The 71,292-nt window shown below is 38.3% G+C and overlaps 4 protein-coding genes and 2 non-coding genes across 12 annotated transcripts; 3 read left to right on the top strand and 3 right to left on the bottom strand.

Moving 5' to 3' along the window:
* The first annotated feature begins 1,636 nt into the window (after window positions 1-1,636).
* LOC109184773 (DEAD-box ATP-dependent RNA helicase 32) lies at window positions 1,637-7,369 on the top strand. Of its 4 annotated transcripts, none has more exons than XM_019334807.1 (9): window positions 1,637-1,962; window positions 2,556-2,940; window positions 3,700-3,975; window positions 4,503-4,826; window positions 5,217-5,411; window positions 5,514-5,669; window positions 5,880-6,307; window positions 6,430-6,593; window positions 6,665-7,369. In XM_019334807.1, exons 2-9 carry the CDS (start codon window positions 2,566-2,568, stop codon window positions 6,994-6,996), a joined length of 2,250 nt encoding a protein of 749 aa, XP_019190352.1. In that variant the 5' UTR covers window positions 1,637-1,962; window positions 2,556-2,565; the 3' UTR covers window positions 6,997-7,369. The 4 variants fall into 4 exon arrangements, with proteins under 4 accessions (XP_019190352.1, XP_019190350.1, XP_019190349.1 ...); XM_019334805.1 differs by having other exon boundaries at window positions 2,548-2,940; XM_019334804.1 differs by having other exon boundaries at window positions 2,538-2,940.
* A 4,618-nt stretch (window positions 7,370-11,987) lies between these two features.
* Window positions 11,988-16,341, top strand: LOC109184775 (5'-adenylylsulfate reductase-like 4). Its single transcript, XM_019334812.1, has 4 exons — window positions 11,988-12,442; window positions 15,061-15,248; window positions 15,331-15,455; window positions 15,656-16,341. Exons 1-4 carry the CDS (start codon window positions 12,242-12,244, stop codon window positions 16,102-16,104), a joined length of 963 nt encoding a protein of 320 aa, XP_019190357.1. The 5' UTR covers window positions 11,988-12,241; the 3' UTR covers window positions 16,105-16,341.
* Window positions 16,342-31,716: 15,375 nt separating this feature from the next.
* On the bottom strand, window positions 31,717-31,789 carry TRNAR-UCU. Its single transcript has one exon. It is a non-coding gene; the product is annotated as a tRNA-Arg (tRNA).
* Window positions 31,790-41,318: 9,529 nt separating this feature from the next.
* Window positions 41,319-41,391, bottom strand: TRNAR-UCU. The gene has a single exon. It is a non-coding gene; the product is annotated as a tRNA-Arg (tRNA).
* Window positions 41,392-51,878: 10,487 nt separating this feature from the next.
* On the top strand, window positions 51,879-55,939 carry LOC109184777 (14-3-3 protein 7). Its single transcript, XM_019334817.1, has 7 exons — window positions 51,879-52,059; window positions 52,905-53,211; window positions 53,674-53,761; window positions 53,899-54,008; window positions 54,515-54,663; window positions 54,923-54,957; window positions 55,692-55,939. The coding sequence occupies exons 1-7, from the start codon at window positions 51,993-51,995 to the stop codon at window positions 55,695-55,697; spliced, it is 762 nt and encodes a 253-aa protein (XP_019190362.1). The 5' UTR covers window positions 51,879-51,992; the 3' UTR covers window positions 55,698-55,939.
* A 694-nt stretch (window positions 55,940-56,633) lies between these two features.
* Window positions 56,634-62,529, bottom strand: LOC109184776 (lipase 1-like). 4 transcript variants are annotated; one of them, XM_019334813.1, is made up of 4 exons: window positions 61,644-62,526; window positions 59,584-59,676; window positions 59,350-59,435; window positions 56,634-56,917 (listed from the first exon to the last, which is right to left on the bottom strand). In XM_019334813.1, the coding sequence occupies exons 1-4, from the start codon at window positions 62,271-62,273 to the stop codon at window positions 56,779-56,781; spliced, it is 948 nt and encodes a 315-aa protein (XP_019190358.1). In that variant the 5' UTR covers window positions 62,274-62,526; the 3' UTR covers window positions 56,634-56,778. The 4 variants fall into 4 exon arrangements, with proteins under 4 accessions (XP_019190358.1, XP_019190359.1, XP_019190361.1 ...); XM_019334814.1 differs by having other exon boundaries at window positions 56,672-56,917; window positions 59,368-59,435; window positions 61,644-62,529; XM_019334815.1 differs by having other exon boundaries at window positions 56,784-56,917; window positions 59,333-59,435; window positions 61,644-62,528.
* Window positions 62,530-71,292: the final 8,763 nt, after the last annotated feature.

The raw sequence follows: 71,292 nt of genomic DNA, 5'->3' as shown, positions 1-71,292 counted from the left end.
ATGTTAGTCATACCAAAAAGATTTTAATTTTATTAAAAGGGATAAGGGTAAAAAAAAAAAAAAAAAAAGAAGAGAAACCCTCAAAATATATTAAATTGTGCAATTAGTCCATCAATCTATAAAAAGGTTCAATTAAACTCTTTAATTCATCAAATTAGTGCAATTCAGCATATTAGCCTGTATTTTCTGTAAATTTTCGATTAAACATGACAAGTTACTGCCACCGTTGTTAGCTGTCACCGCTGATGACTTCTTCTACAAAAGGTAATAGTCGCCACCTCCTTTCGATTGGAAGGAAGCGGCAACTTTTTTGCCTTCTTCTAGAACGGAAGGAGGTAAAGTCGCCCCCCCTTCATTCTCAAATGAGGCAAAGTCACCTCCTTCCAGATTGGATAAATGCCTTGTCGCCTCCTTCCAGTTTAGAGGAGGCTAGAGCCGACGATAACAAAAACAAAAAAGAAAATAAATATTTTTTTTTAATTTGGGTAACTTGTTGGCTATATGTAAATTAGGTTTAATTGCACAAATTTTAAAGAGTTCAAGTTTGTAATAGAAAATTTTTAAAGTTAAAGGGACTAATTGCTTTTTCACCTAAGGGTGTGTTTGGAAACCCAGAAAATGATTTATGGAAATCATTTTCCGGATTTTTGGTGTTTGGCTAGACAGGAAAATGAGAAGTCAAAGGAAAATAAGCTTTAGTCAATGGAAAATAACTCCATTCTTCCGGAAAATGACTTCCCCTTTTTTTGGGGGAAGTCATTTTCCATTATGGAAAACACTCCTCTGCTTGTCGCTGGTGAGGAAGAAACCCAGCCACTGCGTCAATCTGCCACTGCTCTACCCTCACCGCCGCCTACCACCGCAGAATCTGCTTCAAGGGAGACGGAGGTTCAAGGGCTGCTCCACAACATTCCGGAAAATACTCCTCTGCCCGTCGCTGCTGAGGAAGACGGAGGAAGAAACTCAACCACTGCGTCGATTTGTTGGTCTCCGTCGTTGCTCTGCCCTCGCCGCCGCCTACCACAGTCGAATCTGCTTCGCCGCCGAATCTTCTTCAAGGGAGACGAAGGTTCAAGGGCTGCTCCACTGCTCCGCCGAATTTGCTTCAATCGGCTTTTCCTCGTACAGCTGCAAGATTAGCGGAGGTTTCTTGAACAAAACTGCCACTGGAATTGCAAGTTTAATTTGAATGAATTTGAGATCTGATGCACTTGTGTTCTATCTAATATTCCATTGATTGATTTGTGATATTTTTGAGATTTGATGCACTAGTGGAGGTTTCTTGAACAAATCGCCCAAAAATTGTATGTTTTAATTTTAATATTCCATTGATTGATATTTGTGATAATTTTTTTTTTTTTTTTTTTTTTTGGGTTTTGCATTTTCCTACTCATTTTCTGAAAAATGAACCAAACACACAAAGACAATTTTCTGTTACGTAGCCAAACACCGAAAAGGAAAATATTTTCTAGAAAATGACTTATTTTTCAAAAAATATTTTCTAGAAGTCATTTTCCTGCTTTTCAAACAGACCCTAAAATTGAAGGGTTTATTTGATTTTTTTTTTTCATTTTAAAAATATAAAATTTGTTCTTCAAAAAAAAAAAAAATTGTTCACTAACCCTCTAAATGAAAAAGGAAAGAGAGACTGGGGGAAGAACTAAGAAAGAGAAACCCCTCAAAAACCCTAAACAACTTTCAAATATCCAAGAACCGTCTTCTATTCTTCTATAGCTTAAGCCTTTCATTCCTTCACTTTCACCTGCATCACTGTCATCGATCAACTCTACAATCACTAAACGCCTTTACGAAGCTCCGCACCGTAGCCATCGTCGGCGGTGCTCCTCGCCGCTTTCATTGTCGACTGAGCTCCGCGGTGCTTCCAAGCTCCAACTTTGAGTGAGCTTCGTGCCGCCACCATCGTCAACGGAGCACGACCTCTGTTCTTTGCCTACCGAAGAGGTAACAACCTCTGTTCTATGCCTCTATCCTATGCTGAATTGCTGATTTCTTACTTCTCGATTTTGTCAAACTGCGGGAATATATGTTGATTGCTTATAAATATTTCTGCATATTTAAACTTGCAGAAAGGTACATTGTGATATTTAAATTTGCAAAAAAAAAAAAAAAAACCCATATATAGGGGATTTTGCAATCAATGTAGCCTAAGCGCAGTATGGTTTCGAATCCTAACAGTGCATAATAGTATAATACCTCCTCCTCCACCGTTTAGGGTTTGAGATTTTTATTAATCGCTTCATTTTTGTTTCATGTTTTCTTTTAGTATTTTATAAGCTGAGTATTACCCATTACTTGTTGAATATCAGTGTGTTTTTTTTATTATTAACATTGTTACAGTTTTTCATTACAAATTATAGATGATATTGCTTCTTTGATCTCAAATAAACCTTTTAATTTTTTTTAGACAAATAAGTTTTTGATAATATAATAAATCAAGAAACACTAAAATTTCATATTCTTAACTAACCAATATGTTCTTGTATTGCCTAAAAAAATTTTGGTGTTTCAAAATCAAGATTTGTGCACACTGACAGACTGAAAACCATGAGAAAACCCAAAGTCAAATCCCGGAAAGCAAAAATCCAGCGACGTGAATCGGAGGTTAATGAAATCAAGCTCCTTGAAGAATGGATCGAATCAGGAAAACCCGATTGTGGCATAAACCCGCTTTCAGTCGAACCATTACCGGATAAAGCTCCAGTAGGTCGATTAGCCGATGGCTCATTCTCAAGGTACACTGGCTGCACTAGATTCAGTCAGCTGCCACTGTCGAAGAAGACCCAGGATGGGTTAGCTCTATCTAAGTATAAGACAATGACGGATATTCAGAGGGCTTCACTGCCTCATGCTCTTTGTGGGCGTGACATTCTTGGGGCAGCCAAAACTGGGTCCGGAAAGACTCTAGCTTTTATAATTCCGGTGAGCTTTTGATGCATTTTCACTCTTATATTTCTTTTATCTTGGCTGCAAGTGCTATACTTTTGTAAAGAGATGCAGAGCATAGCTTTCTACAGTGGATTCTTATCTTAGTTGTGTCTATTAATTTTAAACATGCAAAATAGAAGAGGCGAAGAGCAAGCTTGCTCAAATTTAATACAGTATCAGACTGTGCCAAGGCAGTGTAAATCACTTCCGAAATGTAGCTTTGAACAACCTTGCTTTTATTTGGTGTGACTATTATTTCCTCTTATAGGAACAGAACATGGCATATATGCTTTCTTTTAAACTGAATGTAGATTTATTAAGAAGTGCCATATGCTTTATTCTCAAATCTCACTACAAAGAGTTTTAGACTTGTGGAGTTGTGGTCATGTTTGACCCTCCCCATGCTTGAGTCAACTCTATACATGTACTTTTAGCTTAAGAATGTAATCTATCCACCTTTAATGTTTATGTAAACCATAAAGCTATGAACTATTTTTTCTTTGTGTCATTCTTAAGGCATGGAGTGAAGCTTGCAATATGGAATTATGGATGGTAATGTCAATGGCAATGTCAGTGTGTGCCATTTTCTTATAGATTTCCCTTCTCTTATGAGTCCCCTGTTTTGACAGTGAAAAAATTCAGTTGGTCTATTCTTGTATGTTTGATTTTCTTCTCTTATGCTTGAAATTTGAATGGCTTTGTGGCACTCTTTCATATCAACTATATGATCCAGTTGACTGATACATTATTCAGGTACTAGAGAAGTTGTACAAAGCTAGATGGGGTCCAGAAGATGGGGTTGGATGTATCATAATGTCTCCCACAAGGGAATTAGCTGATCAACTTTTTGAAGTACTGAAATCTGTTGGAAAGCATCATGGATTTAGTGCTTGTGTTCTGATTGGTGGACGAAAAGACATTGATTCAGAGAAAGAACATGTAAATGGGATGAACATCTTGATTTGTACTCCAGGTCGGCTTCTTCAGCATATGGATGAGACACCAAATTTTGACTGCTCGCAGCTTCAGGTCCAAACAACAGTTATATTTGTTTGGTCCTTTCTTTCTATTTCCTTTATATAAAAAAAAAAAAAAAGAAAAAAAAAAGAAAAAAAAAAAGCAATGATATGCTTTAGTATCTGTCCTGACTAGTCCCTGTAGACACCGAATTTTGGCTGCTCGCAGCTTCAGGTCCAGACAACAGTTATATTTGTTTGGTCATTTCTTTCTATTTCCTTTAAAAAAAAAAAGAAGCAATGATATGCTTTAGTCTCTGTCCTGACTAGTCCCTGTACCCTTTTTCTGGACCAGTAGAATTCAGCTTCCGTTATCCTTCTACATAATCATTTTAAAATTTAAACAGAAGTCAGAAATCTATGTGGTTACAGAGCCTTATTAATATAAGGATTTTGCTGACTACTGTTTATTCAAGACTTCTGTGCAATCTTAATGATTCTTACTTGGTTATGATTTGATTAAATAGCTGAAAGTAATGTGTTTATGTATATGGTTTAGTAGTTTCTAAATCATGTTGCACTTTTATGGCTGGTGAACAGGTATTGGTCCTTGATGAGGCTGATCGTATTCTTGATGTGGGATTTAAGACACAATTAAATGCAATAATTTCACAGTTGCCTAAGCACAGACAAACCCTATTATTCTCTGCAACCCAAACAAAGTCTGTTAAAGATCTTGCTAGGCTCAGTCTGAAAGACCCAGAGTACCTCAGTGTGCACGAGGAGTCCACTACTGCAACTCCTAGTGGTTTGATGCAGACAGCGATGATTGTTCCTCTTCATCAAAAATTGGATATGCTATGGAGCTTTATAAAGAAGCATCTTAATAACAAGATACTGGTGTTCCTTTCTAGTTGCAAGCAGGTATGAAGACATCTAAGTGTGATAATGAAACCTTACATTCTTGATGGTGCACCTTGTATACTGTTGCTGCCTGAAAGGAATTCAATGAGTTCCTTTTTTTCCTCTTTTGAGATAGATGACATGTGAAAGAGCTAGTTGTTTCTCTAGTTTATCCTGGTTTGTTTTATTGGCTTTAGATTGCTGTTTTGGCAACTTCAGTCTGATTTATCTTCCAACTGCCTGTTTGTTGCTATTGTTTTCATTTGAATGTGCATCAACAATGTTTGGATGTCTCCAAGCATTATAGATTTCATGTTCACATTCTGCTATTATACCTCATGTTTAGCTCAATATTATCTGCTCCTTGCATATCTTCTTCCTTTGGTAAATTGCAAGTATACAATTTTACAGGTAAAATTTGTTTATGAGGCATTTAGGAAGCTCCGTCCTGGAGTTCCCCTCAAATGTCTTCATGGAAGAATGAAACTGGAGAAACGGATAGGAATATACTCCCAGTTTCGTGAGGAAAAAAGATCTGTTCTTTTCTCCACAGATGTTGCTTCACGTGGCCTTGATTTCAACAAGGCAGTTGATTGGGTTGTCCAGGTTAGGTGCAAAGTTATTGAAGAAGCAAATACTTAGTGGTGAGACTTTTGCTTTAGATATATTGCAAAAGATAATGACTTTATTGGGGAAATTATGTTTCAGGTGGACTGCCCTGAGGATTGTGCTACTTACATACATAGAGTTGGCCGTACTGCTCGCTACCTTTCTGGTGGGAAATCACTGTTGTTTGTAATGCCTTCTGAAATGAAAATGCTTGAAAAATTGAGAGAGAAAAAGATTCCCCTTCATGTTACCAAGGTATGATTTAATTTGTTTGATCTCTCTTTATTATATCTTTCTATTCACTGTTCAAATTTATATCTTGTTGACTTTATGATGAATTGGCACCTTTTAAGCTAGTTTATAGCTACCTGTAGGATTCGAATTTTGAATAACTTTGTTCTGGCTTTCTAAATGAAGTTAGTAATACTTGAATCTTTTTTTCTTTTTTTTTTCTTCTTCTTCAAGGCAAAGGCAGAGTTTCTGCAATCTGTCTCTGGATTAATGGCTGCTTTGCTGGTCAAGTATCATGATCTACAACCTCTTGCTCGAAGAGCATTTGCAACATATTTGAAGTCTATTTATAAACATAAGGATAAAGAAATTTTTGATGTCACAAAACTTCCTGTCGAGGAATTTTCTGCTTCTTTGGGTCTTCCAATGACCCCCAAAATCAGATTTCTAAAACAGAAAATAAAGGGCAAGACTGTGTCTGAAGCATTGTCTGTCATGCCAGAGAATATTACCGATGAGAATTTGTTGGAACTTCCAATTAAGAACCCAAATCCTGAAAAATCTGAGGAGGAAGTAGAAGATCAGGATGAGGATGATATTCTTCTTTCAAAAGACACACAGAATGCAGGTGAAGCTAAAACTGCTGGGGCTGTAGATGATTTGTATGCCATCCTTTCTCCCTCTTTATATTGTTGGGATAGTTTAATCTTCCTTTTACATTTTTCTCTTACTGCTGGTTTTATGATTTTGATTTACTTGATTTTTGTCACACTTGCTTTTCTAGGCCCGCATCTAGAGTTTTGAAGAAAAAGAAGCTAAAGATCAATGTCCATAGACCATTAGGGACAAGGGTTGTATTTGATGAGGAAGGCAACACATTACCTCCATTAGCAAAGTTAGCAGAGACAAAGGTTTCTGCTGACTCGGTTCATCTTGACAAAAACAAAGGTACATTTTAAGCAGTTGCTGAGAATCTGATGGATTTCTGTTCCTTGACATTCCTAATGTTGTTGATGCAGTAATTGAAAGATATGCCAAGATGAGACAAGAGTTGAAGCTGATGGACAAAGAAGACAAAGCTTTGGACCGTCAACGCCTCAAAGAAAAACGAATCAAGGAGAAGATCAAGTGGAAGAGAGGGCGAGATGAGGAGGAAGAGGAAGACGAGGATGATCTCTTGCGATCTGATGCCAATGTTGGTAAAGAGAGAGCCAAAAAGCAAAAGATTTACTTCGATAGGGACGAGGAGAGGGACGGTGACAGCTTTAAGACGAGCGTAAAGGCAGATTCTGTTTCTGTGGCAGAGCAGGAGGACCTGGCTCTCAAGCTGTTGAGTTCCATGCACTCATAGCCCTCAATTTTGATGCCATAGTTGATATGGTCTGCCTTGGGGCATAGCTTAGTGGTGAAAGCCTGAGTGTGGTTGTGATGGTCGGCAAATGCCTGAGTTCGAACTCTGCAAGGGGTAAGATTTTGAGAAATAAGCAAACACTCAGATCACTACGCCACTGAGGGAGGGCCCTTACCTCCTCTCACAAGCTCTCCAAGGTAGGGGACGTGAGGGCCCTTAGGTTTGGGGTTCGCTTATAGTTGATATGGTCTTAATTTTGACAGCAGTTTGTAGTTTGGCCTTGTATTGCCACACATTCATTTATACTCCGTATAAAATTTGATTTAATTTATATTTAAAAAAAAAACTGTAGACAGAAGGTTTTAAATGTTAATCTAAATGTACTTGATGCTTTGGATGATTTGCCAACAGAATGCAAAAAGCATGTTCTATACGTATAGGAAATTGCATTTTATAAAATATACCTGGGCCCCTAGGTAGCATATATATAAGGAATGTTAGGTTTATTCTTATGACTTTCTATGTCATGAAATAAAATTACATGGAATGGGTTATTCATAAAATTTTAGTACTCGTTAGCCGCCAATAATGTCATATTGGAGTTGGACAATTTAAACTAAAGCTCAAATTTTTACAAAGCATCTATTGATTATTCATGGACATTGGAATCATTGGAAGAACATGAGAACATTTTAATTTGTCACGTTAGCATATTAGCGAGTCATGTAGCTCATGTCATAGCACGGGGTTTTAAGTTTCCAAGCTGGTTCGAGGGAGTGGAATTTCACCCTACTCAACTATATTTATAATATTATTACTATTTAATGACACTTCATTTTTTCCTTTAAAAAAACATAAGCATAATATTTATTTATACATAAAAATTAAATTAATATAAAATAAATATAAATAATACATATACACGTGTTTATTTGTATTTTGGATATAGATACTTATTATATATTTATTTTATATTTCTTTAACGAGCAAATATCAATTTTGGTCCCACGAGTATTAGCAAAATGACAATTTTGGTCCACATGTTTAATTTTTACCAATTTTCATCAACGACTATTGTTTTAGTACCAATTTTCATCCATAACTATTGTTTTAGTGCCAAAATTCATCACGTCGGTCACTCATTCGTTTAAGGCATGCCGAAATATGAAATTATTAATGGTAGTTTCGTGCTTTTCAAATTAGGAACCCTATTTGAGCATGAATAAAGGGATTTAAGTCCTAAGATCTATCCCAATTCGTAGTTTTTTTCCTCAAATTAAAGTAGGATGAAAAGGAGAACTGCGAATTGAGATCGATCTTAGGGTTTAAAATTAATTTATTTATGCTCAAATTGGAATCTTAAGTTGAAAAAGGACGAAAATGCCTTTAAAATTTTTAGATTTCGGGACGTCTTAAATAAATAGTAAAATAGGTGATCGATGTGATGAATTTTGGTACTAAAATAATAGTCGTGGATTAAAATTGATACTAAAACAGTAGTCGTGGATGAAAATTGGTAGAAATTAAACATGTGGACCAAAACCGTCATTTTACCAATACTTGTGGGACCAAAATTGGTATTTGCTCTTTCTTTAACTGACCAAATGTTTAAATACAATTCCTTATATAATTATGTGGAACAACTTTTTTATACTATTTCTTCTTTATTCCATTTATTTTTATTCTGTGAAGTAATATTAGTATTTTGATTTGAGTAAGAGTGTGTTTGGTTAATCGGTAAACCAAGAATGGGAATTAAAATAATAGTTATTATTTAGCTGATAATTTTTTAATATACAACTATGAGATTTGATTACCTTCAATTAAAAATCACATTTCCTAATTAAAAATGGGTATCATTTCTCTTATCCCTCTTCATCTGTCACCTCTAATCAGTCGCCTCCTCACTACATCCTCATATTTTTGTATTGATTTTTTTTGTTCATATTGGTACTTTAGATGTTCATCACAGTAGAATCAATATTTTTAAAACCTTTATTCTCATTATATGCTCATACATAACCAAACATCAATATTGGTAATTATTTAAATTTCTTCCTACTTTCACCAAAACCTGTTGGTTTTATGACATTTGGGCAGTCAACGACTGACCAACATTACTTGATAGGGATTATTCTCAACCGTATCGTAGCGTGTACATGATCGATACCAGGTTTATCCATCGAGTGCTGAATCCGAGCATGACCGACCTTTTCTACGTGCTTACCCGATCTAGATCTCTGATCAAGTATAATTTCACTAGCCAGCGGAGCCTAATACTCGTTACTCTACCCCGACCATATTAGGTCGAGATTAAGCATCCGACCTGTGATACTTAGAGCCTTAGGCATAGTTTTCTCAATCAAATTCAATAGCGGTGGGTCCGATGGAATTAGGAATCTCTAAACATGTGAAGGGATCAGTTAGGTCTCTAACCTTACCTTGTGCATGCGTTCCACGTGTCACACATGCCGAGAGATCGGCATTTTTGTAGTGCGTGGGGGGGGGGGGGGGGGGGGGGGGGAGAACTTTTGGCATTTTCTAACTTCTGACCCACTGTCATGTAACCCAAGCCTAATTACTTAAACCAACAAGCAGATTAGAGCAGGATCTTTGTACGATCCGACCCCTGGCCTATACTTCACATATATGTAGGAATCACCGTATTTACTACATTAATTACCGTTAAATAGGAAAAATAAAGAAAATATATGGAGAGAATATATTATGTATTTTGTATTTATGAATATTGCTTTGAGTGGGGGTGGGGGGGGGGGGGGGGCGTGTTTATACATATTTTGGGCCTAGAGCCCTACAAGGAATAAGAATTCTAGACTACCTTATATTCGGAGTCTTTGTTGCATTTGGAATAATAAACCCTAATCATACTACATTAGAAATAAGAGGAAATTTCAATTTTGGTCCTATGACTATAGGAGTCTTATTAATTTCAGTCCATGACTTTTAAAAGTGTCAATTTAGTACATTAACTATGTAATTTTTATCAATTTTGGTCACTCCGGCCAAATTACTGGCCAAATTTTGCCGGAAAATTTTAATTGTTAAAATAATAAGGGTATTTTGATCATTTCACGTCTCTTTTCTTCTTCCCAGGCGAGTCCATCCCTTCCTCTCCCGTTTCTGACGAATGAAATGAACTAAGATGATGGGGAAAGGATGCTTGATGATATTAAAGATACGATTTATAGGGAGAAAGAACGCCGGAAACGGGAGAGAAAGGGATGAACTCGCCGGAGAAGAAGAAAAGAGGCGTGAAACGACCAAAATACTCTTATTATTTTAATTATTAAAATTTTTCGGCGAAATTTGGCCGACAATTTGGCCAAAGTGACCAAAATTGACAAAAATTACATAGTTAAGATACTAAATTAACACTTTTGAAAGTCAGGGACTAAAATTAACAAGACCCATATAGTCATATGACCAAAATTGAAATTTCTTCTTAGAAATAATTAGTCCAATCCTTATTACATTACGAATACTAAGCCCAATCCTTATTAAACTCTTAAATTGCTCGGTACTGTGTATCCTTTTTAGGCTTCCTGATCCAGTTACTTTCTAGGGCCGGTCCATGTGGCCTAAGCCCTGTATACCATCCATAAAAATTAAAAATCCATTACTATTACCAAGTAGGGGTGGACATTTCCGTATTCGGTTCGGTTTCGGTTTGTCCGGTTCTAAAAAAATGAAACCATTCGGTTTAACATTGTAGTCCAGCTCGGTTTCGTTTCAGTTTGAAAAAGTTCAGTTTCGGTTCTAAAAAAATGAAACCATTCGGTTTAACATTGTAGTCCAGCTCGGTTTCGTTTCGGTTTGAAAAGTTCAGTTTCGGTTCTAAAAAAATGAAACCATTCGGTTTAACATTGTAGTCCAGCTCGGTTTCGTTTCGGTTTGAAAAAGTTCAGAATTGGTTCAATTCAGTTTAAGATTCTCAATTCACAACATTTCATAGTGTTCTAGCGCAATTAATTAATTAATTAATTATTTATTTATTTTTACTAATAATTTAGGATTAAAAATCCATTCAGCATCCATTCAGTTCAATCAAGCTCATTTAATGAGACTTTTATTAGTTACGGAGTATTTATATAGTGTAGCAAACTTTTTTGTTCAAATCTAAATCAGCCAGTAAAATTAGAAATAACTGAAATAGAAGGGAAAATGAAATCACCTAAACGAATAATATATGACCATAATCATGAACAACAGTGTTTCACTTCTATATGTAATATTTTAACTTCGAGTGTCATAAGTCACATTTCACAAATATACAACAAAAATTTGAATTTATTTTTTTTAATGCATTAATTATGGTTAACGCCTAAATTTAACGTAGAGGAAAAGGCTCATATACATATAACATATGCAAGCACTCGGTTCAATTTGGTTTTTTTTTTATCGAACAATTCGATTCGGTTTGATTTTTTACCAAACAGTTCGGTTCGATTTGATTTTTTACCAAATAGTTCGGTTCGATTTGGTTTTTTATCGAATAAGAACACATTACCTTTCGATTGTTCGGCATATTACCAAATCGAACTAGCTCGGTTCGATTCAAGAAATTCGAATCGAATTGCCCACCCTTATTATCAAGTATTTGATTACCATTCCAATTTCAATTCTCATGTGCGAATCAAACTCATTAAGTCTTCCTAAATTCATGACTTATTATTATTAATTCTTATATAATTTTATTTAATAAAAGTTAGATTTAGAAAATCAGTTTTTTATTTTTTATTTTTTATTTTTACGTGGAAACTTGTCAAAAGGGCATTTGAATGGAGGGTACGATAGTAATTTCAAGGGGGAAAAAATGGTAGGAAAGTGGGTAAAGAAAAGGAATAAACAGCCAAACAGGGGTTGAAGTGTCAAATTGTTGTGACTTTATGGGTGTAAAGTGGATTTCTATTTGGCTCATAATATCATTTCTGCGAACCGTACTTTGATATTTATATTTTCCCAAAAAACAAAAATAATGCAAAATAAAAATAAAAATAAAAATAAAAGCGAAAATCATCATCTATTCAAGCACAATCTGAGCCTCAACGCTAAGATGCGCTGGGCTCTCGCTGTCACCTCCACTCCCACAACCACCGCCATTGCCGCCACCGCTACCTCCTTCTCTTCTTCTTCTTCTTCTTCTTCTTCGATTTAGGTTGTGCTTTGCCGCTCCGTTTCTTATCTGCGGGCGCTACTTGTCGAATCATATTGTTCTATTTCTGGAATGGCGGGTTTCAGGAATCTGGGAGCTGGATTTGCTCTGTTGACCATAATCGGGAGGCTAACTTTCGCTCAGGACCTCATGCCCTCGCCTGCCGCTGTCTGTCCCTTGCGGAATTCGGTCGAACACTCGATCTTGGGCCTCCGAGATTTCACATGTCCAGTGGATGAGATCAAACCTTCATATGCCGCAGCTGTAATTGAGGTTAAATAATTTCAATCTCCACTCTTATATTTTTTATTTTTGAAGTGTTTTTTTTTTTTTTTTTTTAAAAATTTTTTTATTTAAATAAATATGATTATCTGTACTTAGGTATTTTTTTGTTCGAGACCTTTAATATTTTAGGACGGAATTAGGTGAAAAGTTTTTTTTTTTTAAATAAATTATTTTTTGAAGTTTTAACTAGGTATGCCTTCTTAGTAATTAATGACTATTGTCTTTTTTGTTTTCAATGATATGTTGACTTGGTTTGTAACCTAAAAAAAATGAAGTCAGATGAGATTACTGCTTACAAATTGAAATAAAAATAAGAATTTCTAGATAATGTTTGTACTGTTTGGAAAGTTTTAAAAGTTCAATTCTGCATTGAAGTCTTGAAGAACAGAATCAAAGCTTTACATAATTACATGTTCAGAGTGATTGATGCACAAATTTATCATGGTTGGTTGGGTGTTGGCAAATGATAGGGGATAGGTTGGCTTAATTTTGAAATTCATTGCATTTATCATGCCCCGAAGTCCAAAGACCTACATTACAATGTATGCTGCCAAGTGCCAACTGTGTTTTTTGTCAATCAAAGATCACTACTTGTGCGATATCTTACATTTCCATCTAATTGAATACTATTCTTTTGTTGGAGTTATGCATCCTTTGTAACTTAAGATTGGACTGTTCTACTTCTTTAATTTGTTAATGACTCATCATAACTGAATACATACTATCATCACAGTGTGATGTAGAAGTAATTATTGACTTTATTATGTTCTACAATTATCAACTTTGACAACATTAATGGTTTGTGCACTTCAATATTTCACAGCTCACACACTCTCCATTATATGTAGCTTATATCCAGGTTATTATGTATGTGAAAAACCCAGTAAAATCTAACCATTAGATAGTACTCACCAACTTTCCAAGAAAGAGACAATGTATATTTTGCTTGAAATAGCTCCATTTAACTATTCAATGCCTTTTAACGATCTTTGTTATGAATATAATAATAAAACTGCTTCATTTTCTTGCTGCGCTTTTCCTTCTCAATAGTCAATAGTATCAGGATCCTTAATTAACTTTATTAGGTCACAAGAAAAATGAATATATGTGTGTGTGTGTGTGTGTGTGAATATACAATATAGTTTTGATTTTTTAAAAATTCATAAGTGTGAAAAGCACATTCCCAACTGAAAATTGTAGTGACAGAACTACAACAGGTTTTCTAATAGTGAACAAAAATGCTGTTGCAAAATCAATTCAGAAATTCTTTTTTAGACCAACTAGCAGATTAAATTAACCTGAGGCCTTCCACTTCAGAAATGAACCCTTGTGCTCTCAAATTTTTACTTCCGTCTTCCCCTTTTTCAGTTATTAACCCCTCAACATTTTGGTCTCTTCTATGCGTTTCTGCTAAATCTGTTAGCCAAATGTTAAAATTGTGTCAACAAGAATGCTTAATAGTTTTTGAAGAAAAAGTTCAATGCTAGTAGTTCTGATTGATTCATTGATCTTTAAATAACCGAATATTCCAGCCTCTCCAATGGTCTTAATGAACCTATCATACTGTTACTGTACTCAATATTCAGATCCCCTTTCAACTGCCAAAGTGTTTTTTTTAAAGGTGAGTTTCTAGTGGAGGATTCAGATTCATACTATAGTATGATTTCAAATAACTAGACCCTATAAGTCAAAATTGTATTTCTACTGTTCAAGCCCCATGTAGGTGCATAATTCAGTTTGTTAATTTAGCTTTGAAATGAACTTTCGGGCACATCTTCCATTTGCCCAACAGACATTAGCTGAAGAGCCTGGATATAGCTATGTCGGAATTTTTTTCAGTGGGTGAAGTTTGACTTTTGATAACAGATAGTTACGTATCCTTGATATGTTTCTCCCTTTTGAGAATGTTGAATTTCAACTTAAGTCATGTTAGAGAAAATAAATCAAAATTCTCTTTGTTTTAGTTTTAAACTCTCAGTGGGAGTATGCTGATTCTTCAAACTAAAAAGACTGAAAAATAGTTCTTACAGCTGGTGTGGAAGAATAAGAAAAACATAAAATGATGGATATAGAAAATTCATGTAGCTGACACCAAATGATGGCATGGGATTGAGGTAAGCTCAGTATGGCTTAGGATCAGGGAGGAGAACTTCAAGCTATTATCTGACCAATTCAATTTTCGCCGGGGTTAAATTTGAATTTTTTAGATATAAGAAAATTGTTGCATCCAAGAACAGTTCTAGTGTAATCCATCTTTGAACTTTTTATTATCAGAGGCCTGGGTGGAGTAAATATGGGACAAACAATGGCCACTAAGCCACTTAGCAATTATTTTTACTTCTCTACATATTAGATTAAATGAGTTGAAAATTAAAACCACAGTGGAAATATGGAATGATCATTTTTTTGCTTCAGTTTGAAATTTTTGAGTGCGAGCAGTGGAATGTTTACAATTTTTGAATTTATATTGCTGTGAATAAAATGTACTGTGCAACTGATTTCCCTCTGTCAATGTTATAGGATCTTTTCTTTTATTTATTTATTTTTAACCTTTTATTTTCATTTCTTTAGAAATTCTAATGGAGTTTCACATTTTTGCTGTGAAGGGAGATGAGATGTCATTGCAGAGGGCACTTTATATGATTCACCGAAGATCACATAACTATGTTGTTTTCCTCTTCTATGCCTCATGGTGTCCATTCTCCATAACTTTTAGACCAATCTTTTCTGTGCTGTCTTCCCTGTTCCCCTCAATTCCCCACTTTGCAATTGAAGAGTCAGCTATTAAGCCAAGGTTAGGGCACCCATAATATTTGCAGTTATTGTCAGTCTGTACTACATCTTAACAGGTAGGAACCTAACACTGAATTTTGCAGTACTCTCTCAAAGTATGGAGTTCATGGGCTCCCTACTTTGTTCATTCTGAATTCTACAATGCGTGTTCAATATCATGGCCCCAGGACCCTTGATTCTCTAATCACTTTCTATAATGGAGTTACTGGTAAGAGGTTTTCTTTTTAAAACTGTTGTGCTACAGATGCACTTGATTGAGGATGTTAACCTCCTTTAAAACTATCTTTACATGCTTTCTCGAAGTTTTATTCTTTTCTATGCTTTTGTCGCTTTTCATTAGCCAGAATAGTCCTTTATGTCCCTTATTTTATTTATTTATGTATTTTATGTATTTTATTCCATGGAAAGGTGTTAAGACATCAACAGAGGATGGCATATCTCTAGACAAGATTGGATGTTCTACAAGCCACGATGGGTATAGTGGCAGTGAACAGGAAAGTTGCCCATTCTCCTGGGCGAGGTCTCCTGAGAACTTACTTCGGCAGGAGACATACTTGATGTTGGCAACTGTATTTGTTCTTATGAGATTGCTCTATGCTCTTTTCCCATATATTCGTAGGTTTGCTCAATTTGCTTATAGGAGCTACAATATGAGGATAAGTAGCTTGTGGGAGCATCCTCTGCTCTACATGCATCGGGGATTACAATTATTTAATTCTCTGAAGGAACCATGCAAGAGAAGCAATTTGCAGGAAGGAGCTATGAATGCCAAGGTATGGGCTTCCAAGTCTTTAGCTTCTGTTTCATTCGGTGAGGCAAGCTCAAGTCGGGTGGGACCAGTAAGTTCAACTCATTGATTAATTTGGGGGTTAAATTTAAACTACATATTTCTTTTAGAAATATTCAGCTACCTCCCTTTGGGTTTGTTTCATTGTGAGGGGAACAACGAAAATTTAATATTTGGCTGTTGAAGCAACATAATTGACTCTTTTGTTGTAGATTAGTTATGCTTTCCATTTTTTGCTCACTATTGAAAGAATAGTGTTAACCTATTGTATATAACATTTAGCTAATAAGCTAAATTTTTGAATTTAGATATCTGTTGCACTCTGTGTCATTCATTTTAATCATCTTAGATAGGCTTTATGATAAACAATTTTGGTACTAATCGCAGATATGAAATCTCTCTTCCAAACCCAAAATAACACTCATATAACGTAGCACAAAGTCTGTTACAAGTGATTAATAAGTATAAATAAGATTAATTGAGGTGGAGAACTATGAAAGAGTGAATCAAAAGAAATATACCAAAAGTCAATTCAATATACAATTTACTCCTTTTATTGCACATCTACACCATAGAGTGAAATATAACATGACTTTTATCCCTGTTTGGTAAAATAGTTAGCCTATAGGCCAATTTTGGCTTATTTGACCACTATTAACTCTTTGACTTGGTTAAAAAATCAATATAAGTGTTTGGTTAATTAACTTTTTGTAACTCCGAAATGCTAAAATTCAAAAAACTACTCAAAGCAACTTTTTCAATTAGCTTTTTGAGAAAAGAAATTATACCAAACAGCTATCGGCTAACAACTAATTTACCAAACACCTTTCTACAATCAGCTAATGTTATCAACTAGTTATACCCTCTAATTAACCCAATCAGCTAACAGCTAACCGCCATTTACCAAACAGGGCCAAGAGATTGCAGTTTTCATTTAGGTTAACTTCAGCTGCCTTGTCTATTAGCTTTGAAGATATAGCTGTGTAGGTGTAGCTCTGAGTTTTTATTAAGGTGAACTAACAAACTGAAAGTTGCAAAAAGAAAATCCAACAACTTGCTCTGTATTCCGTTGCACTCTTTACCTCTAGGCATTTTATTGATGTAGGATGGGGTTAATTGCCTGAGATAGAAGGGGTGTTATGTCAAGTTAATGATGCAAGCAAACCAATCTGCTTCTTTGCAACTGCAGTGAAACTGAGCAAATTATGTACATTTCAATAGCCCAAATTTTAATTATTATTGGTTTAGAGCAAAAAGGTGCCTCCTGCAGTGTTGAGGAAACCAAATCTTCTGAATGATTAAGTTAAGGGTTGCCATCTTCCCTAAAGGCTAATCTGCAAATGGTGGTCAACTTGGGGAACATCTGCAGGTAAATCCATCAACAGGTTGTTTGCATCTACATTTTTTATGATTTTTTTTTTTTTTTTTTTTTTTTTTTTTTTTTTTTTTAAATAACAAACAAACAAACAACTAGTAGATTAGTGTTTTCAAGCACAATCATAAAGTTATTAGTTGTATATGTTATGCAATCTTCCTTGGCTTTCTTTAAAACCTTGATTTGACAATACCCAGACTTATAGTATCTGGGAGCTAGGACTAGCATACAGAATTGGCCTAAAATTGAGTTAAGATTACTTGCAAATGTGCAATATGCATAGAATTATGATTTCAGGTCCTTTTGTCTTTGTACTGTCATCTATCTATCTATCTACACATGAAAAAATGTGATGCATTCCGGGTGGTTATGTTTGTAGAAACAAATTAATAGAGAAGCTGTAATTAGGGATGGCAACAGGGCGCGAGCGGGGATATAGTTCCCGTCCCCGCGACTCCGACCTAGTCCTCGTCTTCGGTGAGGAATTGGAAATATTCTCCATTCTCGTCCCAGTGGGGAATTAGGCGGGGACAAAGATTCTTTTCCCAGTCAACTCTTAGTCAAAGTGTTAAATTATTGTAATTTTTAATAATAGTGAGGAAAATCAACATTTTGGTCCCTAAATTGTTTCGGGTGGGGTAGATGTGGCCAGCAAATAAATTAAAATGTTGAATGATGTGGTCGGGAAGTTAGATAGGGACCCGACCATACGAGGTCGGGAGGCTCCGAGTGGAGTGGTGTAGGTCTTGTTACAAGCAAAATCCCTGCGTGCAAGGAGGCTTGTTGCAGGGGTCATATCTTGTCAACGATAAGGTAAAAGCTCCAATCTTTATGAGGTGCGTGACATAACACAGCAAAGAGGTTGCTCTGGAATCCAACTGGCACTTTCGAAGCCGTGTTGCATATGTGGTTTGGTCTGCAGGATGTGTGATGATCCACAGAGCGGCATCTCCAGCTTGATTGGCGAGCGAAGATAGTACTCAACATAGCAGTATGGCTAGAGTAGTTGCTAGGAGGAAAAATATACTTAAAATCAAAATGGTTGTCAGCAAAACTTACTTTGTAAGCCTACCATGCATGGACTTCCATCACAAGCTTGTGGATTGACAGATTTCACATGGATTTCAAGCGCCTTCAAGAATGATGTGTAACTTTTATAAATATAGCTTGACCAGTTTTGGGTAGATCAGTCTTCATTCTGAGTGTTCTCTGAATAAGCCATAAGGTTGAACATGAATAATATCTAGGTTACATAATGAGAAACGTACTTACTGAATTTCTCAATTGAATCAGCAAATGGGAGGTGTAGCTCGCACTCCTTGGTGTAAGTTGGTTTACTCGTATAACGAGTGGCACATTTTTGAAGTTTGGTCTGAATGAATCGCAACTTGGCGTAAAGTGCAGCTATGGAAGTATTCACAATGATAGGTACTATTTGTAACTTCAGCATCAGCTTCTGCAAAAGACATTTGTTATGAGTGATATAACTTGCGCTTCAGATAAGCAGTCATCACGGATGTGAAAGCTTGGTGCAGGTTCTCTACATGAATATCATAGTAAACTTGTGGAAACCTCTAGGCAACAGGAGGCGCATAACCAAGCACATTAACGCCAAGTAGCTTCGAGACGTATTGAGGATTGAAAGTTAATGATAACTTTTCAAAATTACGGGGAAGTAGCTTAGTAGCGACTACATTAGCAATGGTTTAATCACGATCCTTTTTGCTACTCAAGGCAACGGAACTTGCCTTGGAAGACGGGACGAGAGCTCGAGAGTTGTCTACTTCAGAACGAGGACGTTTCAAAGCGCGCTCAGAGCCTCTACCAGACATGGTTGTATGCAAAGTTAAGATAATAAACATACCGATTTACTAATTAGAGTACGTGTCTTAAAAATCAATAACAGAGTCATGTAAGACACAGTAAGTGTAGTTCATGAGGTGTGGAATAATAAAACGCACACTTTTAAATTGCGCTTCTAATGATTGGTCATTGTCCAGGGCTCTCTTGCTAGAAGTGTGCGTTTTATTCTTATCCACACCTCATGAACTACACCTACTGTCTCTTACAAGACTCTGTTATTGGGTTTAAGACAGGTACTCTGATTAGTAAATCGGTGTGTTTATTATCTTACCTCTGCATACAACCTTGTCTGGTATAAACTCTAAGCGCGCTTTGAAACGTCCTCGTTCTGAAGTAGACAACTCTCGGGCCCTCGTCCCGTCCTCCAATGCAAGTTATATTGCCTCGAATAGCAGAAATGATCGTGATCAAACCATGGAGGGTGCTGATGTAGTCGCTAATCAACTACTTCTTCGTGACTTTGAAAGTTTATCATTAACTGTTAATCCTCAGTACGTCTCCAAGCTACTTGGAGTTAATGTGCTTGGTTATGCACCTCCGATTGTCCAGAGGTTGCCACAAGTACGCTACTATGATATTAATGTAGCCTGCCCCAAGCTTTCACATCTTTGATGAATGCTTATTTGAAGCGTAAGTTATATCAATCGTATCAATCGCAACAAATGTCTTTTGCAGAAGCTGATACTGAAGTTACACCAAGGAGTGTGAGCTACCCCTCTCATTTGCTTATGCAATTGAGAATTTCGATAAGTACGTTCTTCATGATGGTAACCTAGAATATTATTCATGTTCCAATGTATTCAGAGAACATTCAGTATGAAGGCCCATCCACTCAAAATTGGTCGAGCTAAATTTATGAAAGTTACGTCCCATTTTTCGAGACGCTTGGAAATCTTGTGAAATATGTCAATCCACAAGTTTGTGATGGAAGTCCATAGTCGACTTATAAAAAGTGTTGCTGATAATCATTTTGATTTCAAGTGTACACAAGTTTGTGATGGAAGTCCATAGTCGACTTATAAAAAAAGTGTTGCTGATAATCATTTTGATTTCAAGTGTATTTTTAATTTACTCCTATGCTGGCTGCTATCTTCGTTCAAACAAATTAAGCTGGAGATGTCACTCTGCTGACCATCTCACATCCTGCAGACCAAACCACATATGCAACACGGCTTCGAGAAGCGCCAATTAGATTTTAGAGCAATCTCTTTGCTGCGTTGTGTTAAGCACTTCATGATGAGTGGAGCTCTTACCTGATCGTTGACAAGATGTGATTCTTGCAACAGATTTCCTTGCATGGAGGAATTTTTGCTTGTAACAAGACTTACACTATTCCACTCCGATCTTCCTGACCTAGTATGGTCGGCAGGGCCGTATTTTAAATTTTGGTGGCCCTGTTCTGGTAAATAAATGTGGCCCTACCAAAATCACAATTTTTAAAATCAATACATGCAAGTTTCGAACCTTTGACCTCCAAGTTAAAATACAATAAATATATATTTTTACCATCTCTTCATAGAACCTTTTAAGTTTAATTGAAAACTCTTAATTTTTATTTCTAAACTAGCTAGGTAAAAATTAAATATTGGACCTATAAAATTTGGGGCCCCTCTAAAATTGGGGGCCCTGTGCGGTAGCCCAGCTTGCACAGCCTAAAATCCGGCCCTGATGGTCGGGTCACTATCTAACGACCACATCATTCAACATTTTAATTTATTTCTGGGTCACATTTACCCGATCCGAAATTATTTACTCTAGATGCATGACCATATACATAATCCATGCGGCATGAATTGCATATGAAACTGTTGACCACCACAATTCGAATAAAAAGTTCAACTTGTTATGCGATGCATGATCAGAAGAAAAATCGACTCGGTTCAGGTCAATGAGCCCGAAGAGAAAGTTCAGGCTTCGGAGCTTGGTGAACACCGGGAACTAAGGCCCCCTTCATGTATTGAGGTTGTTTCATAAGATCAACGGGGCATTTGGTATGGAGCAGTTTTATGATCATCCCGCAGAGAGTCGTCAATTTTATTTATTTATTTTTGGGTATCAGTTTCCGTCGAGCATTCCACCACCGGAGATGGTCGGTCAACAGGATGGAGCTTGCAAAAGTGACGCTCGGGGGAAAAGAAATCTGGGTACTGATTGTTGCCGATACCTAGACATTGGGTAACCTTTTTACGGTCGGAGGCTGAAAAGAGACCACCATACGAACAGAGAGCTTTAAGAGAATTCTGTGGTGTTCCACACTTAGTTTAGAGAATTGGATCGACCAAAATTTCCGAGGTTACGTTGCTATTGTGTTCTCACTGCCTGGGGATCTCACACAGTAAAATCAAGGACAAATATAATCGGATACATTGATGGAGCACTGGGTCGACCTTCGTTCTTGATCAATGCATGATGAGGCTTCATTTATGCATCACAATTCGATCTCCACGATATATATGCATGTTCCTTTGCACTTTGGTTGCTATGCTTACGCAGTGCAGACCACCGTAAATTAATTGAGTCCCGACCATAATTGCCTACCACCAAAAATTTGATAAAGTTCCACCAGAATTGGAACATATTGCTAGTGCGCGACCGGACGACATAGGGTGAGGTCGGGAGACCGAGCCGAAAGAAGGGAGAACATGAACCTTTCAAAGGGCGAGACACCGATAGTTGCGTTGCTTGGGAGCTCAAACTATGGAAATGAAGGTGATGATAATCGGGGGGATAATGCCCTGATGAAGTGGTGAGGCCGGCTCTCATTCTTGATTAGGGATGGCAATGTGTCCGTTCCCCGTCGGGGATCCCCGTCCCCGTAGGGAATGGGGACGGGGACAGGGAAAAATATCGGGGATCGGGGACGGGGACGGGGATACTCCTCCCCGCCCCGCCCCGTTCCCGTCCCCGAAAATTTTATATATATATATATATATATATATATATATATACATATACATACACACTGTGTTAGATATTAGGATTAGGAATTAGATTATATATATTGTGTTAGATATTAAGATTAGGAATTAGTTTATATATACTGTGTTAGATATTAGGATTAGAATTATATATATATATATATATATATATATATATATATATATACATACACACTGTGTTAGATATTAGGATTAGGAATTAGATTATATATATTGTGTTAGATATTAAGATTAGGAATTAGTTTATATATACTATGTTAGATAGTGTTAGATATTAAGATTAGGAATTAGTTTATATATACTGTGTTAGATATTAGGATTAGAATTATATATATATATATATATATATATATATATATATATATATACTGTGTTAGATAATTATATTTTATACACTGTGTTAAATATTAGGATTAGGAATTAAATTATTAGTTTTATTAGATTAGATATTAGGATTAGGATTATAATTTTTAAAAATAAGCTTATTATGACTTTTTGTAAAATAAGTTTCACATTGACTGGGGATGGGGATTCCTCGTCCCCGCCAAATTCCCCGCGGGGATGTGGACGGAGAATTTTTTCAATTTCCCACCGGGGACGGGGTAGCGGGCACGGGGACGGGGAGTATACTCCCCGCCCCGCCCCGTGCCATCCCTATTCTTGATCCACATGATGAATAAGGTTTTAATCATGCACTATAGCTTTCCACGTGGACACATCTTCCTTAGGATAAATGTATGTTATTTGGATTTGCTTCCTGCATGGTTGGTAATGATGAGTGAAATAAATGAAGATGTCACAGGCGTGACACTATTTTGATTCTTCCCCCAGCTGTTTTAACAGTAAGCCCAATCGAATTTCAAAAAAATTGTAATATGACCGATCAAAGCGAATTGTAACATGACCGATCAATGTCGACGAAGGATGAGGTCGGAGGATTGACCAAACAGAAGTAGAGGACACAAACTTTGTGTTCGATCTCCACAGACGGCGTCATTTGGTAGAGTAAATTATCTCGGGTAAGGTAGATGTGACCGTGAAATAAATTAGAATGTTGAATGATGTGGTTGGGAAGTTAGTTAGGAATCTGACCATACGAGGTAGGGACTCCGAGTGGAATGGTGTAGGTCTTGTTACAAGAAAAAATTCCTCCATGCAAGGAGGTTTGCTGCAGGGATCACATCTTATCAATGATTAGGTAAGAGCTGCACTCTACATGAGGTGCACGACACAACGCAACAAAGAGATTGCTCTGAAATCCTACTAGCACTTCTTCAAGCCGTGTTGCATATGTGGTTTGGTCTGTAGGATGCGTGGTGATCGACAGAGCGACATCTCCTGCTTGATTGGTTTGAGTGAAGATAACAACCAACATAGCAGTATGGCTAGAGTAGTTGCTAGGAGGAAAGATACATTTAAATCAAAATGATTGCCAGCAAAACTTATTTTGTAAGTCCACTATAGAGTTCCATCAGAAGCTTGTGGATTGACAAATTTCAGAAGGATTCCAAGTGTCTTCAAAAATGGGATGTAACTTTCATAAATGTAGCTCAACCAGTTTTGGGTGGATCAGCCTTCATTTTGAGTGTTCTCTGGATAAGTTGGAATAGAATAATATTCTTGGACTCTTGGTTATATCATGAGGAGCGTACTTACCAAGGTTGCAGTAGGCGCTAGGCGCTAGTCGGGCGGCCGGGCAGCGCCTAGCGCCTAGGCGGTCTAGGCGGCGCCTAGGCGGATTCTAGGCGGCGCTAGGCGGGCACCAAAAAAATTAAAAAAAATAGTGACAGACTTGTAGTTCGACAATTTTAATGAGGTTGTTTTCAACGTTCACTCAAATAACACATCTAAATAAATGAAATAATGATAATTTATAAGTCATAATGTCATAATAATATTAAAATCAATAATTAATGAAAGACGACATCGGTCAAAATCAGACAAAATCGATCAAAATCGGTCAAAACGGTCAAAATCGGACAAAATCGGTCGACTCGGCCGAGTTGACCGACTCGGCCGAGTTTGACCGCCCAGGCCGCCTAGCGGCCGCCCAGGCCGCCTAGGCGGCCGACCGAGTTTTGGCCGCCTATAGGCCAAAACTCCAAGGCAAGTGGCCGCCTAGCGCCTAGGCGGGCGCCTAGGCGGCTAGGCGGCCGAGTTTTACAACACTGGTACTTACCGAAGTTCTCAATTGCATCAACAAATAGGAGGGGTAGCTCATACTCCTTGGTGTAAGTCAGTCTACTCGCATACTGAGTGGCACGCTCTTGAAGTTTGGTGTCAATGGAGCGCAGCTTAGCGTAAATTGCAACCATGCAAGCATTCACAATAATAGGTATCATTTGAGTAATTTCATTATCTGCTTTTGCAAAAGACATTTGTTGCGAGTGATATAACTTGCGCTTCAGATATGCATTCATCACATATGTAAAAGCTTGGTGCAAGTTCTCTACATGAATATCATAGTAGCAAACTTGTGGCAACCTCTAGCAATTGGGGGTGCATAACCAAGTATATTAACTTAATTATAACCTTTCAAAGTCACGGGGATGTAGTTGTGTAGCGATTGCATTAACATCCACCATAGTTTAATCACGACCATTTATGTTATTCAATGCAATGGAACTTGCCTTGGAGGACGATACGAAAGTCCGAGAGTGGTCTATTTCAGATCAAGGACGTTTAAAAGCGCGCTCAAAGCTTCTACCAGATATTGTTGTATGCGGAGGTAAAATAATAAACACACTGGTTTACTAATCAAAGTACCATTCATAAAAATCAATAACATAGTCGTGTCAAAGACAATAGGTGTAGTTCATGAGGTGTGGACAAGAATAAAACGCACACTTCTAACTTGTGCTTCTAATGATTGATCATTGTCTAGGGGTCTAGTTAGAAGTGTGCGTTTTATTCTTGTCCACACCTAATGAACTTCACCTATTATCTCTTACATGACTTTGTTATTGGTTTTTATGGCATGTACTCTGATCAGTAAACGGTTGTGTTATTATCTTATATCCGCATACAACCATGTATGGTAGAAGCTCTGAGCAGGCTTTGAAACTTCTTCGTTCTGAAGTAGACAACTCTCAGGTTCTAGTTTCGTCCTCCAAGGCAAGTTCCATTGCCTCGAATAGCAAAAATGATCATGATCACACCATGGTGGATGCTGATGTAGTCAATAGTTACTTCCCCGTGACTTTGAAAGATTATCATTAATTTTGAAGCCTCAGTACATCTCTATGTTACTTGGAGTCAATGTGCTTGGTTATGCACCTCCGATTGCCTAGAGGTTGCCACAAGTTCGCTACTATGATATTCATGTAGAGAACCTGCGCCAAGCTTTCACATATGGGGCTGCTTATTTGAAGCGCAAGTCAAATCACTCGCAATAAATGTCATCTGTAGAAGCTGACGCCGAAGTTACTCAAATGGTACCTATTATTGTGAATGCTTGCATGGCTGCACTTTATGTCAAGTTGCACTCCATTCACACCACACTTCAAGAGCGTGGCACTCGTTATGCGAGTAAATTGACTTACACCAAGGAGTGTGAGTTGCCCCTCCCATTTGCTTATGCAATTGAGAACTTCAGTAAGTACTTTCCTATGATGTAACCTAGAATATTATTCATGTTCCAACTTATCTAGAGAACACTCAGAATGAAGGCCGATCCACCTAAAACTGGTCGAGTTACATTTATGAAAGTTACATCCCATTCTTGAAGACGCTTGGAATCCCTGTGAAATCTTTCAATTCACAAGCTTGTGATGGAAGTCCATAGTGGACTTACAAAATAAGTTTTGCTGACAATCATTTTGATTTTTAGTGTATCTTTCCTCCTAGGAACTACTCTAGTCATACTGCTATGCTGGCAGCTATCTTCGCTCAAACCAATCAAGCTGGAGATGCCGCTCTCTGCCGATCATCGCGTATCTTGCAGTTAAAACCACATATGTAACACGGCTTCGAGAAGTGCCAATTGGATTCTAGAGCAACCTCTTTGCTGCGTTGTGTTACACACCTCATGAAGAGTGTAGCTCTTACCTGGTTGTTGACAATATGTGATCCCTGCAACAAACCTCCTTGCATGGAGGGATTTTTGCTTGTAACAATACCTACACCACTCCACTCGGAGCTTCTCGACCTCGTATCGTCGGGTCCCTATCTAACTTCGCGACCATATCATTTAACATTCTAATTTGTTTCCCAGTCACTTCTTCCCGACTCAAAGTTATTTGTTTTTCCAGTCACTTCTTGTTTTGGAAAAAAAAAAAGAAGACTAAAAGTGAATTTTTCACCTATAAATTTAGGACCAAAAAATGAAATAATCTCCATTACATTACATGGTTTTAGCTTTTAGGGCAATTCAAGATAAATGCTATCTTCTTAGATTTCATAACCATTTGTATCTTTCACTGATATGGTGTGAATTCAAGCAGGTTTTGTCCTTTGTGAGGGATATGATATGATATGATTAAGCAAATGCAATCACATTTTGTTTTATTATTTTACATGAAATTTTAACTTCCGTCCTTATTTGGCCGCTATACAAAATTTGTATCAATTAATTTTAAATGATCTTATGTGAGCAAATGATATCTAAACAACACAATGTAGCAACTAAAAAAGTTACTAATCTTTTACTAAGAAAATATTGATCAATTTAGGATATGAATAGGATTAAAAAAAAAAAAAAAATCATTGAGGCATAGCTCCATCCAAGATACATACATTCCTCTGATCTTTTACTAGGTGACTAGTTCAATTTAATTAAGTAAAAGTCGTATTCAAGATATATAAATAAAATGCTATCTAATATACTTTACTCTCTACGCAACCTCAAAAAATATTAAGCCTTCATTGGATAGAGTTACTATTTATAAGATAGCAATCACTACAGGAAATTATGGAATTTTCGACCACCTGAAAATGATCTTAAATTAAGTCGAAAGCCTTGTTCCGACCACTTTTGGTATCCGGAAAAACCTTTATTGCTATTTTCGACCACTTTTTGTTTTCAATTTGATTTAAGATCACTTTCGGGTGGTCGGAAATTGCATAATTTCCAACAGTGAATTATATGCCTGTTAATCCTTTTAGGTTAGGGTATTAACCAGATTGAATTTACCTAATATCTATTAGAAAAAATTGTGATTATATCAATTTTGATCATGCTCATTGGTAAGGCACTAAGGCAAAATATCAAATTGATTCGGACGCATGTTTATCTATGGTAGTTTATTTGAACTTTGTAAAAGACAACAAACAAAAAAGAGGTCATGTCAAATTTCATAAGAGAGAAAAGAATATCCGTTTAAAAAATAAAAAACAAAAGACAAACTAACAATTACACAACTGTTAAATCCCGTTAATCTTTTTATTGTTGAAATTTTTAGCATAAAATGATATTTAAGTGGTTATTTTGTGGTACAAACATACGTGGGGTCCACTTTCGATTTGAGTAAGTGGATTCAGGTTCTTCGCATTGAGACGAAGAGATTGATATATTGTACGTTTAAAACGAGTAATGGGCGAGTGTGAAAATGATTCGCAAAGTAGACCCATTTGAGTTGAAAAATGAAAGTGGAAAGACTTTGTAAAAGCACTTGTCTCACATTGGTTTGGGAAGTGGATTTGCACCAATATATACAAGAGCTTTTCAAAGACATGTTGAATTGTATAGCATGGAGCTCTCACTTACGCGCAGGGTGTGCAAATCAAATATCATGTTGGACTCGTGTACGTCAGCACCTTTGACATGAATGTTGTCTGGAAAATTGGCTGGTTCGGTTTGATCGAATGGTTGACCATTAGTAACCTTCATGCAACTATTGGGTATTGCTCGAACTACTCTTAACCAAATTAATGGTTGACCATTAGTAACCTTCATGCAACTATTGGGTATTGCTCGAACTACTCTTAACCAAATTAATGGTTGACTATTCGTAACGTTCAGACAACTATTCGTGGGTACTGCTCGAACTACTCTTTGGAGTACCGTTCTGAAAGTGTTAATTCTGATTCGTAGGAATTAATTCCAATTTATATTTTAAGAATTAACGGTAGTAACAGATGTGTTTAACTCCAAATTAAGTTGTCAGTTACGAAGGTTACAAAGCTGAAATTATTTCAGTTGTTAATGTCATGGATTAATGCTATTTATTTCTTCATCTCATATAAATACTTGGTGTTCTAGTTTCCTGGGTTTTTTCGTTTGAGTGCTCAAACGTTAAACCGTAATATGTTTTATCCTAGGAGACTGGCGCTACAACGCTTCTAGCACCATCGGGAGGTAACGAATAAGTTTTAAGGAAAGTGTGAGTACACAGGACTCGAGTTTTTCTTTTCTTTTCTTCTCGTTGGGTTTAAACCTCATGTTTTGAAAACTCTTTTTCTCGTCTTTATATATACATTTTATATTTATTGTCTTGGTTTCGTACCTAATTGTAATGAAATTAATTTTCTTAAAAATTAAATCTTTTTGTGCTAGTTCACTAGTTTATAGTTGTGATTATTTTTATAAAATTATAAATCACATTATTTTTGAATTTTATATATATATATATATATATATATATATATATATATATATATATATATATATATATATATATATATATATATATATATATATATATATATATATTTGAAATTATTATTTTGATGTACCGATTTATTCACCACCCACTTAGGTTTACCTGGGAATTGGAATCATTGAATTGAAGGGATTCCTCCTGTCTGACAATAATGGGATATTGAGCATAGCATAGCCTTTATTCTCTTCAATAGTACTAAGAATAATAAACTATTTCCTTTCAGAAAAAAAAAATAAAGAATAATAAACTATTTCAGGGTAACATAAATAAATAGACAAATAAATAAATAAATAAATAAATAAAGAAGCATCATTATATTCTTTTCTTTGGAAGAAAGGAATTATTGAAGCCAATCATGAGTCCGACATGACAATTCACCTTCATATGAAACTAACATACAATTGGCATCACGTCAATTCAACTCCCTCATATGAAACTAAAACACACAACAAAGAAAGATCTTTTATTATTATTATTATTATTATTATTATTATTATTATTATTATTATTATTATTATTATTATTATTATTATTATTATTATTATTATTATTATTATGATGTATTACAGTGTTACAATTGATAATACAAAATAGCTTGAGGGGTAGGGTTCACTATTCAAACTATGATAGAGAAAATTGATTAAAGTACAATATAGACAATGTGAGGCCGAAGTACAAAGAGGATTAGGAGGTTGAAATTTTGAGAATATAATAGCTCCGATATGTGTAATATAGTTAGTGTGGGTAGTACAAGTATTGAAATGAGATGTGAAATGGTATTTATCCTTGACCAAGTGAGTGTTATGAATTTATGATGATGTCTCGCAAGTAGCTTGGTGTGACGCTCTCTAGTTAGTTGTGAATTTATCAAGCCATGCACCAGACGATATGTTAAGGAGTTGAAAACTATGGTAGGTTATAAATATATGTCTTGCAAGTCTATGTTAGTCATTTGTCTTGCAATATGCCTAGACAAGTTGCTCAACTCACGTCTTAACTTGCTAAGCTTTGGACTTTGCTTTCTAGAAAGCTAATGTGTTGATATTCGAAAAAACTAACGATATAAGACATATTTTTCTGTTTGTTTGATTAATTTAGCTAGCTAATAACTTTATCAATATTATTGTGGTTTATTATTATTATTTAAAAAAAAAAAAGAATTAAACTTTTCACTTAGAATTGTCTCTCCCTCAGCTCATATTTAATTACATCAATATTTGAGTTACAATTATGTATCCTTAACTAACTAACATATCAACATTCAATAATTAGAAATGTTAAACCATTAACACAATCTATAATATATAACTTATTAATTACAATAAATTTTAAAAAGAATAACTAATATATCCCACTCATAATTACTTCCAATAAAAATTAATCTCTAACTTTATGATTTTTCGACTTGACAAGATTTTCATCAACACATACTAAAAAAAAAAAAAAAAAAAAAAAAAAAAAAAAAAAAAAACTATAATACCTAGAGATTTAAAAGAAATGCTTCCCATGGTTGGTATATTATGAAGTTTTGGTGGCAAATTTATCCCAAAACCATCAGGAATGTTCTTAAAAGCGTTGAAAATATTTAACTTTATATCTCTCTTGTTTTGCTGAGTTTTTCCCTTAAGATTAAAAAAAAAATAGCATAAGAGAAAAGAAATTTATAAAGAAATGATTGAATTGATGGAAAGATTGGCAACCTTTCAAGTGTTTGAAAAAGAGTTTGATTATATATTGGTGTCTTGTAAAGGTAGAGTTGTGTGGAAGGTTGTATTACTTTTTCATGGCACCAACAAACCTGCACCTACACAATCAATATAATGCCTACCACCTCATTTGTTGGAAACAGCCTATTATAGGTAATTATTAGCCTTGAGAAAATTGTGACAACTTGTGATGATTATTGGACCATCTCCTTCTTATGTTCAAAATGCTATTTCAACTTTATTATTATTATTATTATTATTATTATTATTATTATTATTATTATTATTATTATTATTTTTATTATTATTATTATTATTATTATTATTATTATTATTATTATTATTATTATTATTATTATTATTATTATTATTATTATTATTATTATTATTATTATTATCATCATCAAAGTAATATATAATTTACAAAAATCAAAATCTTATACATTTGTGAAATAACGATTTTCATAAATATTAATTAAATAAAATTGATTTAAGTACTTAGTTATTTCATATATAATTAAAAATTGTTCAATTAAACCGGTGTACTATAAAATTGATCAATTTATCTTATTTATTATTAAAAGTGACACAATTAAGTAAAATTATTAATGCATTTAGTTAAATTGTTAGATATACTAATGTGACTAGATTACATAGAGGTTGTTGCTACCAAATCACTAATTAATAATATGTTAATATAAAATTATTTAACATATCATGTCATTAATAAGAATTGAACCCATGACATTTGAATAATAAAAATAATAATAATAATAATAATAATAATAGTAATAATAATAATAATACTAATAATTCAAATCCAACTATAGTAATTTTTAAAAATATTAATATAAGAAATGAAACATCACAAAAATAATTTTATCAATTATAGAAAAATTAAATCACATTCTGCCTAAATTTCAAAAACAAAAATAATATAATTAATTAATACTAACATCCCATGCTAATTAATTTATATTAGTTAATAGTATATGATTTTAATTATATTCTTTTTATCTTTACAATTTTAGTAGTATGTGATTTAGTTTTTATAATCAAGCAAAATATTTTTTTGACATTTGATTAAATTGTCAAATTGTTAGTTAGCTTACTGGATATAATTGAAATAAAAATATGATGTTATTATATTTTTTTAGGGAACGGTAAATTAAATATACTGCTAACATATTAGATTGAAAACACACCCAGTGGGATTTGAACCCACAATCACTTGATTAGAAGTCAAGCGCCTTATCCATTAGGCCATGGGCACCTCATTTATTTAATCATGGGCGCTTACTAATTATTCTAATTGTGACACCCCGTAAATCCAAACACTAATCGAGGATTAATTGAAGAATTAATCCAAGTCTCTTTGCTAATCTATTGCTAAAAATCCTGAAATTTAATAGTTGAGGGACTATATCTTGACTAGTCACTTAAGTCAAACGATTGTACCTTGTGGTCCTTGAGTTGTGCCCTTGTTCCCTTGTCTTTCCAACATTAGTAAGGGTAGGAATGTCTTTGTACCTAAGAATTGTGATTCAAGCTAACCTAGCAAGACTCTCTCATTTCATTCACTCTTCAACCTAAAACTCAAAAACTCTAGCCTCTCTCTAAAATGATTTAGCTTCTTCTCCAAGCTAGAAATTGAGCATCCAAGTCTTGCAAGATTTTCTCCCAAGATTCCTACTTTCTTCATCTTGAGCATAGGGAAGGGTAAGATCCTTGGCTTTTTGGTGTTTCTAACCTCCTTTTAGGTGTCTTTTTCTAAAGTTAGGATCATTGTTGTGTTTTGTTATGTGTAAGAAGTTGGTGTGGAAGAGGAGCTCTAAGAAAGGCTTTTGAGGGTGAAAAGAGGAAGTTGTTAGGCTACAAAGGTAACACATTCTTTACAAAACCTATTTTCTTACTTATATGATGATTCTTGGCTTCTACTTGTGATTCTTGTGTTGATTTGTGAGATTTGATGCATTGTCTTGTGGTGATGCATGTTTAGAGCTTGTTCTTAGGGTTCTTGAATGCCATTGCTTGGCTATTTCTTGGGTTCAAGTCATATTGTTGTTGTGTGTGAGATTTTGGGTGTTTTGGACTTGAATTTGGCCTTATTGTTGAAAATCCCCGAAGGGATATTTTGTGTACAGGGTGTGTACCTGCGGGCGAAACGGCGGGCAGAGGCCTACCCGCCGCCCAACCCGCGGGGAACCGGTGTCCTTGGGTGTATGTACCCGCGGGCAGAACTGTGGGTGGAGGTCCACCCGTGGCCCCACCCACGGGGAAAGTTGTTGGTTGATGTCGGGGATTTGTTCCCCGTGATTCTTTTGTCTCGGTATTGATGTTTTGACCTCCCGTTATTGTTTTAATGGGCTATTTATGAGTTTTCTTGATGTTTCGTATATCTAGAACGGTATGTTAGGAATCCATGTAGGATTTGGTGTCTTGAATCGTGCTAAGGGTCCAACTTTGTAATTCGTTGGGCTAATGTGAGTCTTGAACGTTCTTTGGAACTAATTTTGGTTTACCCGTTTGATAAGCATGCTAGTTTGATGTTGATATGCTGGTGTGTGTGGTTTGTTCCTTCGTAATGAGATTGCTAACTTGTGTTGACAATCATTTGGTTTTGGATTGGAATCCTTTGTTGTTGAGTATGGTATCATGTCTTTATTGTGATCTCTTGATTGATTCATATGATATGATCGTATGTAAATCGTTGTACCTTTGTTGATACTTGATTAAGACTATTGTTGAGTCTTAGTCTTCTTGGTAATGATGATGACCTTGTGTGACTATGATTGAGATTGGTGGCTCGTTATTTGAGCTTTGCTCATATGTAGGTGGTTGTGTGAATGAAATTAATGGTACCCTTGTGTACTGAGAGATCGGTGGTAATGTGGGTGGTTGTAGGTGGGGGGGACGACAGTCCCCAGAGGCATAAGGTTGGACTCAGAAGTACAGGGTGGCACTAGGAGGTAATGGTTGGAACCGAAATAAGGTCGGGGGTAGCCATAAGGTTGGAACTATGATACTTGTGACATGAAGTTGTCACCATGTGAATGTGTTTTCCTTGCTTATGAGCATGTCTTGATGTATTCTACTTTGTGATCAGTAGGATGCATCCTCCTGAGTTGTGTTGTCTTTTATGTTTGTGGTCTTGTTGATGTCGTGAGGATAATGATCCTCGTTCCTTTTGAGAGTGATTGGTGAGTCTTTGGTGTTGACTTCTCTCTTTGGTTTTAAAATGATATATATTGTATTCCCATTCCAAATGGTTTTGTTTATATCTATCTATATATGATATTTAACGCGTATTGATGGGTTACCAGCAATATTCGCTGACCGGGTGTTATCCCTTGATTCTATAGGTTTTGAGTAGATGATGAGAGCGCTAGATGTGGATCGCTAGATAGAGTAGCTACCATGTTTAGACGTTACCTTTTGTTGGTTTGTGAGCCTAGTTTAGCGGCCTGTGTGCCTAGACGTTTTCTGTTTTGTTGACTTGTTAGTTTTCCCGCCGTGCACCTATGTTTGAGATAGGTGTGGCAAAACACTTACTGATTTTATATAGCTTCCGTTTGCTTTATGTCTTGATGATTAGATGTTTTCCTTTGAATTTCAGTTTTTAAAAATTTTGAAAAATCGGGGGTGTTACACTAATGTTATGGGTTCAAATTCTTGTTAATGACGACATTTTAAAAATTTTATATTAACATATTAATTATTAATTAGTGACTTGAGAGTCATATTATTTCCATTGAATTTAGCAACATCAACATATTAGCAGTTTAACTGATGGTGTTAATAATTTTACTTTAGTGTTTTATTTGTAATACTATAAGAATTAAATTGACCAATTTTATAATATATGTATTGAATTGAATATTTTATAATAATATAAGGAGTAATAGTGCACTTAAACAAATAAAATCTCGTTATATAATATGGACTAGAAAATTTAATACACAAAGTTATTTATGTAGTATTTGTCTATTGTAGTATGTATATGCAGTTATGCACATCAACTTTTGAAGTCTTGAAACCAATCGAGAGTAGACAATCTTGAAGGCGTTTGAACCATGCACATGGTGCTTGCTTCAAATCATATAGAGACTTTTGTAGTTTGTAGACAAGAGTAGGAAACTTGTTGTCAAAATACCCTTGTGGTTGTTTTATGTAAACATTCTCACTTAGACAACAATTGAGGAAGGCATTGTGAACATTAAGCTGTATGATAGACCAATCTTTTGTTATAGTAATAAATAAGAGAAGTCTTACTATAGTTGGTTTGATGACCGGACTGAAAGTGTCAAAATAATCTTCTACTTCAACCTAATTGAATCCTTTTGCAACAAGTTTGACTTTGTATCGTTCAATTGTACCATTAGCTTTTCTTTTGATTTGAACAACTCATTTGCATCCAATGACGTTCATATCTCGTTCACGTAAAACCAACTTCCAAGTGTTGTGTTGTAGGAGAGCATCGAATTCTTCGTCTAGTGCTACTCGCCATTCGAGGCTCTTTACAAGTTGGGAGTGGAAAGTGAGTTCGTAGTCATCTACACATGCAATTAGAGCTTTGTTACATGTGGAGTCACGAGTCATGTGTCATAGGACCGTAGGATATGCGTTGAGTCGAGGGTGGTGGTCGACGTTGTTCGGGCCTAGAGGGAACAATTGGAGGAGGGTTGGGAGCGAAATCTGCTGGGAGAGTGGGTTTACGTCGACATAATCATTGGCGTGCCACAGCCATGTCCCTCTCTGGATTAGTTACACGACCGTGACATGGGAACAACATGGGCGTGTCGATCTCTTGGCATCCTATTCTACTTAGTACTTTGACGACCACTTATGATATCGCATCCGGAGTCGAAGTAGAAACCTATGGAGGAGTTTTAGCTACAAAAAGGAAAACATTCTCATCAAATCGGACATGGATCGGAGAATAATAATAATTTTTCTATTATTTAGATTCAAGCAAAGATATCCTCTAAATGAGTTCGGGTTCCTAAAGAAGACAGAAGAAACAGAACGATACTCTATTTTGTGTTTATTGTAGGGACGGAGATAGAAAAAACATAAACAACCAAACACACAGAGGAAGGAGTAGTTGGAGTTGTTGTGTTGATGATTTCATAGGGACTCAAATTCTTTAAGGTTGCAGAAGGCATACGATTAATTAGAAATACTGCAATTTCATAGGCATAAACCCAAAATCTGGTAGGGACATAAGCTTGAGCAAGTAAGTTGATAAGTTCATATTTACTTGCATTTTACCCCATATTTAATCCTATTTTCAAGCTCCAAAATGTAGATATCATGTTAAAATAGCTCTTATTTTATTTGTTTGTGCATATAGGTACTGTATCTCTCACATGAAGCTAAAAAAAAAAAAAAAGCCAATTGGAAGGTATTGGAGTCAGATGAAGCATTTTGAATGCATTTGGTGTCAAAGTGAGCCAAGGAGAAGCTAATGAGATGGATAAAATCTTCCAAAAGAGCCAATGAATGATGTTTTCAATTGTCTTGGTCATTTGGACAAATCAAGGCAAAAGTGGAGCAAAAGATCAAGACATTGCAATTCTCACACAACATGTCAACGTCTTAGTATTTCTACCATATATTAGGATATGAATGTCCAATAAAGTTATTTTTGCACCATTGGAAATAAAAGTCAAAGAGCTACAGCTTTCATGTAGACCATCAAGCTTCAGTTTGAAGTTAAAGTGGTGAAAAACATCAAGGAAGTCATTCTGCTAGAGAATTGCACAGGAGAGGAGTACCACATAGGCACCCTCACAGTTGTAAAGGAGTCCGAGCACCACTACTCTCCAAAGTGGTTTTATTTTTCTTTTGCACATGGGTGGGTACATGCCCATGTCCTTACCCGTGTGAGTGTCCCATGTTCACTATTTAAGCATGTTCTCGAACCCTAGCTTCTCTCTTTCATTTAATTTCATATTTTAGGGTTAGATTAGGCTTAGATTTAGGTTTCTAAACTAAGGATTCATGCTTGGATTTCAAGGCTTTACCATCCATTTCAATAGACAGCTCTATTTCCCTTTTGTCTCTTTGTTTTGCAATTTTTATGCTTTACACTTGTGTTTTTGTTTTCTTTATGCTATTGAATCATGGCAATTAGTTTATGGGATTAGATTAGGGATTTATTGCGGTTGATTCTATTTATGTGATTATTGCATAAGGGGTAGAACTCTAATCTTGGGTTCATATGTTTGTGAATGATTGTGATTGAATCTTATTAATGCTTGGTGTACAATATTCATTAGCATGTATTTAGAGAGTTCCTTGTCGCAACAAAATTTAGGTGAAGAACTCAAGTCGTTCCTTGCACAACCTAATTTCTCTCTCTACGAAAGTAGGAGAAGATTTGGGAGGCCTTGAAGCTTTGTGAGCTTGGGGTTGATGCATCACGAAAGTGGGGCAATCCCTTGTTCTAATCCTTGTTGCATTGACCACGAAAGTGGCAATTGGAATTCCTTCGTGCATTCCCTCTTGATCCCTTGATTATTTGTTCTCCTTTATCCCATAAGCTATTTAGCATCTAGAATGTGATATTTCTTAACTTGAGCCTTATCTTTTCTTATTGTGTTTATTTTATATTTTAGGTATGTTAATTAGTGTTGATTTGTCTATCCATGGTTATGAGTGTTGATGGATCTCAGCGCTGTACTATAGCTGTACTATGCTGACTTCCTAGGGGGTCACCCAATTTTATATTTTAGGTGTGTTAATTAGTGTTGATTTGTCTATCCATGTTTATGAGTGTTGATGGATCTCAGCGCTGCACTATACTGACTTCCTAGGGGGTCACCCATCCCGTAACTGCTGTAAGTCAAGCACACTTAACCACAGGGTTCTTTGGCTATCTGGTTACCATATCCTACTTAAAACCAATTGGTGATAAGTAGGTTGAAATTAACCATTTAACCACATCCCTCCATGGTAAGCCACGTCTCGAATTGAGTAGGGCTAAACTCGGCCAACCTGGCAGACGCCCAACAATCCTCCTCCCAGCACCTGCTGCAACCTTTGAACACCAAGCCTAGTTGCGCAGCATGTATGACTTGGTCCTTAGCCTACGCGCGCATCATCCCCCTCCTGGGACTGGACTTGCAAGTCTACACTTTCCTCCTAACTTGGTGTCTCCATCTCAATGCATTCATCCATAACCTCATCATCATCATTTTCAAGGTCCTCACCATCCTTCTTATTCTTCTCAACCTCATGACCTTCATTTGGCTAAAGCAACTCTTCTAGAACATCTCTATTAAATGAATCTTGAAGTGACTCTTGAATTGTCAAATCTTGCCATTGAGTCGTCCTGTGATCAATTTGAGCCTGTATCTCCATTAATTGAGATGCCAATTGCATTAACTCGTTAGTCTGTATGGACTTCATCTCAATTGTTGGGTCAAGTGGTTGGCATTCTTGTTGAAACTCTTGGTATTGAGGCCCTTGAACTCGCCCTAGATATTTGTAATTGGGATCCAAGATAAAGTAATTTTCTGCCTCATGAGGTCCACCACATATCATGCACCATAAGGGTTGTGGAGTAGGTGGTGTGCATCTTTGATAAGTGGCTTGACTCATGTTGGCACAAAATCCTTGAGTAGGTTGTTGATGAATATGGTTGGTGGGGTTGAGCATGTAACAATTTTCCACAAAGTAATTCCCACCACAAAATGAGCACCATTGGGGTTGTGATATGAATGTTTGAGAAGAGCTTTCTTGAAAATATCCTTGTCTTGAGTTGACAAAATTTGAGAAAGGGGATTGTTGTTCCATTCCTCCATATTCTTGATTCGTATTCCAACTCATCTCATAACCCCTGGGAAGGAAGGTAAAATGGTGGCATTGTTCCTTGAAATCCATATACATCCATAAACTAAAAAAAATTGTTAATAAAAATAAAAAGCAAATAAATTTAAAAAATAATGGATTAGACTCCTAGAATAAAACTTTCACTAATGTTAATACTAAAACCACTTCCCCGGCAACGATGCCAATTTGATTGTAGTATATTTGCAAATAAATAATACCCGGAGTATCGGGTAATCAATCAACAGGGAAGTGGTTGTATTAAGCACTAGCTACTAAATTATTCTTTGAAGCTAATTCTAACAATTGATTTGGATGATTGCATAAAATAAATAAAATAAAACAAAGCAATGATTCAGAGTTTTGAAAGCAAATTAGAGAGATTGAGATTCCTGGGATTCAAGTGTTTAATCCCCTAGTGCCTAACCTAATGTAATATTAAATCTGGGTTCATACGAGTGTGAGGATGCAAAGTGGTATAGAGCTACTCTCGCAGTCACTAACACTGGTCAAGCCTTCTTTCCAATGGCGCAAGAATCACCTGAATCGGACATTCCTAGGCTGAGATATGGTCTAAAAACCGAACTGTCGCCAATCTGTGCGAAAACTTTTACTGATGAAACTTCACTGGAAATTTTTGATGTGTCGAGTTTGACGCTGCATATCAGATTGTAACCCTTCGAGTCTTCTTTCTAATGTCGCAAGAATCACCTTAATCGGACATTCCTAGCATGAGATATGATCAAAATACTAAGCTGTCGTCGAATTCAGCGGGAATAACAACTCTTTGCTCTTTTGGTCCACTTTTCCCTTGTTTGGTTCTTGTGATCAAATCCATTGAAAACACCACTCTTTGGCTCTATTTCAAGCATTTTAGCCACCTCCTTAGCTTCACATTGACTTTGTTTTGGCTACAAACTCGTCCTAGAATTTCTCTTGCTTTTGCACTTTACCTATAATGATTCCGAAACAGTAACAAACAACGTAAAACATTCAAATCAAGTGTATAGCCATATCTTAATGATAAAACAAAGGATTATGCAATTAAATTACCAAATTCATGAACTTAAACCTAACAAATACACTCAAACTAATACTAGAAATATGCACAATTATACTCACATCATCATGGAATCCCCTTAGTGCAAAGATTGCAACTAACTAAGGAGACTCAGAGAACGTGTCCGAGAGGAGAACCCAAACGCAGCTTCAATAGCTTGCCACAAGGCCCGGGACGTGGTATGTCCCACTACAACATACATAACCTCATGAGATAGAGATGATATGAACATGGACAAAATAGAATAATCTTGATGGACCCAATCTTGAGCCGCAAGATTGGCTACCATAGGACATCCATCTGGAGCCTGAATGAAAGAAGTTGGACACGGTAACATGCCATCAACGTATCCACTAAGATTTTGTCTGTGAAGAAATAGAACAAGTTGGGTTTTCCAGAATAAATAATTTGAAGAGGTAAGTTTAATGGATATAAAGTAGGTGTGAAGAGCTAAGTTTAATGAATATAAAGTGGTGGAGTATCTGTAGAGTATTTATCGGGGTTGGGGATGGGGAGGAAATATTCGAGATGGTGCGAGAGGAAGATGCAGAGTTACCAGTGGCAGTGGTGGTGGTAGGGTTGGTAGACATGGATTGTTAGGTCTTCTGATATGAGATGCGAACAATAATTCTTAGCAAAATTTTATTATCGAACAATCCAATTTATAAAGTACAAGAAAATATATATTTATAAGAATACAAAGAGTCCTAGTCAAATCAAAATTGATAAAAGGTAGATTCACAATAACACATGGAGAGAGAGAAGAAATTCTAGTGTAACTAGAATACAAAGTCATAATAGAATTACCTTGTTGGTGTTTGATGGCCACATTCATTGACATGCTTAGGAGGAGATTCAATTGCAACAAGAGTTGAATTGGTCAATTAGTGACGTTTCAGTACTAGGAGTGGTTCGCCATGAGAATGGGACACTCATAAGCCCAATCACAATATAGATGTCTCGAGAGTGCCATCTAATTTTTGATTCTTATGTACATTCCCATCATTGCCCTATGTTAGACTCTTGCTCTTTTAACTCTATGGATAGATAGGATCAATCCCTTAGTCAAGCCCCCTTTTTGTCATAATTTCATCAATTTCAGTGTTCCAAGCACTTCCGTTGTTCAATAGAATTGCAAGCATTTCACTCCACACTATGAGCTTGACTTCTTGTGGATTCACCCATCTTAGTGTCTAGGAACTCATAATTGCATGATAATCACACCAATCCTAATCTTTGAGAACGATAGTATCCCTTACACATACCAAATTGTACACCAGTTACTTATACCACTAACATGTTTTTAATTTCAATTAAGAACTAATGTTAAATTAACGATCAAATGAAAAAAATATGAACAGTAAAATTGGAAAGAAAATGTAAAGAAACAACACAAACAACACAAAGAACAATCACTTGATACATGTTATACGACCAACACAATTTTCATTCCACTTAAGGACTAACGTTTTTTGTTTTCATTAAATTTTAGAGATTCATTTTCCATTAAAAGTTTGCATTCTTTTCAAATTATTTAAAAAAAAAAATTAATAAGAATTGAACCCATGACATTGGAATAATAACAACAATAACAATAATAATAATTCAAATCCAACTATAGTAATTTATTAAAATATTAATATAAGAAATGAAACATCACAAAAACAATTTTATTAATTATACAAAAATTAAACCACATACTACCTAAATTGCAAAAATAAAACTAATATAATTAATTAATACTAACTTCCAATGCTAATTAATTTATATATTTAATAGTATATGATTTTAATTATATTATTATTTTTATCTTTACAATTTTAGTAGTATGTGATTTAGTTTTTATAATTAAGAAAAATATTTTTTTGAAATTTTAATAACATTTTCAAATTGTTAAATTTTGATTAAACACACCCAGTGGGACTCAAACCCACAATCACTTGATTAGAAGTCAAGCGCCTTATCCATTAGGCCATGGGCGCCTAATCCATTAAGTTATGGGATAGCGCTTACTAATTATTCTAATGTTATGAGTTCAAATTCTTGTTAATGATGACATTTTAAAAAATTTATATTAACATATTATTAATTAGTGACTTGAGTGTCATATTATTTCCATTGAATTTAGCTACATCAACATATTTAATAGTTCAATTGATGATGTTAATAATTTTACTTTAGTGTTTTATTTGAAATAGTATAAGAATTAAATTGGCCAATTTTATAATACATGTACTGAATTGAATATTTTATAATAATATAAGGAGTAATAGTGCACTTAAACAAATAAAATCTCGTTATATAATATAGACTAGAAAATTTAATACACAAATTTGTTTATGTAGTATTTGTCTTTTGTACTATGTATATGCACATCAATGTTTGAAGCCTTGAAACCAACCGAGAGTAGACAATCTTGAAGGGGTTTGAACCATGCACATGGTCTTGCTTCAAATCATATAGAGACTTTTGTAGTTTGTAGACGAGTAGGAAACTTGTTGTCAATATACCCTTGTGGTTGCTCTATGTAAACATCTCACTTAGACAACAATTGAGGAAGACATTCTGAACATAAAGTTGTATGATAGACCAATCTTTTGTTATAGTAATAAACTAGTAAATTACCGTGCGATGCACGGATAAAATTATTTTATTATATATTTAAATAATAAAATTAAATATGAAGTTATAAATAACTCTAATATTTGAAGTTATAAATTTGTAAGAGAAGTCTTATTGTAGTTGGTTTGATGATCGGACTGAAATTGTCAAAATAATCTTCTACTTCAACCTAATTGATTCCATTTGCAACAAGTTTGGCTTTATATCGTTCAATTGTACCATCAGCTGTTCTTTTGATTTGAAAAACTCATTTGCTTCCAATGACGTTCGTATCTCGTTCATGTGGAACCAATTTCCAAGGGTTGATGTGAAGGAGAGCATTGAATTCTTCGTCCGTTGTTACTCGCCATTCAAGGCTCTTTACATGTTGGGAGTGGAAAGTGGGTTCAGAGTTTATCTACACATACTATTAGAGCTTTGTTACATGTGGAGTCACGAGTCATGTTTCATATGATTTTAGGATATGTACGTTGAGTCGGGGTGGTGGTCAACGTTGTTCGGGCCTAGAAGGAACAATTAGAGGAGGGTTGGGAGTGAAATCTGCTAGGGGAGGGGGTTCACGTTGACACAATCGTGTCATGTGCGTGTCACAGCCATGTCCCTCTCTGATTGGTTACACATTCGTGACATAGGGTAATGGGGACAACATGGCCGTGTCGATCTCTTGGCATCCTATTCTGCTTGGTACGTTGACGATCGCATATGATATCGCATCCGGAGTTGAAGTAGAAACCGATGGAGGAGTATTAGCTGCAAAAGGGAAAACATTTTCATCAAATCATATATGGCGAATAGTAATAATATTTCTAGTATTTAGATTCAAGAAAAGATATCCTCTAAATGAGTCTAGTTTCCCAATGAAGACAAATGAAGCAGAACGATACTCTATTTTGTGTTTATTGTAGAGACGGAGATATGAAAAACATACACAATCAAACACACGGAGGAAGGAGTAGTTGGGAGTTGTTGTGTTGATGATATCATAGGGACTCAAATTGTTTAATGTTGCAGAAGGCATACGATTAATTAGAAATACTACAATTTCGTAGGCATAAACCCAAAATCTCGTAGGGACAAGCTTGAGCAAGTAAGGCGATAAGTTCATATTTACTTGCATTTTATCCCACATTTAATCTTATTTTCAAGCTCCAAAATGTAGATATCATGTTAAAATTGCTCTTATTTTATTTGTTTGTGCATATAGGTACAGTATCTCTCACTTCCAGCAAAAAAAAAAAAAAGCATAATTATGGCAACTCCGAGGCGCGTCATTTTGTAACTGTCTTGTCAATCGCTACGTCCCTCACCCAACCGTCTGATAGAATACACGTGTCACGATCTGGCCGGCCGGCCATACTTATAAATAGCCATTCCCTTCTACTCACTCCCCTTCCGCACTTCTCTTCTTCCAATACTTCCGGCGAAATCCCTTCTTCCCCTTCACTCTTTCATCGGCAACCGTCACTCATCCCTTTTCTAGAGTCAGTTCCAATTCTCCTCCGGTCGTCACCCCTCCTTTCCATCAAGGTTAGCCCTCTCTCTTTTCCCTATCCTTTCCTTCTTTCGCTTCTATCATGTCTTCACCACAACCGCCCACTGCTTCTACCTCCGGCGCCCGTCAAGGCCAAACTTCAAACCCACCGGCCACTACTTCTCTATCGGCAGCGGCCTAGTGCCCCACCTCAGTAGCCCCTGTAGACCCTCTAATTGACAAAGAACCGGGCTACTTTGAGGATTTGGAGTGGCCGGTCGGTCGCTGCTCCACTCTTTCCGACGTCGATTACCAGCACGCCCGCTGGTTGCTAGGCACGACCGCGATGACTCTACACCCAGGCAACCGACTGGTCAGCGACCCCCTGAAAGGCGGGTATGTGGGGATTCACTACCAGTCGGTCTGTTGCAGATTATGGGTACTGGTTTTTCCTTTCCTCTCCCTTCTCCTCCGGTACTATGGCATTGTGCCCGGCCAACTAGTGCCCAACTCCTATCGTCTTCTGGTCTTCTTCCTGACCTACTGCTACCGCTTTTAGGTACCGGCCTCCTTACCCCTCTTCCACTAGCTATTCAGTTTGATGGCGGTCTGTTCGGTCGCTGCGATACATGTACAGATTTGTTCCCGGGATGGTCGCAAATTCTTGGACAAACTGGAGTCCTCTTACAAATGCTGAAATGAGGAGTTCCTTTTCATCCGCTCAATCGACTCCCAACCTGCCTTCAACTTCCCGACTGCCTAGCAGTCATCGTATTATCGCCTCGAGAAGATGCCACCCTGCCCAGATGATCTGGCTAATACAGTTAAGCGGATCACCGAGGGTGAGCTCATCTCCGCCAGGCGCTGGTCACGACTAGGGCCCATGCAGAAGGTTGGCATTTTTCCAGACGGCGCAACTAACACTGGTTTGCTTATGAATCCTAACTGACTGCATGGACATAGGAATTATGTGCTGACCTTCCGAGTTTTGTTTGCCTGGCACAACGATATCGATTCATCCTTAGAGGAGTCAGAAGAGGACGAACATGGATACGAGGGGACTCTGGTCGCGCGTCACCAAACTTAGCTCTGACGACGTCGCTCCATCCGAGGGATCTTTCGAGGAACCCATGGCTATCCGCCGAGCGTTGATTCGTGCCTCTGGTCGTGCCCCCCTGACTGCTGCTGATAAGGGCAAGGGCGTGGCCAGCTCGGCCGACTCCACCCCACCGCAAGCTGTCTGCAGCTTGGCTCCACTGGTCATCGGTGGCTCGCCGACTGTCGTAGCCCAGTCCGTCGTAGATACTAGGCGGAGGAGGTCAGCCTCGCCGGTCGGGAATCAAACAGTCGGGGGAAACCCACGTCGAAGCGCCAGCTGCCAAGAGGATATTGGTCGACCCTGGGGCCCAATGATTACGAGGTCATCCATAAGGGCAAATACCCTGTGGACGAGTGGCTAGAGAATGTCATTTTCCCTAAGGACCTCGGGTCTGTCGAAGGGGGCGATGCCGACTTGCTGCTCGATGGGGTCGCCTTCCACACCTACCAGGTAGCCTGTTACTCTTTAAACATACTGCTCTCCCTTTTCTATACTTAGTATTTTCTGATATCTGGTGTGCCAACTCGCCCTCCGTCGCCGCCAAAGGGTTATGCTAACTTAGCTAAAGGACCTCCACGTCATCCGGGATAACCACGCCAAGCAGGTGGATGTGCTCAACCTGAAATTTTGGAGGCGGAGCAAAAGAGAAATGAGCAGCTAGTGGTCGAGCTTCATAATGCTCGGGAGGTGGCTCTGACCACTTACAGGCTGTCGCTCGAATTCCAGAGGGAGGTGGTGGAACATTCCCGGGCCAATGCTGAAGGGATTGTCCTGGAATGGCTAGCTACATGATAAGTGCCAAAAGTGTTCATTTTTAGAAGCACATTCAAGCTATATTTGTGCATATTTAAGCTTGCATTGAGTGGGAAATGAGACAAATGGGTGTGATTTGCCAAAGATGTTATATGTCGAGTATGGAGAAGCACATTGTGATGTTTTGCAGGGATTTAGGGCCAACATAGAAGAAGATACAAAGGAAAAATCAAGGTGGCCCTACAGAGGCATGTCACGATCGTGACCAACTCGTGGCCAAGGAACAGAAAGTACCACGAGGGGTCCACAATCGTGACCGTGGGTCGTGGCCAGAGAACAAAAAGTGTCATGACAGGATCCACAATCGTGACCCGTTCGTGGATAGAAAATAAGAAGTTCCACGAGGCTGATCCACGCTCGTGGCTTGAGGCATCTGAGCATAAGTGATCTGGTCACGAGCGGTCTACGATCGTGATCGGCTCGTGACCAGGCGCGAGGAAATGCTTAAAAGGGGGATTTTTCTTGTCATTAGATAGCTAGACATTTTCCTTAACTTGTATCTTGTTCTTGTAGATTCCCTATAGATTTTAGCACTTCAATTGTAGAGAGGTAGAGCTCAAGACTCGAATTCTTGGAGTAATTCCTTCATCAATTGTGGATTGAACTTCGATTTTGGATTGCAATTGGTACCACTTTACTTATTTGCTTCTCAATTTCTCTTGATTTTGTTTTCATTTTCCAATTGATTGCAAATTGAGGTTGATTTCAATTCCACATGATGATGTGTGGCTAGATCTTTAGGAAATGGCATGGATTGGCTTGATATTATGCATTCTAGTTTTGATTGACAATTTAATGAGTTGTTGTGTAATGCTTGACCTAGAATACTTGTGTTGTGAATGGCAGACGGGTTGCTTCCTCTGTCGTCGCCGGGGAGCTCTTGGCGAGGAGCTTTATCTTGATCCTTTCTTCATTGATGTCCATAATGAGTAGGGAGTATGAGAGAGTAGAACAAGCATGAGAGTGTGGTTCTATGTAATCTTGCTCATTTGCTTTCCCCGTCCTTCGATCCGAGAGGGCAAGGCTCGGGAAGAGGCGTAGCCAAGGTGTTTGGTGAAATTCCTCCCTCAAGTTAGTCACGCATTACATAACTAGGCCTGTGCAAGATCCGATCCACCCGACATTTCCGACCGATCCGAGAACTGGAGAACAGCTACCCGACTTGATCCGAATCCGAAGGACTAAAACTAACCCGATCAATGTATGCTTGCCGGTTTATTTAATTCGGATAGGGGAGGCTATTTTTATCCCCGACCCGTCTGAAAACCCGAAAATATATAGGGTTAGGGTTTTTGTATTGTTTCATACGACGTCATTTTACCTGTATATAAATATATATGATAAACTATTGCTTCTCTTATTCTCATTTGAGCGCAGTCGCAGAGCTTCAAGACTTCAACTCTTTGCTCTCTTCATCGTTCCGACCTTCTCCCATTTCTCTCATTATCTGAGTTTTCTTCTCTTCTCTCTTTACTCTTATCCGATTCTCTGAGTTCTGATTGATCAGCAGCGACCGGATGGTGTTTGATTCCAAAAATGTGTGTTGTCAGACTTGAGATTAGATTGCTACTGATCTTCATACCGCACAAGTAGTTGCATCCCAGCTTGATATTCCATTTGAAGGAGCACAGTGCATGGTATGGTATGGTGAGCGTGAGCGGTGGCTGGAAATTATCAATTTATCATCATCTATAATTATGTGTTGTACCTACTCTCTCTCACGCACACACACAAATACACGCCCTTGTGCAATTCTAAACTTGTGAAGTGAACTTTGATTCACTGATTCTGTGATTTCTTTCATTTCTGATTTTCTGTGTATATTTTATATTTTGTAACTTGATTATATGGCTAACGGCTTTATAACTTGTAATTTGCATTTTGGAAGATGTATATTTTAATTATTTTGTATTATATTTTCCAATTTTCAATTCTTTTTTCAAACCGAATATAATTCGAAATCCGAGAATATCCGTCTGCATCCAAACTTTAAGAAATCTGACGGTTATAATGCTTGTAGTGATCGGTTCAGATGCAAAAATATAAAACTGAAATCCGATCGGATTGGCGGTTATGAAATACGATCCGTCCGAACCCGTCAGATGCACAAGCCTATACATAACCTCTTGTCTACCTTAGGCCATAGAGTGAATAAGATCAAATGTTTTCCATCCAATTCCTCTTTTCCTTTAATTGTTCACCTACTTCTTAGCTTTGCTGTACCTTAATGCTTTGTATACTTGCAATAATGCCTTTGCACATAGCACTACTTGCCAATACATTTCTTGTGTGAGCATTAAACCTCTCCAAGTTGCCATCTGGTGAGAACGACACTCGGGAATCTTTATTCCCGAAACTTACCATCCATCCATACGCAAATCACACAAAACAACTTCATCACTACAGTAGTCGGCCAGGCTTATCTAGCGGATGCGGGTACCGATGACTATCAGCTCGGGATGGCGGACATCCAAAAGGAGATCTATGCCATCCTGCGGAGGAGATACAACGACTTCAGTCCTCACCGCTATGGACTCCCGACTGCCTTGACGGGCTATACTACGGACCCAGCTACCCCCGCACATGACTAGGGGTCAGTCGACCTGAACTATCAGGCGACTAGACAAGTAGGTGGTGGTCAGCAAATTTCGTTTGATGCGGAGCACTTAGGCCTAACCGCCAACCCCAATGCTCTGGCTGGAGCTAACGAACCGGCGCTTCTTGATTTAGACGGGGAGGATGAGAGCGAGCTAGCCGATCAACTGCTGAGGTGCATGCCTCTCAACCCCAACTGCTGCTGCTCCCGCTGATGCCTTCTCTAGACAAACGGAGGAGGCCACTAACCCATCAGGCAATTAGAGTAGCAATTTAGGAATCACTTCCCATTTACTTCTCTTATATGTAACCTGACTACCCGCTGCGGGCTCTTTTTGAAATGAAACCTTCTTTTGTCTTCCTCCGTTTACTTGTTTTCGTGAATTTTGTTAAGTCCTCGTGTGTAACGTTGACTGCCTACCGGCCCTCCAAGAGACTCCAAAACAACCAAGTCCCTCAGTGGGCAAGGCTGACTGCTTGCGAGCCCCCGAGAGACAAAACGAACTCCAAAACAGCCAAGTCTCTCAGTGGGCGAGGCTGGCTGCCTGCGAGCCCCCGAGAGACAACACGAACTCCAAAAACAGCCAAGTCCCTCAATGGGCGAGGCTGACTGCCTGCGAGCCCTCGAGTGATAAAACGAACTCCAAAAACAGCCAAGTCCTCAGTGGGCGATACTGACTGCCTACGAGCCCCCGAGAGACAAAACGAACTCCAAAAACAGCCAAGTCCTGCAGTGGGCGAGGCTGACGGCCTGCGAGCCCCCGACAGACAAAACAAACTCCAAAAATAGCAAAGGCTCTCAGTGGGCGAGATTAACTGCCTGCGAGCCCCCGAGAGACAAAACGAACTCCATAACAACCAAGTCCCTTAATGGGCGAGGCTAACTGCCTGAGAGCCCCGAAGAGACAAAATGAACTCCAAAAATAGCCAAGTCCCGCAGTGGGCGAGGTTGACTCCTTGTGAGCCTTTGAGAGACAACACGAACTCCAAAAACAGCCAAGTCCCTCAGTAGGCGAGGCTGACTGCCTGTGAGCCCCTGAGAGACAAAACGAACTTCAAAAACATCTAAGTCCCTCAGTGGGCGAGGCTGACTGCTTGCGAGCCCCCGAGAGACAAAACGAACTCCAAAACAACCCAAGTCTCCCAGTGGGCGAGGTGACTGTCTACGAGCCGGCGAGAGATAAAACAAACTTCAAAGCAGCCAAGCCCCTCAGTGACTTGCTTGCGGCATGACCGCACATCCAAACTTCATGCTTGAGAAGGCCGCCTTAAAAGGCGCGGCCAACCATCCTCCATAGGAGGGGTGATATTCTCCAAACTTGCTAGCGGCGTGACCGCACGCCTAAACTTCATGCCTGAGAAGGCTGCTTAGAAAGGCGCGGTCAGCCATCCTCGCTGGGAGGGATGACATTCTTCAAAATTGTTCGCAGCATGAACGCACACCCAAACTTCATGCCTGAAAAGGTGCAGTCAGCCATTCTCGCTGGGAGGGCTGACATTCTCCAAACTTGCTCATAGCGTGACCGCACACCCAAAATTCATGCCTGAGAAGGCCGCCTGAAAAGGAGTGGTCAGCCATCCTCGCAGTGCAACAATGGTCTTCCAAATGATTGTTTGTATAATTGGCCATCCACTATCTCGTAGGACCGGGTCGTCCTACGCACACGGTCGGCGTCTTCTTTCTTGTCAGGCAGCTCAGACTCCTGCTTATACCTTATGATATCTACGATCCAAAACCACTCGGGCTGGGTTTTGTGATCTGGATGGGGGGTAGGCATCCGAGTGATTGCGCAGACCAACAACACCTCGATACTCGGCCTTTCCACAATTTCTGTCCGGTAAGCCATCGAGAGATGATCAGGCACTCCTCCCAACGCTAGTTTGGATAGGATATCAGCCTCCGCATTCTCCGCCAGGGGAATGTGGACAATTTCATAGGCGGCCAGCTTGTCTAGCAGTCCCTCTGCTACGCCCTTATATAATTTCAACCTTTCCTCATTTGTTTCGCACTCGGCCTTCAGTTGACTGACCACCAAGAGAGAATCTTGATTATTACTCGGGTAGCTTTGAGCATTTGGACTAGACGAAGCCTGTCGATGACCGCCTCGTTGTTCGAGGTCTGAAACTGGTATTGTAATGCATAATACAAGTGGAACCCTTCAGGAGTTGTGATCATCACGCCACCTCCGCAGTGCCGGCTGCTGGCGGCTCCATCAGTATGTATCTCCCACCACTCGGCCTCGCCAGACATGTCGTCTGGCTGGGGGTCGTTAGCCTGCACGAAACATTCCACTATGAAGTCAGCTAGGGCCTGAGCCTTTATGGATGGCCGCGGTGCATACTCGATTCCATACTTAGTGAACTCCATCGCCCATTTAAGCAATCATCTAGATGAGGAGGGGCTACGCAACACCTCGGCTAACGACAAGTCGGTCAACACCTTGACCTAATGAGCTTGGAAAGAGGGGACCAACTTCCGAACCGTGGTGACCAAAGCAAAGGCAACCTTTTCCAAAGGAGAGTAGCTGATTTCAGCACCTTTCAACGTCCGCTCTACGGAGTACACGGGCAGTTGCAGCTTGTCTTCCTCGTGCACTAGCACTTATTCGACTTCCTTCTTGGAGGCGGCTAGATACAAGAACAACACCTCACTCTCCTTTAGTTTAGATAACAAGGGAGGAGTCAAGATATACTTTTTTAGATCCTCGAAGGTAGCCTTGCATTTCCCAGTCCACTGGAATCCTTCCTGTTTCTTCATAACTTCGAAGAAGGGAAACGCGTGGTCGGCGGACTTAAATAGGAAGCGACTGAGGGCGGTCATCCGTCCGATTAAATGCTGCATCTCCTTGAGATTACTAGGGGGCTGCATGTTCAGGATGGCTTGTACTTTTTCTGGGTTGCACTCGATTCCCCGTCTGATTACCATATAACCCAAAAACTTCCCTCCCCTGACTGCGAACATACAGTTCTTAGGGTTCAGTCTCAGGTTATAATTTCTCATGATCTCGGAGCATTCAGCGAGATCCCTCCCGTGACTATCCTCCTCTTTACTTTTTACCAGCATGTCATCAATATAGGCGGCCATAGACTTGCCAATCAAACTCTTGAATAGCCGAGCCACCATCTGGGTGTACGTGGCTCCGACATTCTTGAGACCAAAGGGCATCACCCTATAGCAGTATACCCCGTCGGGGGTAATGGAAACATTCTTTTCCTCATCAGCCTCATGCATGAATATTTGATGGTAACCGCAGAAGGCATCCATGAAACTGAGTAGCGCGCACCCGCCTGTGTCATCGACCAGCTAATCAATTCTGAGTAGGGGGAAAGGATCCTTAGGGCACACCTTGCTGAGGTCGGTGTAATCTATGCACATCCTCCACGTCGGCAGCTTAGGCACCAACACTACGTTGGCCAGCCAGCCGGGGTACTTTACTTCCCGGATATGCCCTGCGGCTGACAAGGTGTCCACTTCCTTTTTCACAAAGTCTCTCTAGTCATTTGACAGATATCTCCGCTTCTGCGCGACAGGCTTGAAACTAGGATAGACAGCCAGTCGGTGGGTGATGATTGATTGGTAAACCCAAGGCATGTCCTCCGGTCCCCAAGCGAAGATCTCCTTGTAACTTTTTAGCAAATAAAAAAATTATTTTAAAATCAATCTAAACTCATATTCTTAATTATAAAATTCATAAATATTTACAAATTTGCCTAAATACGCAATAATCTCAGATACGGAATATTTCTTTATCTATTACTGAGTAATTAAGTAATATAAATGTTTTTTTTTTAATGAGAAATACTCCGTAGCGACAAACAGCAAAATCTACGGTCCATAAATTCCTGGCATTTTCCTTTTCTTTACTCAAAAAGAAAACTGAAAAAGTTGAGGAGAATCCCAACGTTTTTAGTCATAGAATACCTCCTAAACTCAGAAAGTCATAGAGAGAGAGATAGTGTGTGTGTGAAGAGAGAGAAACGACATGGAGAAGGAGAGAGAGCAACTGGTGTACTTGGCTAGGCTAGCGGAGCAAGCTGAAAGATATGATGGTATTCAATTTCGATATTATATTTTCTCCCACTCCTTGATTTATTTCACTTCAATTTTCTTATTTTTATGCTTTTTTTCCTGTGTTTTGCACAGTTTTGTTTTTAGATTCTTGTGCTTCTGGTTTGGGTGTTGTTAAAGTTGTAAAACTTGTTGTTTTCTGTTTTCTGTTACTGTGGATTTCTATAATTTTGCTGATTTGAGGTTGATTTCTATCCTTAAAATTGCAATTTCTCTTTGACTGTAAGCCATTGTGAAATTTCTTGTAGTTAAGTCATGTTCTTGATGAGCTTTGTGGACTGTGGTGGTTAGAATACTTTTACATAGAGTATCATTAGTCACTACTAAATACTAATATCACTATAGTGATAAATGATTCAACAAAAGTTGATTTTCCCAACGTTCTGTTTCAACAGATTGCTTAATATTGCTTCTTGTGTAATATGGAAATGTCAAATATCAGGTGATTTAAGGTATGATTTCGGAATTAGGATTCGAGAGTGAAATGTCCTTAGTAAAAACCCCACTTTATAAAGATGATTCTTGTTAGGATCAAGTGCTCAGTCTTAAGTGCACCGTTTTAGCTCTTGTGACCTAGCTCTGATACCACTTGTTAAAATCAAACACTATAGGAAGGTGCAACTTTATTTCCTTATAGACGGCCATCACATTTTTGAGAGGCAGCGTGTTGGACTTGGCCTTTTACTGGCCTCCGCCCAACAATTCTTTCAATTTGACAAATGCTGAGTGGAGTTTCACTTATTAGTTGCAGCATGATTACTTTGCGATATGTCATTTTTACTTGAAATTTCGTTATAGATATTACTCTTCCTTGCTCCTTATCCAGAGATGGTTGAATCCATGAAGAACGTTGCAAAGCTGAATGTAGAACTGACTGTTGAGGAGAGGAACTTGGTATCTGTTGGGTATAAGAATGTTATTGGGGCAAGGCGGGCTTCATGGCGAATATTATCTTCTATTGAACAGAAGGAGGATAGTAAGGGACATGAGCAGAATGTGAAGAGGATCAAGAGTTACCGTCAGAGGGTTGAAGATGAGCTTACAAAGATATGCACCGATATTTTATCGGTGATCGATGAACACCTTATTCCATCTTCTTCAACTGGAGAATCTACTGTTTTCTACTACAAGATGTGAGTTTCTTTCCCTCCTTTCTCTTCATAACTGTTACTACTAGTTTGGAGCAACAAAAAAAAGTGTTACTACTAGTACTATTTTTGTGTACATGTTTCTTTAGTTTTTGAAGTTTTATCTTTACTCTTTTCTTATATGTGGTGTGTGTGTTGAGCATATAATATATAAATATAAATGTGCAATCCAACTATCAGCTTAGGCTTTTAGTTGAGATGAAGCACATGCTTTAATTTGGTATCAGAGCCAACCCCATGCCAAAGGTCGTCAAGAGTAATCGGCTCGCAATGTGAGGGGCGTGTTGAGCATATAATATATAAACTATCAGCTTAAACTTTTAGTTGAGATGGAGCACATGTTTTGTGTGGCGGGAGATTTATTTATGCCCAGTGGGCCGAATCTATTGATACATACAGCTGAGTTGTAAAGTGCCTAACTGATGTTGCACTCTCCAACTTTCACAGGAAGGGAGATTATTATCGTTACTTGGCAGAGTTCAAAGCAGGTGATGATCGTAAAGGTGCAGCAGATCAGTCACTCAAGGCTTATGAGGTTTTATTCAATCTTATCTTTAGTTATTCCAATTTGCTTACAATTTATTGCTGTGTATTTATTTACAAACTGAACCGTTGTAATGTATAACTGTTCTTACATTTAGGAATGGTCCTTAAATTTATCGATATTTGCAGGCTGCTACTGCCACTGCAAGCACAGATCTTCCCCCAACTCATCCAATCAGACTTGGACTTGCATTGAACTTTTCTGTTTTCTACTATGAGATTTTGAACTCACCTGAGAGGTTTGACAGAGATTCTTGCGTTTCTTAGAATTTTAGAGTTTCTTTTTTATGATTAAGTGGATTCTAGCTGTTACCCTACCTCTGTAAATCCAGTTATCACGCGGAACGAAAAATGCATTGGCTTTTTAAGTAAAAATTGAAATACATAGGCCTTGTTTGGTAAATGGCTGTTAGTTGATTGGGTTAGAGGGTATGACTAGTTGATAACATTAGTTGATTGTAGAAAGGTGTTTAGTAAATTAGCTGTTAGCTGATAGGTGTTTGGTATATTTTCTTTTCTGAAAAAGCTAATTGAAAAAGTTGCTTTGGGTCAAATAAGCCAAAATTGGCTGATAGGATAACTATTTTACCAAACAGGGCCATAGTGTAAAGAACTTCAGCAATGGGTCATATCTTGTTTACATTCAGAACGAAGACCTCCTTGAAGAATACCTTCAGCTTGTGAGTTTCTTAAATCTTTTGTTTGTTTATCTTAATCACTAAGAGATGTTATCTACGGTGTGCAGGGCATGCCACCTGGCCAAACAAGCTTTCGATGAAGCTATTGCAGAACTTGATAGCCTGAATGAAGACTCCTACAAAGATAGTACCCTTATCATGCAGCTTCTTCGGGATAATCTCACATTGTGGACATCCGATCTTCCTGAGGAGGGAGGTCTGTGATGCGATTGATTTTTGTCTGAACTATTTAAATAGAATTGTTTATGTTAACAAATAACCATCCAGTTTGACTGAGTTCAGATGCTATTATCCTGTAATTCAATAGCTTAAACCCGGGACATGATAAATGAAAAACTAGCTCCCTTTTCTTCAATTAATTTCCATATACTTGTTGGATCCCATCACATTAGGGTCAGCTAGTCCGACAAAGTTATTTCAATAAGAGGGCTTTAACCATTTGTTTTGTTTTGCAGGTGAGCAATCGAAGGCTGACGAGCCTCAAGGAGAGGTATGATTTCTGAAGACTTATTGTTACCATTTGCTTTCCATATATTTTGAAATTGTCATTATGAAAGAGGGTTTTTTTTTTTTTTTTTTTTTTTTTACCCCTTTCGTCCCATTTTATATATCTAATTCAGTTACCTACTTGACTCAAGTTTATAATTCTACTTTTTTTGTAATATTTAGTTTAGTATTAGTGCATAAAACATACATATATTTAGAAATCACATGAAGAATACTATTAAACACAAAAAGGCAAACTTTAAAAGTATAAGAAAGTAAGCCAAGAATGAAGAATTAGTAAAATTGAGATTTGTTACTCTTATAATCTAGGCAAATTATACTGCGGTCCAAAATGCATTGTGGTACACAACTACAGTTTCGCTGGACAATATACGCTCAAATATGTGAAATTGTTATTCAGTTTCATTTCAACACAACTACTGTTTCATTTGATAATAGAGATAGTGTCAGTTTAGATACACTATAGTGTCTGTCGTTGTGGACGCGGGACCGTGTCCACATATAATTGCTGTATAATCTAAGATTGGACCATATGCACATGGGCTAAACCATACTAAAAAATTAAATCCAATAAATTAGCTAGTGTAACCAATGACCTTATAAACCCATAAGTTTTCATATATTTCCAATGTGGGACTTTAGGAGTTACCTTCAAGTAAAGATGAAACTCAGCCTGTGACATGATACACTAAAAACTTATTTGTTTGGATTTTGCAGAGCTAGTTGAAGTGTTTTAGATGAAAGGATTCTTTGGTCTGGTGATGCCAACTTGAACTTGTGGAAATAGTTTTCACATTAGTACAGGGATCGATGACCGTTGTGTTGTATTTTATCTGTCTACTCGGTGTTTCTATTCCATGAATCATTCCTACTCCTCCGCTTCCTAAATGATGTGTGTTTGTTAATGTTATCCGTACTGCATTGCATTTTAAAACATCATCGAGTTTGTGTGTTTTGCGGCTTCATTTCTGTTATTGGATTTTCAAACCATTGAGTTTGTTTACAGATAGATAGAAGGAAGGGGTGTAGAGTGAATTTAGGGTGTGTTTGGAAGCCCAGAAAATAATTTCCATTCCGGGTTTCTAGTTTTTGGCAAGGGGGAAAATACTGAAGTCAATGGAAATTGATTTCTGGTCAAAGTAAAATAAAGTCAATTTTTTGGAAAATGACTTTGCCCTTTTATTGGGGGAAGTCATTTTTCATCTTACATGCTCCATCTTCGGATGAACCCATATCAGTGGTTTCCGTTGAGAAGATTGGTTCTTGACGGAAACTAAATAATCTGGTTTTCATCAGAAACAAGTTTTATGCTCTATCTTTTGACGAACCCATATCAATGGTTTCTGTTGAGAAGATTGGTTCTTGACGGAAACTAAATAATCTGATTTTCATCGGAAACCAGTTTTTTGGTTTCCGTTGGAAACTAGATCTGGTTTTTGGCTTCTATTTTTTTTTTTTTTAATGAATCCATTTACCATTGTTCTTTTTTAAATTTTTTTTATATAAATAACACTGATTTTTTTTTTATGAAATCAATGTTTAATTATATAATTCTGCTCATTATTTTGGAAAATGAATCAAAATACATCAAGACAGTTTTTTGAAATGCAACTAAACACTAGAAAAGAAAATGTTTTTTGAAAAATAAATCATTTTTCAGAAGTCATTTTCTTGATTTTTAAACACACCCATTTAAGGGCAATTGTGTTACAAGTTACCAGAAAAAGAAAGAAAAGGTTGAAGTTTTTGTCATGGTCATATAAATGAATCTAGGACAAGAGATGAATATGTTATGTAATGTAGTCTAGGTAGTGGTGATGTTTTTGTTGGTAGTCTCCAAGAGGAAGGCTTTCAAGTGCTTGTGAAACTCCTTAGATTTCTCATAGATGAAGGCATGGCCTGTGTTCTTGATCACCACTAATTGAGCACTTTCTCCCAGATGCCTGGAATTCAAAATAAAAATTACATTCTTATTGTGGACTTTGATCTAAAAAATGACATTCAGATTATGAGTCTACAGTTAATATATTACGGAGTATATGTTTGCAGTTAAAAAATTATGTGTCTTAATAAATTAAAATGCACATAATATATTAACTACATGCGCATAATATGTAGAAATTGAAGCCACTTTAATCAATTGTTATACGTGCACTAGGACACACAATGCATTCTTCCCAAATATTAAATAAAATCATTCTTCGCAAATATTAAATAAAATCATTATTGTGTGAACCGTGGTCTACGGTCTAAAAACATACAAAGTACATTATTTTGACTCATATAATACATTACTCTAGTACATAAAGTAATTATTATAACTCATAAAATACATTATCTTACACCAGAAATTTTATTATTTTAACTCATAAAATTCATTATTTTATTTTAAAATATTCATTATTTTAACACACACACAAAAAATAATTTATTTGTTAACATCATAATAGCATTGTTATCGACACAGTTGTCTGGACCACGGTCAATGCAATAATTTTCCTATTAAATAGGTTTCTGAAAAGTGATTAAAATAATGGACTGCTCTAACCATTTTTTCAAATTCTAACCTCTAGCAAACTTGGGTGATAAGCACTATAGTCGGTGAATTGAATTGTATTAATTTATTAATATATGACAATTTTGAATTCTAATTTTCAAAAAGTTTTTATATAAAAAAAATGTGAATTTTCATATATAATGACTTGTTTGGCAATTAGTAGTCAGTGAATTGAATTGTGTTAACTATTAGTTGGTTGTATGTATCTATTGATAATATTAATTGCTAACAGAAAATGTTTAATAAAATTAGTTGTGAATTAATAACATTTACAAATAGAAAGAGAGAGAGAGTACTATGCATATATATTTTATTATAAAATATATATTAATTATATAAAAATTAAATTTAATAAATAATACTCTTTAATAAATAAATTTTATAAGAACAATCATAATAATAATAAATATCAATTAAAGATCATTTAATATATATATATATATATATATATATATATATATATATATATATATATAACCTTATTTCCACATTATTTTTCATCAAATAAACAACTTAAACATTTGAGTTAAAATGAAAAGAAAAAAAAAAAGTGGGAAGGGATATCGCAGATTGGAAAGAAAGTGTGGGCAATGAAGGGATTTCATATGATATACGGACTATGGATTATATAAAAGGCAATTTTACCCTCAATAAATTTTGGCTTGGTTGATTACTATTAGCTATTTGACTTGGTTCAACAGTCAATATGAGTGTTTGGTTAATTAGCGTAACAATTTATTGATTCAAAATGTTAAAATTTAAAAAACTGATCAAAGCAACTTTTTTCCAAATGTTAAAATTTAAAAAATTGATCAAAACAACTTTTTCAATAAGCTTTCTGAGAAAATAAATTAGACCCTTAAAGGTCATTTCGCATGTAATTAACTATTAACTAACAACAAATTTACTAAACATCTTTCTACAACCAACTAATACTATCAAGTAATCAAATCCGTTAACCCAATTCGATAACAGCTATTTGCTAAACACTTCCAAATTGAAACTCTGTGTTCATGTAACTTTTTAAAGACTTTGACTTTTAGTTTAAAGAATTTATCCCTTTGCTAAACCCTGTTTTAACTTAATTGTTTTATCAAAAGCCTAAATAGTTAAAATACAGCACTTATACTAGGGATCCGAGTCCACCTTGCAAAGTGGATCTGACCTGAGTCTAAAATACCAAATTTACATACTGAATTTTCACAATTTGAATTGTAAACATTTAATATGTAAATTGTGAACATTCAGTATGTAAATTGTATATTTTTGGATCGGTCCACTTTACAAGGTGGACTTGAGTCCACAGAATAATTTGCCGTTAAAATGAAAAGTGACTCTCCTATGAGACAGGTCGAGTCAAGATGAAAATGCAATACTAATCAAGAATAAAATATTTTTTTAATGCTACTGACTCTATTACATGTTTGATACTTATAAAATGTTTGATACTTGTAAGAAAAATTGTAATACTTTTAAGAAAAAAACTCTAATACTTTTAAATCAAAATGTAAAAATTTTACATTTTTCTTTAAAGTAATAAACACTTTATATTCCTGATTAGTACTACATTTTCTAGTATAAATATTACATTTTCATCTTGATCCGACCTATCTTATAGACAATGATCATTGTAAAACTATCTCACACAAATTTTTGCCTAAAATGATGAAACCCCCCTCCCCCAAAAAAAAAGGTGAAAAAGCAATGTATGTTGGCATGGCAAGAGAATGCATTGAAATCACCAATTAATGAATAATAAATATGATTATATGAAGAACAGCAAGAAATTAAAGACGTCCATCCGTCGGTCCAACTAACCCAGATCCAGAAAGGAACCTTTTCAATCTGTGAGCAAGTTGTATTGGAAATATCTTGTCCTGATCTCCCCATAATATCAGAGTTGGCTGCACCCAACCCCACAAATGTGGAAACTTTTTAATTATTATTTCACTCAAACCCACAAAATTATAAATATAATATAATATAATACTAAGTTAAAAGGAATATATATATATATATATATATATATATATATATATATATATAACCAACCTGAGTGATCTTTGGAAGCTCACACAGCTTCCTGTTAGTAGCAATTGCACGAAGCAACTCTTTCTTCTCCTCTACATATTCTGTGAACATTTCCTGCATACCCACCCACCCATAGCTTATCAGTGTCCGTAACATCAAAGAGTAAAATTAAGAGAGTAAGAATTCGATGCACATATAGTAAAACTCATAATAATAAGAAGTATTAAATTAATCATTAGTACTTCAATATTTATTGGTCATGTAAATTAGCCCACCCTCTTACATTGGTCTAATACATTTTAGTAACCCAACCCCTAGGCCCACACCTTCGACCGACAAAATATTTAGAAGGATGTAAATCACGATAACTCAGTGGCTTAGCAGACAAGACTAAATGCACACGGCATAATCCCCGCACTGTCGCTGCCTAGTTTCGAAAATCTTGGTCTCTTACCCTAAAGGCCTAAATACTGCTTACTGAAGCAATGAGCTAAGTCTATGTGTACTTAAATTGCATATATACTAGTACAGTGAAATCATGTACACTATGTTGTTTTGGTTATTTATTAATTTTTGTAGAAATTGAAGTTGCACAATTAGTATATCATGCATTAGTGATCCCACTCAATGAACATGAAGTTAAAAAGCAAGAAGATATAGACATGGCCTCTAAATATTACCTATTTGCATTATCCCTTTTTTTGAAATAATTCACATCTATATAAAATGAAAATTAAATTTAACAATTTACTTATCATAGATCTCTTAACATACTATCATTTGTTTTTATTTATAAAAACATAAACATATTATAAATGTTAAAAGATTGTAATTTTTAAAGATAAGATCCAAATCTAAATTTACTATATTGAAAAGGAATGCAACCAACCAATCAACCATTAATTTATATCTTGAATATAGTACCAAAAATGAAAAACACAATATTAAATAGAAATTGTCCCAAAAAGGGGAAAAAAAATGACACTGATGTAAATTTAGTTTGTGAATTACAAATTTAGTCACGTGATCTGTAGTATGGACCAAAATGATAGAAATGTTGTTCTAGAATTTTAGAACGAAAGGTACAGAAAAATTGAATGGTGCACGTCAAATCCACGCTGACAGATAAATATATTTTATTTTATTAAAAGTAATAATAATGTGTTGGATTTGATCCAAATGGCATCACGAACAAACTTTGTCTCACATTGGTGTATGAATGCTCACTTTTGATTCGTACAATGATGAAATCTTTTTATTATAAAGAGAAAACAAGCTACCTACTTTATCCACCTTCCCAAAATTTTACAAGATTTACAAATTTTTTTTTTTTTTTTTTATCCTAACTATAGGTGAGGTCTCGAGGCTTTTAAAATCGTATTATACTCAAACTAATTTTCATTTGTATTGAGTTGGTCTAATTGAAAAGTAAAGTATTAACAATATTAATATTTTATACGAGATAAAATTTTGAACTCTCAATATTTGAGTGTACAGTCATTCACGCTAACCAAACTAATTAACTTTTCATTAATTATACCGGTTGTCCTTAAATTCACTAAAACTACACTTTATATTCATTTATTTAAACATTTGCAATAACTATTAAGGATATTATTTCCTCCATCCCATTTCAATTCAATTCTTTTATAATATTTAATTAAGCATTAACATATAAAATTTATATGTTTAAGAAATTATATTAAATGTATTATTAAACACAACAAACTAAATTTAAAATAATATTTTTCTTTAAAAAAATTTAAAATAATAAGAAAATAAAAAAATAGTCAATTTAATTAATGAATAGTAAATCAAACAACATGAAACAATACTAAAATTTCGTCATTTTGATTATCGAATAATTTAATAGATGAAATTTTAAACAATTTAAAGATTAAATTAATTAATTTGGATCACGATTAATAATAACTGTGAATGATCAATTTAAAAATTTATGACTAAACATAACAAAATTGATTCAAAAAATGAAACATAACAAAATTACTATATTCAGAGCAACTTATATAAGGTTAACTTATTTGCCTATTTAGAAACAGGACAGCATAGGAAGGACTTACGTCTATGAAGTCGGTGAGCAAACAAGACGGCAACACTTTGGCCGGCGGTTTAACGAAGGTGTATCGCATAAGCTCCCTCATCTTCTCCGCCGTCTGCGGCAGCAGAATGTCGGCCGCCTCATCCACAGTGGCCACCGGAAACAGCCCCTCCTTCAGGTCCTTGTCCTCCAAACACACCCCGGCGCAGCATATCACCACTTTCTCCACGCTGTCTCCGAACTGGGCTGCCAGGCTGTAGGCCACGAACCCGCCGTAGCTCAGCCCGGCGACGCTTATTTTCCCGGCCACCGAGTTCGCCTCCAGCGCGCGTTTCACGCACTGCGCCTGGAACGCGTCGGACCTCTCGGGTCGGGTCGAGTAGGACTCCCCGAAGAACACCAGGTCCGGCACGTATATGTTGAAGTGCGGCGACAGGATCCGGACCGTGTCCCCCCACTGCCACATCGAGTTCGCTCCGAACCCGTGGAGGAGCACCAGGTCGGGTCGGGTCGACCTCCGCGTCTTCGGCACCCAGCAGTGCATGACGGTGCCGTCGCCGAGGTCCGTGACGGTGGATCGGAGCCCCGACCCACTGAAAGTGGACCTCAGGCACCGGTTCTTCGAAGCTGTTAAGCTGAAGCACTTAACCATCACTGAAATTCTTAGATTTTCTCACACACACACGTTTTAGTGTGTGAGAGAGAGAGACTGTGTGTGTGTGTGAGAGAGAGAGAGAGCTCAGAATCACAGAAGCATATAGCGTTAAAGCTAAGAGGAGAGTGGAGTGGGGGAGTGGAATGAAAATATAGAAGAAGTTAGAGGGTAAATAAGTCATTTAAAGGTTTAAGAGTTAGGAAAGTGCGTGAAACCAGAATTCCAGAAACATTGGTCCATTTCCTGGTTGGAGCTTTTCTGGTCTGGGCGGAAATATTGTTTACCAAACAACGCTTTTGTTCTTGTACTAGTCAAATATAATATTGCATTGCTCAATTTTAAAAATATTAAAAATTAATACAAATAAAATAATTAATACATTATAAGGAAATAAAAAAATATAAAATCGTAAATGTATATAAAAAAAGTAATTACCTATACAAGGTATTTTATTTAATGACGTTGATAACTTAGAAGAAAAATGAAAATTTAGAAAGAATTTGTAAGTATATAACAAAGTAAATACAATGTACAAGATAACAATACAATAGATTGCATTATTGTGGGTTTCGAAGAGGGGGCTATTGATTGAAAGGGCAAAAATTGAGAGTGGGCAAAAATAGACAATTTTTAAAACTTGTGCAATTTTAAGAAAAACTTTATTAGGACTTGTGTTTGTGGTCAAAAACGCAAATTCTATGAGAACGGTATTATAGGAGAGAAATAAGAATCAATCTCAGCTTTACATCTATAAAAATTTGATGAATATGATCAAATTTAAAAAACAAAAAACATGGTGACATTTTTGTAATTATCATTAACTTCACTATGCAAACTTGACACATAAATATGAAATTTTTAACAACTAAATATGTAAACCTAGTTGACGGTAAATATGTTACCGGAAATATATTATAAAGTAACGAATAAGAAAGTGACAATAGTTGTATTGCCTTAGTTTCAGTATGGAAAGTACAGTGTGTCCTTGTCTAGTGAGGAGAGCCCCATTTATACTTAGAGTCTTAACGGTAACAACATGGGACATAAATGGGGAGCCTAGCCTTTAATTCTCTCTCATCAATGGGGGCTTCAATGCTGGTTTCAATGACAGTAAGGTGACACCTGTTGGGATTCCTAACCGTTGGAGTTCTGCCCGTTGGGTTCCCAAACGATGCTGAGTCAGATGCCCATTTATGATCCGGGTCGGGTGCCAGCCCTATTATCCTGTCACCAGTCCCCCCCTACTCCTGATGTGTTTGAGTTGACTTGGGAGTAAAGCTGAATCTATTTTGATCTTGTGTAGGATCCTCTTGATTTAGGATATTTTATTTGATCTTGTGTAGAATTCTGCTTGATTTAGGATATTTGGTTTTGTTTTCCAAATCCCTAACTTGTCTTCCAAATTCCTGATTTGTGCTTTCCCAATCCTTTCCTGCTTCACTTAACTTTTTTATCTCAAGCTCCTCTCCAATATAAACCCCTGTCTCTCTGAGCAGTTTGAGAGCACTTCTTCAACAACTTTCTGCCACAGCTCTGTAAGTCTCCGCTGTCCTTATTATTTTGCAATTTATTTTACAATGTATTTATGTATATATGAGTATACGTCTGTATTTAATATATATGAATTTTTTTTTTTTGAATCGGCCTGTGGCCGAGGTGTCGCCTCGACCAGGGGGCCGAGGCGTGTGCTTCGGCCTTGGCTGAGGCACGGCCTCGACCAAGAGGCCGAGGCGTGTGCCTCGGCCTTGGCTGAGGCGCGGCCTCAGCCATTTTTTTTTTTTTGGAGCCATTTTTTTTTTGACACGCTCTTTTCCTGACAGGCAGTTTTTGTACCCAAGTCTTGCGAGCTTATCTGTAACCGAGGTGAGATTAGTGTCTTTTGCTTCATAATGGATGTCACTCCCTTGATTGATGTTGGAGAACTTGATTTTGATGAGGAATACCTTCTTGATGATTCCCCTCTTTTTGAAAATTTTCCCCCTCTTCCGTTTGTTGCCGACTCGCCTACACCTAAGCCCCAAATGAAAAAGAAGAAAAAACGCAAGGCCTCCTATTCTGTTCTTGATAAGTCCCTTGTCTTGTCCATACAGCCTCAATTAGGGGAACGAGATTGGGATGATATTAGAGGTCTCCTTAGTCCTGACTCTCCCTCCTGACCCTCGGGGTAATATCACCGACCCACCCCTGGATAAGTATTTTGGGGTCCACCTTCTGTCGCTACAGGTTGGGCTGCGGTTTCCCCTCCATAGGTTTGTGGTAGATTTTATGAACCACTATGAGATAGCCCCCGGCCAGCTTGTTCCCAATAGTCACCAGGTAATTGCGGGCTTTCTTGCTATATGTAAGGACAAAGGGATAGAACCCACGCTAGATCTTTTCCAGGCTCTTTTCATAGTTGGTAGGGCTTCTCAGGAGGGTAAGGGATTCGTCATGATTTCGAGCAGGCCGCATTTCAAACTCTTTGAGGACCGTCCTACTTATAACAAGGATTGGAAACCCAAATATGTCTTTGTCACCCTTGTGGGTTGTCCGTTTCCCTTTCGTGTTACGTGGGGATCCCATTTACGTTGCCCTCCTACTCTTGACATGAGTCCCTCCCTCCGCCGAGATGTAGATGATTTACTGGGGGATGGTCTTTTATCGATCGTTGATTATACTACCGAGTGGAAGCTCGCGGGCTTAGGCTTCGTGAGGGCTCATCCGGCTGTTTTTTCACCCACGGGTACTCTTCAGTTACCACTCAGTATTTATTCGTCAACCACTAACTCTAACTTGTCTTCTTTTTATTGCAGGTACCATGTCTTCATCTTCGAGAACTAGCCGATACTTGTCGCGACCGGATCCCCCCTCTAAGAAGAGCAAGGTGGAGAAAGGAAAGAAGAGTCAAGCCGAGGCCACGGAGGTGATGCCGCCTCCGCCAGCACGCACGCCGACCCCATCCAAGGTCGTTGAGCGTACGCCTACCCCAACCAAGGTCGCCGAGAGGGTGCGTACGCCTACTCCAGCCAAGGTTGCCGAGGGGGTGACGCAGCCTCCACCGACTCGCACACCCACGGCCGTTACCTTTTCCCCTCAACCCCCCGAGGTGCAAGGAGATACTTCCAATGAGTCTGGCTCGCGTGTTCGGACCAACTTGATCCGACTGGGCATGGACGTGTCACCCGGAGCGTCGTTGATAAATAAGAGCCTTGATGCGGTTGAGTATGCTGCTCGTATCGCTCCTCCTGCGGACTTGGAACACCTTGTCGCCATGGATGTCAACATGCTGCAAGAGCGTTATCTCAGACACATTTTTGAGGTTAGCGTTTTCATACTTAATGTTCCCTCTCTGTCCTGGCGTGTGTCTTACTCTGTTTGTTACTCTCAGGCCCTGCTAGAGGGACAGATTATTCATGCCCAGCGACGGCGGGTGACGGACTCGCTCATTGAGGATGTTAAAATTAGGGACGCGGACAACAAGAGCCTCAAGGACCTGCTATCGATCTGGGAAGGGGCCTTGAGCAAGATGGAAGGCGAGCTCGGGGCGTTAAGGAAGGAACACCAAGCGCTGTTGGCTCGGGCGGAGGCTATAAGCAAGATGGAGGGCGAGCTTGAGGCCCTGATGAAAGAACACGGAGCGGCTAAACTTGCCATCATGAAGGAGCGGGAGGACCACGTGAGGACCCGTGCTGGCCATGCCGACGCCCTTGGCCGGGCTGTGGAGGTCTACAAGAGTTCCGCCGAGTTTAGGGAGGACGCGATGCACTATATGTGCACTCCTGAGGCTATCCGAGAATTCCTCAAGACTGGGACTGGTCAAGAGGCGGTTGAGGCTGAGGCACGGGTGGCTTTTAACATTGGGCGGTACACGAAGCAACAGGAGATCTTTTCAGTGCTGAGGGAGAAGGTTCCAAATTTTGACCCCGTGTCCCTTAGCTTGCCTGTGATAGAGAAGAATCCGGATCCTGATGCTGAGAATGAATCCACTGATGATGTTACGGACGCTCGTGAGGATTCTTTGGTGGACGAGTTTCACGGCATCGACACTAGCAACGTCTCCAATGTTCCACTGGATCAGATTATGATTGAGGAGCTCTCGGATCATGAGTAGTTCGTAGTCTTGAGATTTTCCCTTGCTTTCTAGCTATGTCTTTGAACAATTTGCTTTTTGTGTTTGAACAACTTGCTACTATTTTTAGAATATTCGAAATAAACTAGTTACTTCGGAATAAACATGTTGTTATAATTTTTTTTTTTTTTTTGCTTGCCGAGACGGACTCGGCGTTGGTCGAGGCGTGCCTCGGCCAAATTGTCGGCCGACCTTTGGCCGAGGCATATATATATATATATATATATATATATATATATATATATATATATATATATATATATATATATATATATATATTTTTTTTTTTTTTTTTTTTTTTTTTTTTTTTACAACACGGGCGGACCATGAGAACGAGATATTATTTCAGAAAATTTCGTAAAAGATGATAACGAATTCGTTTTAGTAAATAACATGGACGGACCATGAAAGTAAGATATTATTTCCAAGAATTTTAGCGTGTAGAGCGGACGGACCGCGATTGCCAAGTACTATTTCCAATGATTGCTACTACAGGATTTTTAAGGAAAGTACTTGATCAAATGTTCCGAGTTCCATACCCGATCGATCATTCTTCCCCCTGCGAACTTGTATGTTCCTGGGCGAACGACTTCCTCCACGGCGTAAGGCCCCTCCCACTTCTTTGCGAATTTTCCCCCTTCAAGGGGTTGGCTGGCTTCCCTTCTTCGCAACACAAGGTCGCCGACCTGGAAGTACCGGGGTCGGACTTTTGCGTCGTGGTAGGACTTTAGCTGACGACCGTAGTTCTCCATCTTGCAGAATGCTGCTTCTCTTTTTTCATCCAAAAAGTTCAGATCCACCCTTTGGTGGAGTTCATTTTGTTTTGACTCGAACTCCTCCACCCTTCTACTAGGTATGATTACTTCCACCGGGGCCCGAGCTTCGAATCCATAGGCGAGTGCGAACGGGGTTTCCCCGGTGGCCCTTCTTGGTGTCGTGCGATAGGCCCAGAGGATGCCGTCGAGTTCCTCCACCCAGGCTCCGCCAGCCACTTCTAGCTTTTTCTTGAGGCCGTCGAGGATGGTTCTATTCGCATTCTCCACTTGCCCATTTGCCTGAGGATAAGATACCGCCACCCGGCTATGCTTAACGCCCCATCCTGCTAAGAATTCTGAAAATTCTCGTGCCTCGAACTGGCGGCCATTGTCTGTGATTACCTGGAGAGGGATACCGAAACGATACAGGATGTTTTTCTCGACAAACCTTTTGCACCTTGCTGCGGTGATGCTCGCCAGGGGCTCGGCCTCCACCCATTTCGTGAAATAGTCGATGGCCACAATGATGTACTTCCTGCTTCCAGTCCCCGTGGGAAGGGCCCCTACCAGGTTAATTCCCCATTTCAAAAAAGGAATCGCGATGCTTACCGGAGTGTAGTTCGTCGCAGGTCGACCCGGCAGTGCTTGGAATTCTTGGCACTTGGGACATCGCTTTGTATACTCGGCGCAGTCCCTCAGCATTTTGGGCCAAAAATACCCTTGTAACATGATGCGGTGTGCGATGGTGTACGCCCCTTGGTGTTCGGAGCATACCCCCTCGTGGACTTCTTTTATCACCAACTTCGCTTTATCTGGATATAGACACCTCAGTAACGTGCCGTTGTAGGAGCGTTTGTACAGTTTATCGCCCGAGACAACGTAGCTGGGTGCCCGTAACTTCGTTACCTTTGCGTCTGCCTCGTCTTGTGGTAGGGTGCCATCTGCCTTGTATCGTTTGATATGATCAATCCAACATGGCTCCCTAGTCTGCACAGGGAAGACCCACGAAACGTCGATACTTGAAGTCTCGAGGTCTTCCAGTCGAGCGATCTTCCTAATGTGGCTGGGGACTCCGATACTTAGCTTTGAGAGCATGTCGGCGTCGGCGTTCTGCTTTTTCGGTACCTGGTGTATCTCGTATCCCTCAAACTCGCGCAGGGTTCTCAACACCGCGTCTCTGTATTTCTGCATGCTTCCTTCGTTGGCTTCATACTCCCCAGACACCTGGCTGACTACCAGCTTGGAATCGCATCGAATTCGGACCTTCTCAGCTCGTAGTCCCGCCGCCAATCGCAGTCCATTGAGGAGGGCCTCGTACTCGGCCTCATTGTTAGATAATTTGAAGTGGAATCGGATGGCATAGTAGGCGCGGAACCCCTTCGGAGTGACGAGCACTACGCCACCGCCGCAACCTTTGCTGTTCGAAGAGTCGTTTGTGAACAAGGTCCACCACCCTCCATCTTCAGTTTCTACCTGGTCCGTCACTTCCCGAGCTGTGCACTCCACTATAAAGTCTGCAAGAGCTTGGCCTTTGATGGTGGGCCTTGGTTTGAAATCTATGTCAAACTGACTGAGGTGCATGGCCCACCGTGCCATCCTGGCGGAGCTGTTAGTATTCCAGAGGAAGCTCCCCAACGGCTGGTGTGAGAGTACTTGGATGGGGTGAGCTTGGAAGTAGTGAGCCAACCTTTTTGATGAAGTGACTATGGCAAATACTGTCTTCTCCAACACACTGTATCGAAGCTCTGCGTCGTGTAGGGTTTTGCTTACGTAGTAGATGGGACGCTGAGTCCCTCCTTCTTCTTTGACCAACACGGAGCTGATCGCACCCTGTGACACGCCCAAGTACAAAATTAGGGCTTCACCTGCCTCTGGCTTATTGCAAGCAGGGGCGGGGACAACAAGTATTTTTTTCAACTCCTCGAAGGCCTTTTGACAATCTGGCGTCCACTCGAACCCTTTACTCTTTTTCAAGATTTGGAAGAAGGGGAGGGAACGTTCAGCCGATTTAGATAGAAAACGGCCTAAGGCCGCCAGACGCCCGTTGAGCCTCTGGACTTCCTTTATGGACCGCGGAGGCTCCATGTCAAGGATAGTTCTTACTTTTTCTGGATTCGGCTCAATGTCATTCCTAGTGACCATGAAGCCCAAAAATTTGCCCCCATCAACGGCGAAGGTGCATTTTTTTGGGTTCAAGCGCAAATTAAATTTCTTCATAATGGAAAATACCTCGCTGAGATCCTCGGCATGAGAGGTGGCCTTGCGACTTTTGACGATCATGTCGTCCACGTATGCTTCCATATTTCGTCCCAGTATTGTCTTGAACAGCTTTGCCACCATGCGAGTGTATGTGGCCCCGGCATTCTTCAATCCGAACGGCATGACCAAGTAGCAGAATATCCCCTCGGGAGTGGTGAAGGCGGTCTTCTCGGCGTCCTCCTCGTGCATGGATATCTGATGGTACCCACGGAAGGCGTCCATGAAGCTCATGAGTTCACACCCTGCCGTCTCATCCACCAATTGATCTATATTGGGTAGTGGAAAACGGTCCATAGGGCATGCCCTATTGAGGTCCGTGTAGTTTACGCACATCTTCCACGTTGATCCTTTGGGAGCCAAGACTACGTTGCTCAGCCACTGTGGGTAGTAAATCTCCTTGATGTGCCCTACGTTGAGTAATGCGGTCACCTCCTTTTTCACGAACTCTCTTCGTTCTGCCGACATATACCTTTTTCGCTGATGCACTGGTTTTCCGCTGGGGTCGACTGCGAGCTTGTGGGTTATGATCCTTCGATCTATGCCTGGCATGTCCTCTGGCCCCCATGCGAACACCGTGTGGGAGCGGCGGATTACATCCACTATCTGGGCCCTTAGCTCTGGGCTTAAGCCTGTGCCGATCTTCACCACTCGGTCTGGTCTGGAGGGATCCAGAACTATATCTTCCGTCTCTGACACGGGCTCGGCGCGAGGCCAGGCCTCTTCTTCTTTGAAAATTTTCTCCGCGATCGTGTGGACCTGTAGGTCCTTACTACCAATCTTCTTGCATGCCTTCACGTAGCAACTGCGGGCTGCCCGTCGGTCACCTCTGACGACTCCTATTCCATTTGGAGTGGGGAACTTCATACACAAGTGTTCCACTGATACTATGGCCTTGGGGTCCTCCAGTGTTGGCCTCCCGAGTATGATGTTGTGCGCACACGTGAGTCTTACCACGATGAACTCCATGTCCAGCTTGCGAATGTTGGGGCTCGTGCCTATTTCCACGGGCAGGGTCACCGACCCTTCTGTTTCCACCGAATCCCCAGTAAACCCAGAGAGTGGAGTTCGTACCTCTTTGAGCTGGCCTCTAGGTAGCCCTAACTTGGTTAAAGCGTCGTAGTACATCACATTAAACGAGCTTCCCGTGTCAACCAAGATGCGATGTACGACCGTATCGTTGATATCCATCTTGATCACAAGTGCGTTGCGATGGGGTAAGGGGCCCTCGGGGAGGTCCTCGTCAGAGAAAGTGATGGCCTCCCGCCTCTGCTTCTTTCCTTTGGGAAGGCTTACCACTTCTCCCACGTACAGCTGTCTGCTCCACTTTTTCCTCTCTGTGGGTGTGTCGCCCCCCGCAGGTCCACCATAGATAAAGTGTATGGTGTGTTTCTTTTGTCGTTTGGGCGCCACCTCGGTTTCCTTCTCGCTATCATCCTGCTCAGATATCTGGTCATGTTCTCTTTTCTTGGCGTTCGAGGTGGACGGCTCGGCGCCATCCTCCTTCCTCCAGACATTTTTTGGTGGATTTTTTGATGGATCGCGCTGCGGCTGTTGCTGCTTGGATCGCTTGACGAAATGCCGGAAGTAGCCCTGCTGGATGAGTTCTTCTATTTGTCTCTTCAGTACGTTACATTCATCCGTGTCGTGTCCGGGTTGCCTATGGAACCTGCAGTACTTTGCTTGGTCTCCTTTTGGGGAGACCTTCATGCACTCTGGTGGGAACTCGACTATTCCCATCTCCTCAGCCTGTTTTAGGATGACGCTGACGGGATGGGTAAGAGGAGTTAGGTTACGCAGGGGAACCAGGCGAGGTCGTTCATGGTCCCGGCCCTTCCCTGCGGCCGGGTGGTTCGAACGTGGTGCCTGGCTGGACGGACCAGCTTTCCCAGGTTTC

This window comes from Ipomoea nil, unplaced genomic scaffold, assembly GCF_001879475.1.
Source record: "Ipomoea nil cultivar Tokyo-kokei standard unplaced genomic scaffold, Asagao_1.1 scaffold1286, whole genome shotgun sequence".
In the NCBI taxonomy this organism is placed as follows: Eukaryota; Viridiplantae; Streptophyta; class Magnoliopsida; order Solanales; family Convolvulaceae; genus Ipomoea; species Ipomoea nil.
The sequence above is the reverse complement of the archived record's forward strand: the minus strand, read 5'-3'. Positions and strand labels throughout refer to the sequence as shown.

Excerpts from the sequence above, each read along its gene's own strand:
- LOC109184773 (XM_019334807.1), top strand. The coding sequence starts at position 2,566 with ATGAGAAAACCCAAAGTCAAATCCCGGAAAGCAAAAATCCAGCGACGT. Across the intron at positions 3,976-4,502 it reads TTGACTGCTCGCAGCTTCAG|GTATTGGTCCTTGATGAGGC; the intron begins GTCCAAACAACA and ends GCTGGTGAACAG. Across the intron at positions 6,308-6,429 it reads GCTGGGGCTGTAGATGATTT|GCCCGCATCTAGAGTTTTGA; the intron begins GTATGCCATCCT and ends TTGCTTTTCTAG.
- LOC109184775 (XM_019334812.1), top strand. The coding sequence starts at position 12,242 with ATGGCGGGTTTCAGGAATCTGGGAGCTGGATTTGCTCTGTTGACCATA. Across the intron at positions 12,443-15,060 it reads ATGCCGCAGCTGTAATTGAG|GGAGATGAGATGTCATTGCA; the intron begins GTTAAATAATTT and ends TTTGCTGTGAAG. Across the intron at positions 15,456-15,655 it reads TTTCTATAATGGAGTTACTG|GTGTTAAGACATCAACAGAG; the intron begins GTAAGAGGTTTT and ends TTCCATGGAAAG.
- LOC109184777 (XM_019334817.1), top strand. The coding sequence starts at position 51,993 with ATGGAGAAGGAGAGAGAGCAACTGGTGTACTTGGCTAGGCTAGCGGAG. Across the intron at positions 52,060-52,904 it reads GCAAGCTGAAAGATATGATG|AGATGGTTGAATCCATGAAG; the intron begins GTATTCAATTTC and ends CTCCTTATCCAG. Across the intron at positions 53,762-53,898 it reads AGTCACTCAAGGCTTATGAG|GCTGCTACTGCCACTGCAAG; the intron begins GTTTTATTCAAT and ends CGATATTTGCAG.
- LOC109184776 (XM_019334813.1), bottom strand. The coding sequence starts at position 62,273 with ATGGTTAAGTGCTTCAGCTTAACAGCTTCGAAGAACCGGTGCCTGAGG. Across the intron at positions 59,677-61,643 it reads TGCTCACCGACTTCATAGAC|GAAATGTTCACAGAATATGT; the intron begins GTAAGTCCTTCC and ends GTGGGTATGCAG. Across the intron at positions 56,918-59,349 it reads AGGTTCCTTTCTGGATCTGG|GCATCTGGGAGAAAGTGCTC; the intron begins GTTAGTTGGACC and ends TTTGAATTCCAG.